The 60,249-nt window shown below is 41.6% G+C and overlaps 4 protein-coding genes across 8 annotated transcripts in view; 1 reads left to right on the top strand and 3 right to left on the bottom strand.

The window, feature by feature from the left end:
* The first annotated feature begins 1,525 nt into the window (after positions 1 to 1,525).
* LOC112217833 (ectonucleoside triphosphate diphosphohydrolase 5-like) lies at positions 1,526 to 12,624 on the top strand. The gene is made up of 13 exons (XM_042300907.1): positions 1,526 to 2,009; positions 2,277 to 2,356; positions 2,480 to 2,623; positions 2,761 to 2,836; positions 3,332 to 3,367; positions 5,131 to 5,219; positions 7,043 to 7,122; positions 7,251 to 7,312; positions 7,620 to 7,721; positions 8,095 to 8,238; positions 9,182 to 9,238; positions 11,889 to 12,004; positions 12,172 to 12,624. Exons 1-13 carry the CDS (start codon positions 1,757 to 1,759, stop codon positions 12,253 to 12,255), a joined length of 1,323 nt encoding a protein of 440 aa, XP_042156841.1. The 5' UTR covers positions 1,526 to 1,756; the 3' UTR covers positions 12,256 to 12,624.
* Positions 12,103 to 31,682, bottom strand: LOC112217832 (zinc finger protein 410). Of its 5 annotated transcripts, none has more exons than XM_042300906.1 (11): positions 31,441 to 31,682; positions 28,603 to 28,654; positions 28,323 to 28,455; positions 27,950 to 28,135; positions 25,491 to 25,736; positions 24,751 to 24,913; positions 24,470 to 24,651; positions 24,086 to 24,175; positions 23,408 to 23,527; positions 23,051 to 23,170; positions 12,103 to 13,581 (listed from the first exon to the last, which is right to left on the bottom strand). In XM_042300906.1, exons 2-11 carry the CDS (start codon positions 28,633 to 28,635, stop codon positions 13,481 to 13,483), a joined length of 1,374 nt encoding a protein of 457 aa, XP_042156840.1. In that variant the 5' UTR covers positions 28,636 to 28,654; positions 31,441 to 31,682; the 3' UTR covers positions 12,103 to 13,480. The 5 variants fall into 5 exon arrangements, with proteins under 5 accessions (XP_042156840.1, XP_024234182.1, XP_024234178.1 ...); XM_024378414.2 differs by lacking the exon at positions 31,441 to 31,682 and adding an exon at positions 31,036 to 31,167 and having other exon boundaries at positions 25,515 to 25,736; XM_024378410.2 differs by lacking the exon at positions 31,441 to 31,682 and adding an exon at positions 31,036 to 31,167.
* A 7,643-nt stretch (positions 31,683 to 39,325) lies between these two features.
* Positions 39,326 to 43,747, bottom strand: LOC112217834 (CLOCK-interacting pacemaker). The gene is made up of 3 exons (XM_024378416.2): positions 43,442 to 43,747; positions 42,632 to 42,826; positions 39,326 to 42,456 (listed from the first exon to the last, which is right to left on the bottom strand). The coding sequence occupies exons 2-3, from the start codon at positions 42,741 to 42,743 to the stop codon at positions 41,444 to 41,446; spliced, it is 1,125 nt and encodes a 374-aa protein (XP_024234184.1). The 5' UTR covers positions 42,744 to 42,826; positions 43,442 to 43,747; the 3' UTR covers positions 39,326 to 41,443.
* Positions 43,748 to 57,239: 13,492 nt separating this feature from the next.
* Positions 57,240 to 60,249, bottom strand: part of LOC112217835 (actin-related protein 10) — a 22,317-nt gene continuing 19,307 nt past the window's right edge. The window contains exons 10-12 of the mRNA XM_024378417.1: positions 60,158 to 60,239; positions 58,410 to 58,611; positions 57,240 to 58,277 (exon numbers count right to left, since the gene is read on the bottom strand). Coding sequence (XP_024234185.1) covers positions 58,096 to 58,277; positions 58,410 to 58,611; positions 60,158 to 60,239 — 466 coding nt within the window. The 3' untranslated portion in view covers positions 57,240 to 58,095. The remainder of the gene's footprint in view (positions 58,278 to 58,409; positions 58,612 to 60,157; positions 60,240 to 60,249) is intronic.

A 60,249-nucleotide genomic window follows, 5' to 3' on the forward strand; every position in this document is an offset into this window, starting at 1 on the left:
ATTATTTTTTTTAAGTTTTTGAATTTCAATAGCTCTTTGGTCATGTGACTTACTGTTTGTTCACACAGTGGGCCTACACATTGCACACCCTTTAGTCTGTCCATTCTCATCTCGGACAATTTGACATGAATTCTCAATGTTTTTCAATGTTTCAATAGCTCCTTGGTGATGTGATTTACTGACCTCAAACAAGGTTCAGAATGTCCACTGACTACCCTTGTATATTGCACACCCTTTAGTTTGTCCATTTTCATTTCACACGATTTTTCATGAAGTTTGTAAACATTCTAATTTCAATGGCTATTTGGTCATGTGGCCTGCTGACCTCAAACTACTTTCAGAATGTCCACGGACTGGCGGAGACGAGCGCCGCAAGGCATCGTGTGTTAACGCGACCGATCCCGGAGAAGCTGGCGAGAGCCCCGGGAGAGTTCTCTTTTATTTGTGACGGGTAGGGTGCCCTGGAATGGGTTCGCCCTGAGAGAGGGGCCCAAGCCTGGAAAGTGTTGCAGTTTTGGCCGTGTCCGGTGACTTCTCCCTGGCCCTTGAAAATCCGGGGAGAGGGTGTAAATCTCATGCTGTGCCGTACCCATATCTACAGTAGGTCTCCAAGGTGAACAGCATGTTATAACAATATAGGTAAGGGAAATTGTCAAAAAAATATCCGTAATTTCGGGATAAGGATTGGCTCTAAAGGCTGGGTTGGTCGGGCTGGGGTGCGAAGCGGGGCTGGGGTGTGAAGCGGGTGCGAAGCGGGGCTGGGGTGCGAAGCGGGGCTGGGATGCGAAGCGGGGCTGAGGTGCGGGCTGGGGTGCGAAGCGGGCTGGGGTGCGAGCGGGTGCGAAGCGGGGCTGGGCTGCGAAGCGGGCTGGGGTGCGAAGCGGGGCTGGGGTGCGAAGCGGGCCTGGGGTGAGAAGCGGGGCTGGGGTGCGAAGCGGGGCTGGGGTGCGAAGCGGGTGCGAAGCGGGGCTGGGGTGCGAAGCGGGTGCGAAGCGGGGCTGGGGTGCAAAGCGAGGCTGGGGTGCGAAGCGGGGCTGGGCTGCGAAGCGGGGTTGGGGTGCGAAGCGGGTGCGAAGCGGGGCTGGGGTGCGAAGCGGGTGCGAAGCGGGGCTGGGCTCGAGCCGTGGCTGGGGAAGGAGTCGCTCCATCGCCATCCTCTCGCCACCATTGGAAGTTTGTTGTGCTGCCCATCTCGCGTGACTTTTATTTGAGTCAAGTATCTTTACTTTTACTCAAGTAAGACAATTGGGTACTTTTTTAACCACTGACAATTAGCTACAACATAGCTAATGAATATAACACAGATTTGGTGACACTCCTGGCTCAAAAGCGAATGTAGGAACCAGGGAGAGGGGGAGTACTCTACATTTGTCTAACATAATCCTGCTAATGGAAGTGTCAAGGTGGAAGTGTGCGCTTCATCCTCCAGAGGGCTCACTTCTGATTGGTGAATGGCTAGTTGGGGTGTGGTCAAAGTGCATATAACTGCATGTTATTGCTTTGAGGCTCTTCTGTTGGTTGTTGCTTTTGGTTGTATCTTCTATCCAGTTAAATCAGGACTCAGACGCAGTGTCAATTAGGCTATCTAGCGTGCTGTTGGCTAAACTAAACTTTCCTCTACACAACTGCCTCAGTCTCCACTCTTCTATTAGTTGAGTTGACTAAGATACCCGTTAGTCCATCAGGTTTAGCCTAATCTCTTGGCTTCATACCCATCAGAGGGACACTCATCTCCTGCTCCTTCGCCAGAGTGAGGATGTCTCTCCAGGCTCCGCTCCAACCTGCAGTGGTCCTGTCTCTGGTTCTGGTTGTGTTGGCTCTGACAGGGCTGTCCCATGCCCAGCTCCAGCCCAAGGCTTCCGTCCTGGATTTCTCAGCCAGCCTGGGTAACCTCCTTCCCAGCCTCAGCCGTCCAGCCAACTCCAGCCGGATCTTCTACGGGGTAATGTTTGACGCTGGCAGCACTGGGACACGCATCCATGTCTACACCTTCATACAGAAAGACCCTGGTGAGTTATGTTAACATTCTGATGCTCCCAGATGTGTTACTGTATGCAATGTTGTGGTATTGAATTGCCCATTTATTAAACTAAATTAAATATGTGTATTATTAGATGCTAGTCAATGAACATTACACTAAATGCCCATCTTCATAAAACATCATTAATGTTTGCAAATTGTAGATTAAATGCTTATTGATTCGAGTGGATTTTGTCATTTCAACTGTATTTCTTTATCTGTTGACTAATGGTTAATTTGTATATTTTTTCTGACAGAGGAGTTACCAGTGTTGGATAATGAGATGTTCCATTCCATCAAGCCTGGTCTGTCGGCATACGCAGACATGCCTGAAATGGTGAGTACAGCAGTGGTTGTAATTGTCGACGCAGCAAGTGATATTCCAATATTACCAAAACACTTCAAATAGATTTTACTCAAATTCATCATCATCATCATCACAACCACATTATCTCGCCAGGGTGGGTACACAGTGAGGCAGCTTCTTAAGGTGGCAAAGAAGACTGTCCCGCAGCTGGATTGGAAGAGAACCCCACTGGTCCTGAAAGCTACAGCAGGACTCAGGCTGCTGCCCCCAGAGAAAGCCCAGGCTCTGCTGGAACAGGTACTGGTTAAGGCACTGCTAGGTCTGATACGGGGCTAGTGTACAGCACTATTAAATCAAGTATGACACTGCTGAAGGTGTTGACACTACTTTCACTCTTTCTGTTGTCTCTCTCCATTTCCAACTCCACCCCTCAGGTGCAGGACGTGTTTGATGAATCTCCCTTCTTCGTCCCAGACGACAGCGTCAGCATAATGGATGGTACAAATGAAGGTAACGTCTCGTCTCCCAATAACCCCCCAGTAAACCTCCAGTCAAACCTATTCATCAGCACTTCGGTTGCAGGCTTCAACAGTGCTCTCCTCCTGATAGCATCAGTCACTGTTCTCCTTCTACAGCTTGCTGTGCTCTTTATTTTTCATTGTGTTGGTTTTCCTGAGGCTATTTTACTAAATTACTGTAGATTACCTTGATCTGTTATGATGACGCTGTTAGAAAAAGAGGGTTGTTGTCGTTAGAGGCAGTGTTGGTTACATCTCAAAAACGTATAATTATGTGGTGAATGGATTTAGTGGCTTACCAAGCCTCGTGTGGTGTCATTGTGTAATTGATTTGTCAGCATTTTGACCACGTCTCTCAAATGATAGCCCTCTCACACATGTAAAACGAATGCTTATGCATGTCAAACAAGTTGTGAGTTAAGTGCACTAAACTGCATTGTCAGATCAGTATTAACCCCACTTCAATTTAACTTTTTTGTTCTCATAGGAATTTTGGCGTGGGTTACTGTGAACTTTTTGACAGGTGAGACTTGTAACTTCTTGTCATAGCACATATTGTAATGCATTCTTGGTTATAATCGAATTATCTAAGGGTGTAGTGTTGGCCATATGTATATACGCTACCGTTCAAAAGTTTGGGGTCACTTAGAAATGTCCTTGTTTTTGAAAGAAAACCAAATTTTTTGTCCATTAAAATAACATCAAATTTTACACCTGTACGCCTGTAGACATTGTTAATGTTGTAAATTACTATTGTATCCGGAAATGGCTGATTTTTCGTGGAATATCTACATAGGTGTACAGAGGCCCATTATCAGCAACCATCACTCCTGTGATCCAATGGCACGTTGTGTTAGCTAATCCAAGTTTATAATTTTAAAAGGCTAATTGATCATTAGAAAACCCTTTTGAAATTATGTTAGCACAGCTGAAAACGGTTGTGCTGATTTAAAGAAACAATAATAATCCTTCTTTAGACTAGTTGGGTATCTGGAGCATCAGCATTTGTGGGTGCGATTACAGGCCCTAAATGTCCAGAAACAAAGGCCTTTCTTCTGAAATTCGTCAGTCTATTCTTGTTTTGAGAAATGAAGGCTATTCCATGTGAGAAATTGCCCAGAAACTGAAGATCTCGTACAACGTTGTGCACTACGTTGTGCAAACTGCCTCTAACCAGAATAGAAAGAGGAGTGGGAGGCCCTGGTGCACAACTGAGCAAGAGTACAAGTACATTAGAGTGTCTTGTCCTCAACTGGCAGCTTCATTAAATAGTACCCGCATAACAGCAGTCTCAACGTCAACAGTGAAGAGGCAACTCCGGAATGCTGGCCTTCTAGGCAGAGTTCCTCTGTCCAGTGTCTGTGTTCTTTTGCCCATCTTAATCTTTGTTCTGTCTGCTGTTCTGTGAAGGGAGTAGGGCACAGCATTGTACGAGATCTTCAGTTTCTGGGCAATTTCTCGCATGGAATAGTCTTAATTTCTCAGAACAAGAGTAGACTGACGAGTTTCAGAAGAAAGGCCTTTGTTTCTGGACATTTTGAGCCTGTAATCGAACCCACAAATGCTGATGCTCCAGATACTCAACTAGTCTAAAGAAGGACAGTTGTATTGCTTCTTTAATCAGCACAACCATTTTCAGCTGTACTAACATCATTTCAAAATGGTTTTCTAATGATCAATTAGCCTTTTAAAATTATAAACTTGGATTAGCTAACACAACGTGACATTGGATCACAGGAGTGATGGTTGCTGATAATGGGCCTCTGTATGCCTATGTAGATATTCCACGAAGAATCTGCCGTTTCCAGCTACAATAGTCATTTACAACATTAACAATGTCTACACTGTATTTCTGCTCAATTTGATGTTATTTTAATGGACAAAAACATGTGCTTTTCTTTCAAAAAACAAGGACATTTCTAAGTGACCCCAAACTTTTGAACGGCAGTGTGTGTGTACACACACACACACACACACACACACACACACACACACACACACACACACACACACACACACACACACACACACACACAAAGACATCTGAAATAAACCCTGGCTCTCCAGAGGATAACCTCAACTTGTACAGCCAGAGTCGATATTGAGCAGGGTTTTATTCCTGAAAGGGACTCCTATCATCTTTCTCAGATCTCCACAGAGTGTTTCACACCTCTGGATACAGATCCTGGGCTGTACCAAATCACAAGTGTGACTGATTCCTATCTCACCGTCTTCAGAGGGAACTTGTCAATAAAGTTGGTTCAAATGGGAAACATTTTTTTTTAGGTCACCTGTATGCTGAGACCAGGAAGTCCGTTGGGATTCTAGATCTGGGGGGTGGATCGACTCAAATCACTTTTCTACCCAAATCCAAGGTTAGGGTTAATTTGTACAACCTGATTTATTTTCAATATTGTGCTTCTACACTATGTTGATACAGTGTTTATATTTGAATATGAATAATAAAATAATATATGCCATTTATCCAATGCGACTTAGTCATGCATGCATACATTTCATTTGCCAGGCACAAGATCAGTTAGACATACAGTGGGGCAAAAAAGTATTTAGTCAGCCACCAATTGTGCAAGTTCTCCCACTTAAAAAGATGAGAGGCCTGTATTTTCATCATAGGTACACTTCAACTATGACAGACAAAATGAGAAAAACATATCCAGAAAATCACATTGTAGGATTTTTAATGAATTTATTTGCAAATTATGGTGGAAAATAGGTATTTGGTCAATAACAAAAGTTTATCTCAATACTTTGTTATATACCCTTTGTTGGCAATGACAGAGGTCAAACGTTTTCTGTAAGTCTTCACAAGGTTTTCACACACTGTTGCTGGTATTATGGCCCATTCCTCCATGCAGATCTCCTCTAGAGCAGTGATATTTTGGGGGTGTTGCTGGGCGACACGGACTTTCAACTCCCTCCAAAGATTTTCTATGGGGTTGAGATCGGGAGACTGGCTAGGCCACTCCAGGACCTTGAAATGCTTCTTACGAAGCCACTCCTTCATTGCCCGGGCGGTGTGTTTGGGATCATTGTTATGCTGAAAGACCCAGCCACGTTTCATCTTCAATGCCCTTGCTGATGGAAGGAGGTTTTCACTCAAAATCTCACGATACATGGCCCCATTCATTCTTTCCTTTACACGGATCAGTCGTCCTGGTCCCTTTGCAGAAAAACAGCCCCAAAGCATGATGTTTCCACCCCCATGCTTCACAGTAGGTATGGTGTTCTTTGGATGCAACTCAGCATTCTTTGTCCTCCAAACACGACGAGTTGAGTTTTTACCAAAAAGTTTTATTTTGGTTTCATCTGACCATATGACATTCTCCCAATCTTCTTCTGGATCATCCAAATGCTCTCTAGCAAACTTCAGACGGGCCTGGACATGTACTGGCTTAAGCAGGGGGACACGTCTGGCACTGCAGGATTTGAGTCCCTGGCGGCGTAGTGTGTTACTGATGGTAGGCTTTGTTACTTGGGTCCCAGCTCTCTGCAGGTCATTCACTAGATCCCCCCCTGTGTGGTTCTGGGATTTTTGCTCAGTTCTTGTGATCATTTTGACCCCACGAGGTGAGATCTTGCGTGGAACCCCAGATCGAGGGAGATTATCAGTGGTCTTGTATGTCTTCCATTTCCTAATAATTGCTCCCACAGTGGATTTCTTCAAACCAAGCTGCTTACCTATTGCAGATTCAGTCTTCCCAGCCTGGTGCAGGTCTACAATTTTGTTTCTGGTGTCCTTTGACAGCTCTTTGGTCTTGGCCATAGTGGAGTTTGGAGTGTGACTGTTTGAGGTTGTGGACAGGTGTCTTTTATACTGATAACTAGTTCAAACAGGTGCCATTAATACAGGTAACGAGTGGAGGACAGAGGAGCCTATTAAAGAAGAAGTTACAGGTCTGTGAGAGCCAGAAATCTTGCTTGTTTGTAGGTGACTTATTTTCCACCATAATTTGCAAATAAATTCATTAAAAATCCTACTATGTGATTTTCTGGATTGTTTTGTCTGTCATAGTTGAAGTGTACCTATGATGAAAATTACAGGTCTCTCTCATCTTTTTAAGTGGGAGAACTTGCACAATTGGTGGCTGACTAAATACTTTTTTGCCCACTGTACATGCATTTAATTTTTTCTGGAATGTTAATTACATTTGTTCACATATTTATTTTTCCTGTGCAGAAAACCATTGTAAGTTCTCCTGCTGACTACATTGCCAGATTTGACATGTTCAACTCTACATATGAACTGTATACTCACAGGTAAACATTCTATATCCACTGATGCAGAAAGTATAAACAGTCACAAGTAATTGTTCTATACAACAAACCCGTAATAGTTTGTAAAAGTACTATCCAAATAACTATTAATTGATTGATTTGATTGACAGCTACCTGGGTAATGGCCTGATGGCAGCCAGACTGGCAGCCCTAGGAGCACTGGGGGCAGAAGGTGATGGCTCGATACACTTCGATAGAAATTTAAAGGCAGTGTTCCCGCATTAGCGGACACTGCGTTCACACACAGTAAACGCTGGGTATGTCGGCTCAATCGGAAATTACCTTTAAATTTCAATTGCGCTATAACGCTGAACTTCAGCAATACAGATTGAATCGACCACTAACATTAATTTACATATCATCATCAGCATGTTCGAATCCCCAATTCACACACAATATAGGTTTTAGAACATGCTTTTTACTTTTCTATGTTATTCATAGACCCCCATTCATCATTATTTTGTTACTTTACGCTACAGGGTTGGAGTGGAGAGTGTTCAAAAGCGCCTGTCTGCCCAAGAAGTTCAGAGAGGAGTGGAGCTTTGGAGGACTCACCTACACAGTCAGCGGGATACCTGATGGTGAGAGTCAACCAACTCACTGGATCTGCTAGAACTGCCATCAAATATGTACTGTAGTCGAACAACCTTAACAATAATATATCTGCCCTTTAGCAGACGCTTTTATCCAAAGCGACTTAGTCATGCGTGCATACATTTTACGTATGGTGTGTGTAAAATGTACCTTGGAACAGTTATTTTGGTGGCAACACAACACGGAGCATGCTGAACTTGGTACCTCTCAAAGTGTCTTACTATGCAGGGTACTAGGGTTTACCTGGGGTTGCTGTAAAGCAGTCTGTCACAAATGTGTATGAAAGTGCTATACAAATACATTGCATTGATTAAAAAAACTTGAGCTCATAACAGTATCCTGTATCGGTCCGTGTCCCAGGTTATGCAGGATACAAGCTGTGTTACCAGGAGGTGTTGAAGGTAGTAAAGGGAATAGTTCACCAGCCCTATGAGTTGAAAGACACCGGTGTGTTCTATGCTTTCTCCTACTACTTTGACAGAGCCGTGGACGCAGGCCTTATTGGTGAGAGCACACACACACAACTTCTACTACATCCAAGCAGTGGACACATTTGTAGCCCTGTTTATACCTGGTTCCGACAATCGTCCTTTGTCCTGATCTTGTCCACATTCTGATTGTGCCCACAATTTTAGACAGGTGTAGACGATTAAGACACATTGTGATCAGACCTTCCTGACCACCTCCGGAGGTAGTGAGGGGCTCTATGATTGTTATAATTGCACTGTCTCTACATAGGTAAAGAAAGGTTGCCACATTCGGGAGAATGTCAGAAGAGCCCTGTAGGGTATATATTTTATCTTCTCCAATTTACTAAAGTGTAAAAAGATGGGGACAGTGAAACTATTTAAATCATCATTATCCCGCCCTCTACAAACATTGACACGTTATACCATTGATTTATGACATCAATGTGTGTCTTAAAATAAATAAGTAATATTTTCAAATATCTGTAAAATAATTTTCATACAGAGCGGACCCGGATATCTAGTCACAATGCTGACACAGTGGACGGATAAGAGACCCATTTTACTACCATGTTGAGATGCAATGGCTTCAATGTGGGAACAATTGGAATGTGGATAAGATCAGGACAAAGGATGCATGTTAGAACCAGGTATAAACGGGGCTAGTGAGAGGACACACACACACACAGTTAGTATAATGACTCCTAGAAGGAGATTCATTCCCCTCCTCCCTCCCGACAGAGAACAATGACTAATTTCTGAAGTAACTGACTCAAGACTCAGTGGTGTGATGAGTTCTAGGTTGTTATTAGAGTGGTGTCCATGGTCGTCAGTGAGTAACATGATGAGAAAGGTTGCAGGCCCTATTAGTGTGATGGAGATGTACTGTGTAGCCCTGCTCTCATTGTAATGAATGATACAGTGTAATGACAGTGTTTCTGAAGGAAAGATTAACGACCCCCGTCTTTCCACTCTTTCAGATGGGACCCAAGGAGGAATGCTGGAGGTCAGAGACTTTAAGAAGGGAGCTAAAGAGGGTGAGAACGAGTTAAGTCTGATGAGTAATGATATGCATAGCCAGAGATGGGCAAAAATGACAAAATATCATAAGGATCGATGAATCAAAATAAACAACCAAATACTTCTATTTTGAAATGAAAATAAAATACATGTACAGTTAAAGTCAGGAGTTTACATACACATCAGCCAAATACATTTAAACTCAGTTTTTCACAATTATTGTAAGTAAAAATTCCCTGTCTTAGGTCAGTTAGGATCTCCACTTTATTTTAAGAATGTAAAATGTCAGAATAATAGTACAGAGAATTATTTATTTCAGCTTTAATTTTTTTCATCACATTCCCAGTGGGTCAGAAGTTTAGACACTCAATTAGTATTTGGTAGCATTGCCTGTAAATAGTTTAACTTGGGTCAAATGTTTGGGTAGCTTTCCTCAAGCTTCCCACAATAAGTTGGGTGAATTTCAGCTCATTCCTCCTAACAGCTGGCTGGTAGGCCTCCTTGCTCAGACACGCTTTTTCAGTTCTGCCCACAAATTTTCTATAGGATTGAGGTCAGGGCTTTGTGATGGCCATTCCAATACCTTGACTTTGTTGTCCTTAAGCCATTTTGCCACAACTTTGGAAGTATGCTTGGGGTTGTCCATGCTTGGGGTTGTCCATTGTCCATTTGGAAGATCCATTTGCAACCAAGCTTTAACTTCCTGACTGATGTATTGAGATGTGGCTTCAATATATCCACAATTTTCCCTCCTCATGATGCCATCTATTTTGTGAAGTGCACCAGTCCCTCCTGCAGAAAAGCACCCCCACAACATGATGCTGCCACCCCCGTGCATCACGGTTGGGATGGTGTTCTTCGGCTTGCAAGCCTCCCCCTTTTTCCTCCAAACATAACGATGTTGATTATGGCAAAACAGTTCTATTTTTGTTTCATCAGACCAGAGGACATTTCCCCAAAAAGTACAATCTTTGTCCCCATGTGCAGTTGCAAACCGTAGTCTGGCTTTTTGGAGCAGTGGCTTCTTCCTTGTTGAGCGGCCTTTCAGGTTATGTCAATATAGGACTCATTTTACTGTGGCTACAGATACTTTTGTACCTGTTTCCTCCAGCATCTTCACAAGGTCCTTTCCTGTTGTTCTGGGATTGATTTGCACATTTCGCACCAAAGTACGTTTATCTCTAGGAGACCGAACACATCTCCTTCCTGAGCGGTATGATGACTGCGTGGTCCCATGGTGTTTAAACTTGCGTACTATTGTTTGTACAGATGAACGTGGTACTTTCAGGCATTTGGACATTACTCCCAAGGATAAACCGGACTTGAGGTCTTGGCTTATTTCTTTGGATTTTCCCATGATGTCAAGCAAAGAGGCACTGAATTAGAAGGTAGGTCTTGAAATACATCCACAGACACACCTCCAATTGACTCATTGATGTCAATTAGCCAATCAGAAGCTTCTAATGCCATGACATCATTTTCTGGAATTTTCCAAGCTGTTTAAAGGCACAGTCAACTTAGTGTATGTAAACTTCTGACCCTCTGGAATTGTGAAACAGTGATTTATAAGTGAAATAATCTTGTCTGTAAACAATTGTTGGAAAAATGACCTGTGTCATGCACAAAGTAGATGTCCTAACCGACTTGCCAAAACTATAGTTTGTTAACAAGAAATTTGTGGAGTGGTTGAAAAACAAGTTTCAATGACTCCTACCTAAGTGTATGTAAACTCCCGACTTCAACTCTATTTTGTATTTTAAAACACATAAATGCATTTGCAAGTAGCCGGCCTGAACAGCAACATTCTCAGTAACATTTTATTTTATCTACCTTAGTTGAGTGCCCTGACTGTAAGTTACTCTGGATAAGTGTCTGCTAAATGACCAAAATGTAAATGCAAAAAAATGTTGTAACATACCAAAATGAACTGCTTAGCACACTGTGTATCATTATTGGCCTTGTTTCATGCCGCATATCATTAGAATAATACTCTGCATGTTTTGCAATTGTTCATTTTTACATATACAATTCCATTGGGTTAATTTAGACAGACTCCTGATGCCAACTCCAGGTGAAAGGGAGCAACAAAATGGTCAACCATTATGAAAAATGGGATAGAAAAGTATTTTCTATTTTGAAAATAGAAATGACAGCTCTTGAAAGTATCTTGTTACATAGCACATTGGAGTGTAATTCAGCCCAATGTAATACAAATGTCAAAATACTCAGAAGTAATAGAAATACTGTGAATAGGAATGGATTTATCATTACTGTGTTGTGCAGGGTTCCCTAACTTGACCCCCCAGGATTTCTGAGCAAAAAATAATTCAAAAACACAATGCACGCACCGCAATCTGGCAAATGAGTCCCAGCTGTGTGAATTGCCTCCCATTGAAATGAATGGACTTCTGGCAGAACGCATACATACTTGTGGGCACAAGGCTTAGGCCTTGTATAATGCCGGGAGCCGCCTGTGGATTTGTCTGCTCAAACACGGTTTCCTTCCCACACCATCAAAACAGCTATGCAGGTGTTGGCTAGTGCAGCTCTGATAGCGCAGTAAGGGATAGATTCTATGCTTGAGAAGTCTTAATGGCTTACGGGAGTCACCTCTCCTCGTTTCCCTTTACTGCACTGATCTGGCAATGGATTTGTTTCTTATTCCAGTGTGTAACAAGATGTCTAAGTACCGTCCTGTCAGCCCCTTCTTGTGTATGGACATGACCTACATCACCTGTCTGCTCAAAGATGGCTTCGGCTTCAAAGAGAACACTGTACTGCAGGTGAGACCGCCAAGTCATAATGGAATAGTCCTTTTGGCAATTCAGTAACGCAAAACCACACTTTTTAAAGCTAGCAACAAAGAAATGGTCAGACAAGATCTGTTAAACATTTTTACTTAAATAAATACAAAAAGGCATGAGTGATTTGGTGTGTCTCCTTTCTCCAGCTGACTAAGAAGGTGAACAATATTGAGACAAGCTGGGCATTAGGTGCCACGTTCAAACACTTCCAGAACCTAAAGATCCACTGAGAGACATAAGCCACAGGGTTGGGTGGGCAGGTGGGATCACTGGTTTACATGGTGCTCAACAAGAAATGGACTGAGGAATACTTGTTTTAAACTGATAAGCCTTTGTGTCTTGTGAAATGTAATGTTTTAAAGATATGCCATATTTGCATTTTACATTTGAGATGACATTACAATTGTTCCAACTTTTTTGTTACCCAACACACAACTGGTACTATAGTTCAGTAGGTCTGTTGTTTTCATGTGACTGGCTGCTATACTGTAGCCTTGTATTATATACACGTCTCTATTAAAGCACTGGGGGCTGAAACTCATAGTTTTGTTACTGTACAAATCTGGATATTTTGATTTCAATAAAAAAATAGAAGCTGGTATGTGTGTGTGTAGAGTGTGCCATTGTTCTATATGCAGCTGTGCCTTCATTCCAATAGCAGCTTGTGAGTTTGAAACTGTTTCCTTAATGATTGGGGACTGAGTACATTTCTGTGGAGCACATTTAAAATGTACATTTTCAAATAGTTTTATGTCAGCTATTGAGCATTGCAGAAGTTCAGCTCCATAGTGTGATTGAAATGGTCATTTCCGATTGAGCCGACATATGCAGCGTTCACCGTGAACGAAGTCTCAATGTGGAAACATTGCCTTGAATTTCAAATCACGCTTTAGTGCTAAACTTCAACGATAGGAATTGATTCGAGCTCTTGATTAATATGAATTAAGCTAAAAAGCATCATCCTTAATATTGTTTAGCAAAAGAAAGATCACTGCATTTTAGCCTTATCTGCACCCAGGCAAGCTTACAGAGTTGATTTAGTATGTTGTTTAACAATGACAAACACATTGTTAATTAATAAAACATATGTATACCTGTCTTTATTTCTTTGGAAAGTCACCTGATTATTCCTTATATTTATAAACTACAGAAAAAGTTGTCTGTCTGTACAAGTTCTAGAACATTTTACACCGTCTTCTCATAAAACCCTCAGCAGCTAATTACATATCTACAGGGCTAAATCTGATCTTTTTTTCCCACTAAATGGTCTTTTGACCAATCACATAATTTCAGATCTTATCTGATTGGTCAAAAGACCAATTAGTGGAAATAAAATATCAGAATTGGGCTGCCTGTCTTAACGCAGCCACGGTGAAGGATGCAGAGAGTACATGTAGAATTCTGCCTCAAATTACTTTCCTGAAGTGTGAACAGAGATTTGCACAACAGCCTTGACTACAGCAAAGCCACCACATCCTCTGCGTACGTGTGGCTTGTCGTTGTCATGGTGACCAGGTCATGGGGTTGAGAGAGAACGACCACGGAGTCTGCCGAGCCTAAAACGAAGGGAAGAAATTAGTTAGACGAGACAGAAGGCACAGGGGGGTAATTAAATAACATGGCCATAGTTAGGCTATATATCCCCCCTGTGGTTTTGTATGATGCCCTTGGTTTGAGTCCTGAAAAATATAACACTATCGCTAACTGTTAAAGGGATAGTGCGAGATTCTGGCAAATAAACCGTTTTTCATACTTACAATTTGTATGTCTCTGCATCCAGTACGAAGGAAGTTCAGTTCTACACAGTTAATCGTAGACTTCCAGTCATAGCGCTAATGCTAGTTATTATTAGCTTGCAAGCTAACTTCCATCATACTAGACAAACATAAAAATGGTATCCACGAGTTGATCTAAATCCACGTAGGTGGAAAAACACATTGATTTCCAGAATCTGGCACTATCCCTTTAAAAATTATGTATTTCAGTTACAGTAAACAATGCTTGAAATACACTACATTGCACATGTGGTTTTATACATTCGATATACCATGGGATCATGCTTTTTGAATGAGGTAGGAATGTATATGCCCATACGAAAATAAAAAACTTAAACATGGCTTGTCAAAACAAAGTGTTTAATATTAGCCTGTCTTATTATAATTTTTCTAAGGTAGATCAATTAAATACAAAGGTTAGGTAGGCAGTTTACTGTAGAGGGAAATTGTTTCTACATAGGTAAAGAAAGGTTACCACATTTGGTAGAATTTGTCTATCTTCTGAAATGTAAGATCTCTTTAATCCACACAAAATCAGAAGGAGGAGAGGGCGACTTCCACAGAAGTAAATTCAACCTTCTTGCCAAACTCACAAAGGCTACACAGTTAAATATGTATTTTGGTAGTCTTATAGTATCACGTAATACCCCAAATAATGTTATGGAAGTAGGAGCAAAATGCACTTGTAATAGTTTATATGTGGGATCAAATATGACAGACCAATAGATATGTAGAGGAGAAGAACAGGAACAAAACATATGTATTAATGAAGCAGGAGCTTGCCGACACCTGTCGCTAACAAGGTGGACATCAGGATTGATGTTAGAAAGCCTGATTTTTTAAATCACATTTTTATTTCACCTTTAGTTAACCAGGTAGACTAGTTGAGAACAAGTTCTCATTTACAACTGCGACCTGGCCAAGAATAAAGCAAAGCAGTTCGACACATACACAGAGTTACACATGGAATAAACAAACAGTCAATAATACAGTAGAAAAAAAAATAAGGGAGGTAAGGCACTAAATAGGCCATTGTGGCAAAGTAATTACAATAGACCAGTTAAACACTGGAGTGATCGATATGCAGAAGATGAATGTGCAAGTGGAGATACTGGGGTGCAAAGGAACAAGGTAAATAAATAAATAAATAAATAAATACAGTATGGGGGTGAGGTAGTTGGGTGGGCTATATTACAGATGGGCTATGTACAGGTGAAGTGATCTGTGAGCTGCTCTGACAGCTGGTGCTTAATTAAAGCTAGTGAGGGAGATATGAGTCTCTAGCTTCAGTGATTTTTGCAGTTCGTTCTAGTCATTGGCAGCAGAGAACTGGAGGAAAGTCTGCCAAAGGAGGAATTGGCTTTGGGGGTGACGAGTGAGATATACCTGCTGGAGTGTGTGCTATGGGTGGGTGCTGCTATGGTGACCAGTGAGCTGAGATAAGGCGGGGCTTTACCTAGCAGAGACTTGTAGATGACCTGGAGCCAGTGGGTTTGGCGACGAGTATGACGCGAGGGCCAACCAACGAGCGAGTACAGGTCGCAATGATGGGTAGTATATGGGGCTTTGGTGACAAAACGGATGGCACTGTGATAGACGGCCTCCAAATTGGTTGAGTAGTGTTGGAGGCTATTTTGTAAATGACACCGCCGAAGTCGAGGATCGGTAGGATGGTCATTTTTACAAGGGTATGTTTGGCAGCATGAGTGAAGGATACTTTGTTCCGAAAGCAGATTTGATATGCTTAAGGCATATTGAGCAGGGCTAGAGGCTCTACAATTAAATAAAACAATAATCACTAACCAGAACAGTAATGGACAAGGCATATTGACATTAGGGAGAGGCATGCGTAGCCAAGTGATCATAAGGGTCCAGTGAATGGTTGGAGCTGGCTGGAGACACTGCGATTCAGACAGCTAGCATGCCGGGGATAGCCGGTTTTCCTCCTCGTGCGGTTCCGTCGATAGACCAGTCATGATGCGTTAGTAGGGTTCCGTGTAGCAGAGGGGTCGCGACGAAGGGGCACGTTGGAAGAAAAAAAAAAAAACATTGGGCAGATTACGGCGGTAGTCCAGTCATGATGGATAATGTTATATAAATAATCTAATATAAAGCGTTACTAGCAGACCAAAGCTCTGGTTAAACCGGATGCCCTCAGACAACTCTGGGCCCAGTGTCCTCAGTCAAGTTTAGAGCCTACGTGCAATAACATGATTATCCGAAGGACACACAGCTGCCTTCACGCAAATATACTCCCCTGTAAAACTACAAAGAGCAGCCTGCAACACTAACGAGCTTAGAAGTGCCAAGCTATCTCACTGACATTGAACTCTACATGCACTCCTGCATAAACAGGAAACACCTGAGCCTAAAGCAGACATTACCAGTCCATAAAATCCACGCTTTCCTTGACACACACACATCTCATGAAGCACTGTACACTCACACTCACCCCCCCCCCTACTGGTCGGGTGCCAAGAGCAAAGGACTTTGCTGTGCACCAATGGGGCCCGCTCTGGCTAGAGCAAGGCCCGCCTCCAACTCTTCAGGACCAGTCAGAAGATCAACACGAGGAGACTCCACCTACATTATTCTGTGTATACATTCTGTTGTAAACTCTGGCTGAGCAGCCTAATTTTTCTGACTCCTCACAGAGTCATATTGCTTAGGTTCGTGCACGATGTAGAAGAAGATAACTTTGACCAATAAACTGCCTTTTTGATACACCTGATTCCACTCTGTCCAGCGTCGTTGTTTTGCATTCCCTCTCCAGTATGAAACACTAATAATAAGCAGGGCTTCGTGTGGTAAAAGGGGCCCAGGCCGATTGGCAAAATAGATAGTGGCACGAGAAATTGGCCGGTGGACCTATTTGCTAACAGTCCGATATGCTCTAGACAGCTAGCGGGCTAAGGCTAGCAGATGGGCATTCAGGGGATGTCGCGACGTAGGAGCCAGTTGAGTAACCCCCTCGAGCAGATAACGTCGGTAGTCCAGTCGTGAAGAATTGGCGGGGTTCCGAACCCCGTACCGGCAGTAAAAGGGGTCCAGGAGGGAGTGGCTGATGGGAGATGGGCGTAGCATGGGCTAGCTCCAGGCTAATTGGTGCTTGCTTCGGGACAAAGTTTAGTCCAGTGAGAGCGGTGTAGGATGTTGCATTGGATCAAACCATGTTTGGCACAAATAGAAGAGGAGTGGACACAGTGCAGAATATCTTCCCTTGTGTCATCAGTAAACTCAAACTTTATGTTCTCATAAAGTTTTAATAGCTGCGAATGAAGGATTGTGAAGAGAGTAAATTTGATCATAGCTATAAGAAATAATACCTTTTACTGTTGGGGATGGTTTGAAAAATGCATCAAATGTTATTTGTCACATGTGCCAAATACAACAGTGAAATGCTTGTTTACAAGCCATAACCAACAAAGCAGTTAATAAAGAAAAATACCTAAAAAAAAGAAATAAAGTAACAAATTATTAAAGAGCAGCAGTAAAATAGCAATAGCGAGGCTATATAAAGGGGGTACCGGTACAGAGTCAATGTGCGGGGCACCGGTTAGTAGAGGTAATTGAGGTGATATATACACGTGGGTAGAGTTATAAAAGTAACTTATGCATAGATAATAACAAGAGAGTAGCAGCAGTGTAAAAGAGGGAGGCAATGCAAGTAGTCTGGGTAGCAATTTGATTAGAGGTTCAGTGGTCTTAGGGCTTTTCTAAGGTATGAAAAAGGTAGCCCCACTCCACTCTATCAAAAGCTTTCTCAGCATCTAGCGAGATTAGAATATCTGGGAGCTTTGAGATAGAAGGATTATACATAACATTAAAGAGTCATCTGATATGAGAAATAATGTCTATTTTTTTAATAAAACCTGCTTGGTCAGAGGAAATAACAGATGGTAAGACTGACTCCAAATGCATAGCTAATAGTTTAGCCAAGAGCTTAACATCCACATTGAGCAGTGCGATTGGGCGATAGGACACGCAGGAGAGAGGGTCTTTATTCCTTTTCAATATCATTGAAATGGAGGCCTGTTTTAAGGATAGAGGGAGAGAGACTGATTTAAAGGATTCAATAAACATTCATCAAGAGCGGGGCTAATTTATCCAGAAACGTCTTATAAAATTATACTGGGTATCCATCTGGTCCAGGACATTTACCACCTTTAATTACACTCTTCCATGGTAATAGGTTCCTCCAATTGAAGCTTGGAGACTGAATCAATTGTTGGAATATATATTTAGAATATATATTTTTTAAATTCAAGAGCAGGAGGGTCAGAAGACTGTTCTGAATTATAAAGAGGCATAGAAGTCTTTAAACTGGTTATTTATTAGCTGGGGATCTATTGTTGCACCTGTAGGTGTTTGAATTTGAGGATTTGTTGAGCAGAGGAAGACTGGCAAAGTTGATGAGAAAGCTTTTTAATTGCCTTGTCAACATACTCATAGTGAGTATGTCACGACTTAAGCAGCAGTTCCTCAATTTGATGACAAGGTATTGAATTCAGCTTGTAAAGAGAGTCAATCCCTGTACATATTTGTGGATGGTGAGGTAGCATAAGTACTGAAACTGTAAAATACAAGTTGTCAGTTCAGAGGGTCTCTTTTTCCTAAAACAAATTCTAAACTAGTGTATGATTTTACTTGACCACAAATGTAGGCCTTAAAAGTCTCCCACAGAACAGATGCTGAAATGTCGGGGTGTTGTCATTAGCTATAAAAACATCACATCTGAGCAGTCAGGAAGTTAACAAAAAACTTTCAGACAGCAAGCGCGTATTAAAACTCAGTCCCACCACCAAGTGGCTCAGTCCCACCACCAACTGATAGCTCTAAAGTCAGAGGGGCGTGATCAGATATGACAATGGAATTGTATGAGCAGAGGAAAGAAGTCTGTTGTCCAAGAAGTACTCAATGCGGGTATAAGTGTGATGGACATGCCCTACTTGTTGGATTGACAGCAGCTGTCATACGGCAAACTCTTCAAGAAAAGTTTGGATCACCTTAGCAGACTTAGGTGTGCTAATTTTGTTGGAGGAACGATCCAAAGTAGGATTAAGCCAGCAATTAAAATGGCCTCCCAAGATTAAAAAGTGTGAGGGAAGACAGAAAGGCCAGAAAAAAAATGTGGCATCCCAATTTGGCACATAAACATTGGCAAGGATCAATGGAGTATTATAGATTTTGCCAGGGACAACAATATATCTGACATTGGAATCTGAAATAACATTGGAAGAAACAAAGGGCACCAATTTGTGTATCAGAATTGCAGCTCCCCTCAATTTATTTTGAAAAGTGGGAGTGATACAATTGGCCTACCCAGCCTTTTCGCAATCTAAAGTGATCTGAAACTCTCAGATGGGTCTCTTGTAAAAAAAAGAAGCAATTTGTGTTCCCAGATGTTTAAGATGAAGTACTCTACTACATTTGACTGGCTGGTTCGAAACTTCACAGTTCCAACTAGAAAATGTAAGAATACTCCAAGTGAACTGTCCTATTAAATTAGGTTGTTGAGTCATCCTTTAGAAAAATAGGAAATGAGTGGAAGACTGAACCTGACATACGAGGAAAAAAAACTGGAAAAAAAACTGCTGAACTTCCTCCCACTCGCTGAAGTGTCTTCCCGAACAAGACGCGCGCATCCCCCCTAGTACAGACGCTCCAAAATACTCTCTGGGAAACGGTGTTTCCAGCAGCTAGACTAAACTCTTACCAAAATATTTTTTTAAATATACAGTACCAGTCAAAAGTGTGGACACACCTAATCATTCAAGGTTTTTTAATTATTAAAAAAAACTTTTCTACAATGTAGAATAAAAGAAGACTTCACAACTATGAAATAACACATATGGGGCCTCCCGGGTGGCGCAGTGGTTAAGGGCGCTGTACTGCAGCGCCAGTTGTGCCACCAGAGACTCTGGGTTCGCGCCCAAGCTTTGTCGTAACTGGCCGCGACCGGGAGGTCCGTGGGGCGATGCACAATTGGCCTAGCGTCGTCCGGGTTAGGGAGGGTTTGGCCGGTAGGGATATCCTTGTCTCATCGCGCACCAGCGACTCCTTTGGCGGGCCGGGCGCAGTGCTCTATAGTTTTGGCAAGTCGGTTAGGACATCTACTTTGTGCATGACACAGGTAATTTTCCCAACAATTGTTTACAGACAGATTATTTAACTTATCATTCATTGTATCACAATTCCAGTTGGTCAGAAGTTTACATGCACTAAGTTGACTGTGCCTTTAAACAGCTTGGAAAATTCCAGAAAATTATGTCATGGCTTTAGAAGATTCTGATAGGCTAATTGACATCATTTGAGTCAATTGGAGTGCCTGTGGATGTATTTCAAGGCCTACCTTCAAACTCAGTGTCTCATTGCTTGACATCGTGGGAAAAATCTAAAGAAATTAGCCAAGACCTCACAATTCTTTTTTTGAAGGTACCACGTTCATCTGTACAAACAATAGTACGCAAGTATAAACACCATGGGACCACGCAGCCATCATACCGCTCAGGAAGGAGATGCGTTCTGTCTCCTAGAGATGAACGTACTTTGGTGCGATAAGTGCAAATCAATCCCAAAACAACAGCAAAGGACCTTGTGAAGATGCTGGAGGAAACGGGTACAAAAGTATCTATATCCACAGAAAAATTAGTCCTATTTTGACATAACCTGAAAGGCCGCTCAGCAAGGAAGAAGCCAGTGCTCCAAAACCGCCATTAAAAAAGCCAGACTACAGTTTGCAACGGCACATGGGGACAAAGATTGTATCTTTTTGGAGAAATGTCCTCTGGTCTGATGAAACAAAAATAGAACTGTTTGGCAATAATGAAGATCATTATGTTTAGAGAAAAAAGGGGGAGGCTTGCAAGCCAAAGAACACCATCCCAACCGTGAAGCACAGGGGTGGCAGCATCATGTTGTGGGGGTGCTTTGCTGCAGGAGGGACTGGTGCACTTCACAAAAGATGGCATCATGAGGGTGGAAAATGATGTGGAAATATTGAAGCAACAGCTCAAGTCATCAGTCAGGAAGTTAAAGCTTGGTCGCAAATGGGTCTTCCAAATGGATAATTACCCCAAGCATACTTCCAAAGCTGTGGGACAACAAAGTCAAGGTATTGGAGTGGCCATCACAAAGCCCTGACATCAATCCTATAGAAAATGTGTGGGCAGAACTGAAAAGGCGTGTGTGAGCAAGGAGGCCTACAAACCTGACTCAGTTACACCAGCTCTGTCAGGAGGAATGGGCCAAAATTCACCCAACTTGTTGTGGGAAGCTTGTGGAAGGCTACCCGAAACATTTGACCCAAGTTATACCATGTACAGGCAAAGCTACCAAATACTAATTGAGTGTATGTACACTTCTGACCCACTGGGAATGTGATGAAAGAAATAAAAGCTGAAATAAATCATTCTCTATACTATTATTCTGACATTTCACATTCTTAAAATAAAGTGGTGATCCTAACTGAACTAAGACAGACTTCTTACTAGGATTAAATGTCAGGAATTGTGAAAAACTGAGTTTACATGTATTTGGCTAAGGTGTATGTAAACTTCCGACTTCAACTGTATATGTCTCTTTTGAGCCCAATCAAAGCTCCTGTGAACTAAGGGCAGCGTCCTGGCCATCGCTCGCTGTTCTCCTCCCACCCTGGCGAGCCTCTTGGCGTGGTTGCTCGCCCAGGCAAGCCTGGGGATTCCTTAACTTCTCTGGGATTTGTGGGACGGTATCGTCCCACCTCACCAACAGCCAGTGAAATTGCAGGGCGCCAAATTCAAAACAGAAATTCCATAATTAAATTTCCTCAAACATACAAGTATTTTACACCATTTTAAAGATGAACTTGTTGTAAATCCAGCCACAGTGTCCGGTTTCAAAAAGGCTTTAAGACGAAAGCACACCAAACGTTTAGGTCAGCACCTAGTCAAAGAAAAAAAAAAACAGCCATTTTTCCAGCCAAAGAGAGGAGTCACAAAAAGCAGAAATAGAGATAAAATGAATCACTAACCTTTGATGATCTTCAGATGACACTCATAGGACTTCATGTTACACAATACATGTATGTTTTGTTCGATAAAGTTCATATTTATATCCAAAAATCACAGTTTACATTGGCACGTTATGTTCAGTAGTTCCAAAACATCCAGTGATTTTGCAGAGAGCCACATCAATTTACTGAAATACTCATAATAAACATTGCTAAAAGATACAAGTTATGCATGGAATTTTAGATCCACTTCTCCTTAATGCAACCGCTGTGTCAGAATTCAATTTTTTTTAACGGAAAAAGCACACCATGCAATAATCTGAGTACGGCGCTCAGACACAAAAACAAGCCTTGCAGATACCCGCCATGTTGTGGAGTCAACAGAAGTCAGAAATAGCATTATAAATATTCACTTACCTTTGATGATCTTCAGAATGCACTCCCAGGAATCCCAGTTCCACAACAAATGTTTGTTTTGTTCGATAAAGTCCATCATTTATGTCCAAATACCTCGTTTTTGTTTGCACGTTTAGCCCAGTAATCCAGTGTCTCTTATCTGCCTAATTCTGGGATTTGTGGAACAGTGAAGAGTCAGATTATATTGTTTCGGAAATTAAACTAGGCAATAGAAGTAAAGTTGTAGACTAGACTGAGGTTTTAAATAGCAGAAATATGACCGTTTACTCAATTAGCGGCTGTACTAGCTTACTGATGAAAGTTTGGTAACTGAATGCAGGCTTCTTATGTCAAGTCGCATTTACATCGACTATATCCTTTTTTACTGTTACGGAGAGAGATGAAAAACCTTGCTTCGGATATTCTGCCGACCAAGGCAACCGAAACTGTCAGGAGCAGACAAATATGCCCGCCACTCCAATTGGAAATCTTTCAGGAAAATCCAAGGCTTTTCTGCAGCCTACTTTAACAATCCTCCATTCAGCAATTCACTGCCATTATTACAGTTCGGAAGAGCAACGAGATATGAAACTATGTCAACAATACTTAGTAAGGCGAAATTAAACAATTAATTAAACTGTGCTCTAAATTAAATAAAGGTTGTTGCAGGAGCATCGGGAAATGTGTGGTACGTCATTCGTGTCCCCAGAAATCCCCACACTGTCCCTTTAAGAGTATTGGGATTGGACTGTGTTAAGCATTCAACGGTAAAGTCTACACCAGTTGATTAGGCGCATTTGACAAATAAATGTGATTTATTGGGGTTTTGAATTTGTGAAATGTTTTGTATGACTGTGTGTCTACCTTGCTCTCGCAGCATGGTGTGGTGTAGGTTCATGGGCTCCACCCCCGTAGTCATGGTGACCATAGTGTCGTCAGGTGACCCGTCAGCCTCCAGCAAACTGCTGTGTGTCAGAGCCTCGCCTGTCAATCACACAGAGGTGCCATACTGTTCATTACAGAGGTGTGTGTGTGTTTGTTATATCGAACATTCCAAATGGAAGACAAAGAGCCGGTTACACATAGACACACACAGGTAAACTCCAAGGCTACGGCTGAATTATATGTAGTGTGTTGGGTTGGAATTGGAAGAAAAGCCTGCACACCCTGTAATGCTTGTAACCAGGGTTGGTGACCATTGGCGTAATTTGTGTGCGTCACCTGTTTCTCTGCCCTCGTTCCCCAGCACCTCCTCTCCGTGTCTCTTCCTCATGTGGACGTTCCTGCTGCCGCTCTGAGAGAACGTCTTTCCACAGACACCACACTGGTGGGGTTTCTCTCCTAGAACACATTCATACACAGGGACACTTACCACTGTCTCCAATGGCACCATATTCCCTATAAAGTGCACTACTTTTGAGCACAAGGCCATTGGGCTCTGATAAAAATAAAAATAAAAGAGTACACTATATAGGGAATAGGGTACCATTTGAGACGCAGGCAGTGACACAGACTGAAGCTAAAGTTATCTAACTGACTGTTACCACAATGACATTTTTGAACTGTGCTCGTGGACGGTAGGAACTCGACTTCCACATATTCAGTTGTTGTTATACCGGTAGTTAACAAAGCAACCTAGCTGTTGTCATTTCACTACGTATAGAATGAAAAGCTGAAACTGTGTTTAAATGCTAGTACAGGGGTGGGCAACCCTTTTCCTGGAGTGCCACAGGCAACACACCTGACCAACTGAGCCTAAATTCAACACACCTGGTCTTCCAGGTCTGTTAAATGAAAAACATGATGTGCCTGCGGCCCTCCAGGACCAAGGTCGCCTACCCCCGTCCTAGTAGGTCAATTCAGATTTTATGAACCTATCTGTGGGTGTGGTGTTCTCACCTGAGTGTACGAGCATGTGTTTGCGTAGACTGGAGTACTCTGCAAAGGAACGACCACAGCCACCTGCTTCACACAAAAAAGGCTTCTCACCTATAGACAACACACACACCAATTAAAGATCACATGCTAGAAGGTACATAATAAGGCTTCTCAAATGTAGACAACACACATTAATCATAACTCTTTCTCACAGAGCAAGTATTATACCACTCTCCTACACTAAGCACATATCTTTCCACAGCACTGAAAACAGCTGAAACATATGAAAGACATTCACTTTACTTCTATGCTGTACTACAGGATACAGAGCAGACTAAAACAGATGTCGCTCCGGTTTATGTGCTCTACTGCTGTGTATCTCTAAGTGTGTGTCACTGTCCCCACCTGTGTGTGTGCGTTTGTGGTTCTTGAGGTTTCCTGCAGTGGTGAACTTCTTGCCACAGTTCTTCTCCTTGCAGAAAAAAGGCTTGTCTCCGTTGTGAGTTCTCATGTGGACCTGAAGACGCTGCAGTACGTAGAAACTTTTCCCACAGCCCTCCGCCCCACACCGGAACATACGGTCGTTCCTGACACACACACACACACATTAACATTTGAGGTGATATTTGAGTGTGTGTGTGTGTGTGTGTGTGTGTGTGTGTGTGTGTACCTGTGTGTGTGTGTACCTGTGTGTTTTGAGGTGGTATTTGAGGTGAGCAGGCCAAGTGAAGGTTCTATAGCAGCCCTCAAAGGAGCAGCGGAGGTTCTGTTTAGAAGAAAGCGTACGATTGGTCCTCGTCGGCTGCTCTCTCTTCACACCCTCCAACGGGAAGCTGGGCAGGTGGTCACCTAGGCAACAGAAACAGAGAGGGGATGTGATATCATAAACAGAAGTCTTCCTGTTATATAGTCAGTATCAGCTAAATGTCACACCTGCTCTTCAGTCAGTGATCCGTTGGTGGCAATGCCCTACCATTAGAGTCAATTTACCCACCCCCATTAAAGTCAATTTACCCACCCCCATTAAAGTCAATTTACCCACCCCCATTAAAGTCAATTTACCCACCCCCATTAAAAAGTCAATTTACACACCCCCATTAAAAAGTCAATTTACCCACCACCATTAAAAAGTCAATTTACCCACCCCCATTAAAGTCAATTTACCCACCCCCATTAAAGTCAATTTACCCACCACCATTAAAAAGTCAATTTACCCACCACCATTAAAAAGTCAATTTACACACCCCCATTAAAAAGTCAATTTACCCACCACCATTAAAAAGTCAATTTACACACCCCCATTAAAAAGTCAATTTACCCACCACCATTAAAAAGTCAATTTACCCACCACCATTAAAAAGTCAATTTACCCACCACCATTAAAAAGTCAATTTACCCACCACCATTAAAAAGTCAATTTACCCACCACCATTAAAGTCAGTGACATTACTGTTGCTGCCATTCCCAGCCCTGGCGTCCTGGCTAGCCTTGGCATCTTTAGCCAGCTGTGCACGCGTTGCTGCGATGAGGCTGTCGTGTGCCAACTCCTGTACCCGCAGGTACCAGGGGGCAGTGCCATCCACACAACAGTCCCCGGACAAGATCACCTCCTCTTCCTCCTCCTCTGTCCCATCTGCTGAAAAGATTAGTGGCTCAGAGGAGGCTGCTAGGCCTGGAGAGAGAGGGAGAAAGGGAGGAGAGGGATGGAGAGGATGAGGGGAGAGACAGAAAATGAGAGGTGAAGGGAGAGGGAGACAAGGAGGGAGAGAGTTTGTCAGGGCATGATGAGGTGTCCTTGGCACATGTTATCTCAGCCCTAAAATGTAAAGAAAACAAGGTCATAAGACAATGGGATAATTTGCCCGGCAGAGACAGAGTGTGCAGAGGAGATGATAACCCTTGTCGTGTATTTGCAAAGCTGCTTTGTCACACCACAGTACAGATAACGGTTAAGTAAAGAATTCATTTCAATACATATATTCACATTACAGCACAATAATCAGGCATGCCCTGAAGGAAGGGGGGCTGTCTGTGTAGAAATATAATTGATAGAACTGTTAAGTGTTACATAACAGTGCCTTCAGAAAGTATTCACACTCCTTGACATTTTCTACATTTTTTTGTATTACAGGCTGAATTTAAAATGAATGAAATTTAGATTTTTGGTCACTGGCCTACAAACAATACCCCATAATGTCAAAGTGAAATTATTTTTTACAAATTAATTGAGAAAAAAGAAACCTGCACACTGCTCTTGCTAGCATCACTGCTCTTTATTAAGCTGTATGTATCGGCCTCATGGCCTTCACCAGAGCTTTAAAAAAATAAAGGCCTTGAGGCCGACATAAAGCTTATTAAAGAGCAGTGATACTAGCAAGTGCAGTGTGCAGGTTTCTTTTTCTCTCTCATGTTATTACACTGTTACCATGCACGTGCATCTAAGACACCTCAGATGTGCAAGTGCCTTTTGAATTTGTCTACTTAATTAAAAATGAAAAGCTGAAATGTCTTGAGTCAATAAGTATTCAATCCCTTATGGCAAGCCTCAATAAGTTAAGGAGTAAAAATGTACTTAACAAGTCACATAATAAGTTGCATGGACTCACTCTGTGTGCATTAATAGTGTTTAACATGATTTTTAATGACTACCTCCTGTTCGTACCCCACACAGTCAAGCAGTAAATTTATAACACAGATTCAACCAAAGACCAGGGAGGTTTTCCAGTGCCTCGCAAAGGCTACCTATTGGTAGATGGATAAAAATGTAAATAAAGTAGACACTGAATATACCTTTGAGCATGGTGAAGTTATTAATTACACTTTGGATGCTGTATCAATACACCCAGTCACTACAAAGATACAGGCGTCCTTCTCAACTCAGTTGTCGAAGAGGAAGGAAACCACTCAGGGACTTCACCATGAGGCCAATCCTGACTTTATAACAGTTACAGAGTTTAATTGCTGTGATAGGAGAAAACTGTGGATGGATCAACAACAACATTGTAGTTACTCCACAATACTAACCTAATTGACAGAGTGAAAAGAAGGAAGCCTGTACAGAATATAAACATGCATCCTGTTTGCAACAAGGCACTAAAGTAATACTGTAAAAAATGTGGCAAAGTAATTCACTTTTTATCTTGAATACAAAGTGTTATGTTTGGGGAAAATCCAATACAACACATTACTCAGTACCACTCTCCACATTTTCAAACAGTGGTGGCTGCATCATGTTATGGGTATGCTTGTAATCATTAAGGACTGGGGAGCTAAATGGAGCTGAATGGAGCTAAGCACAGGCAAAATCCTAGAGGAAAAGCTGGTTCAGTCTGCTTTCCACCAGACACTGGGAGATTAATTCACCTTTCAGCAGAACAGTAACCTAAAACACAAAACCAAATCTACACGAGTTTCAAACCAAGAAGACAGTGAATGTTCCTGAGGGTCCGAGTTAGACTTTTGACTTAAATCTGCTTAAAAATGTGGCAAGATCTGAAAATGGTTGTCACGCAATAGTCAACAACCAATTTGACAGAGCTTGAATATTTTTTTAAATAATATTGGGCAAATATTGCAAAATCCAGGTGTGTAAAGCTCTTAAGAGACTTAGCCAGAAAGACAGCTGTAATCACTGCCAAAGTATTGAGGGGTGTGAATAGTTATGTAAATGAGATAGACTGACCAGGTGAATCCAGGTGAAAGCTATGATCCCCTATTGATGTCACTTGTTAAATCCACTTCAATCAGTGTACTTTTTAACTGTGCATTGTTGGGAATGGGCTCGTAAGTAAGCAATTCACTGTTAAGTCTACACCTTTTGTATTCGGCGCATGGGACCAATAAAATTGTATTTAATATGGTTGCTTGGGCCCTGCGTCTCCGTACCTTTGGCGAGGTTGAGGAGGACGTAGGAGCTGCTCTCTGACCGCTGCAGGTCATGGAGGACAGGAGATGGGCTGGGGGGTGTGTGAGGGCTGCGGAGATGGGGGTGCACCTCCATGGGGCTCTGCTCTGCTCCCCCAAACTCTGACAGGGACAGAGACCTCGCTGACACATGGCTGAGACCACCCTCTGGGGAACCAATCACAGATTACATTAGTGGAGTAATTAGTTGGCTAGAGAACCAATGAGAGAGTAGGTTCTAAGAGAGATTTAGTCCAAGTAGCAATATATAATCTGAAAAACACAAGGTTATTGTATGGCAGATTGTCTATGATGATTGCCAGTCATTGTCTGTGATGATTGCTGGCTGTCTGACCTGTCAGGGCCAGCTGTGCGCACAGGGAGCTATCTGCAGGGGCCAGCAGGGGAAGGCAGGTGTGTTTGGGATCAGAGTCCTCCAGACTCTGCCCCAGAGGGATGGAAGCGTTCTGGACAAACTGAACCAGCAGCTGCAGAAGCAGAGGAGAGGGAGAGGAAGCAAGATAATTCATCAAACAGTTCTGTAGCTAAGGGTGGATCTGTATGTGCAAATGGAAGACCACAAATACATACTACTATGTATTAGTGTCGGCAGGTGAACAATGTGGAGCGCTTACCTCGGGTTTGGAGTCAAGCTCATCTGAAAGCATGGATTACGCCTTGAGAGATCTGTAGGGATGAATCCCACTTTCCATTACTGAGCAAAATTAGCTGTTAACTGAGATATCCTATTAGAGTGGGGGTGAGAATAATCATCAGCATCCAGTGCTTCCCATTCATTAAGTCATAGTCAACCTAAATGGACTAGCTAACTGTATATTCTTGGACCGACTCTCTTCGCTGTATACATCAATGAGGTCGCTCTTGCTGCTGGTGAGTCTCTGATCCACCTCTACGCAGACGACACCATTCTGTATACTTCCGGCCCTTCTTTGGACACTGTGTTAACAACCCTCCAGGCAAGCTTCAATGCCATACAACTCTCCTTCCGTGGCCTCCAATTGCTCTTAAATACAAGTAAAACTAAATGCATGCTCTTCAACCGATCGCTACCTGCACCTACCCGCCTGTCCAACATCACTACTCTGGACGGCTCTGACTTAGAATACGTGGACAACTACAAATACTTAGGTGTCTGGTTAGACTGTAAACTCTCCTTCCAGACCCATATCAAACATCTCCAATCCAAAGTTAAATCTAGAATTGGCTTCCTATTTCGCAACAAAGCATCCTTCACTCATGCTGCCAAACATACCCTTGTAAAACTGACCATCCTACCAATCCTCGACTTTGGCGATGTCATTTACAAAATAGCCTCCAATACCCTACTCAACAAATTGGATGCAGTCTATCACAGTGCAATCCGTTTTGTCACCAAAGCCCCATATACTACCCACCATTGCGACCTGTACGCTCTCGTTGGCTGGCCCTCGCTTCATACTCGTCGCCAAACCCACTGGCTCCATGTCATCTACAAGACCCTGCTAGGTAAAGTCCCCCTTATCTCAGCTCGCTGGTCACCATAGCATCTCCCACCTGTAGCACACGCTCCAGCAGGTATATCTCTCTAGTCACCCCCAAAACCAATTATTTATTTGGCCGCCTCTCCTTCCAGTTCTCTGCTGCCAATGACTGGAACGAACTACAAAAATCTCTGAAACTGGAAATACTTATCTCCCTCACTAGCTTTAAGCACCAACTGTCAGAGCAGCTCACAGATTACTGCACCTGTACATAGCCCACCTATAATTTAGCCCCAACAACTACCTCTTTCCCAACTGTATTTAATTTTTATTTATTTATTTATTTTGCTCCTTTTGCACCCCATTATTTTTATTTCTACTTTGCACATTCTTCCATTGCAAAACTACCATTCCAGTGTTTTACTTGCTATATTGTATTTACTTTGCCACCATGGCCTTTTTTGCCTTTACCTCCCTTCTCACCTCATTTGCTCACATTGTATATAGACTTGTTTCTACTGTATTATTGACTGTATGTTTGTTTTACTCCATGTGTAACTCTGTGTCGTTGTATCTGTCGAACTGCTTTGCTTTATCTTGGCCAGGTCGCAATTGTAAATGAGAACTTGTTCTCAACTTGCCTACCTGGTTAAATAAAGGTAAATAAATAAATAACTTGTTGAAACTAGCAACCAACATTTCAACAAAACAATAAGTGCATGCTAGATACGAAGTTTATTAATTAACAACTGAGCTGTTAGCCCGTTAGCTCAGTGTTAATCACGCAACAAGCTTTGCATAGTTGCAGGTATCTCTCTAAATTACCGAGTTAGCTGGCTAACTTGTACAGCCTCTAGCTATGTTTAAATGTTTAACTAATGCAGCATCAATAAAGACGGCCGCCTAGCTAGCAAGACAACACCACTGTTCTGTCCAAAAAGGGTATGGTTTCATGGTATGATGTGTTACGTTCCAACAGGAATCTGTTACAAAACGTAAATAAAAAGGTTGCCAACAAACAACGCATACACAGTTGTATAGCGGCATAATAAGATACCAGGTAACCGTAGGGAGTGGGCTATTTAATTACGTTTTTCACTAAACACGTTTATTCCGAAGAATGTCTGTCCTCACTCTGGTAGCCTATGGATAAACATTAAGAATAAGCTGCGTGGTGAGTTGATGCCTGTTCGGCAGCTAGTTAGCTAGGTGAATTGATCATTCTACTTTGTATGCGTTGTTTGTTGGCTACCTTGTACTTTACAAAGTTTTGGGAACAGATTCCTGTTGGAACGTTCCACAAATTATACCCCTACAAAAATGAACAAACGTCACCAGCTACAACAGAGTACCTTGTTACTGGCCAACATTCATTCCCATCTCAGCTAAAAAGGTCGATTGAAAACTGTGGCTAGTTTAGATAGCCGGCGAGTTTGTTGTTAGCGTTTGATTTGTTGCCGTTAAAATAGCATGTTAGCTTCTTATGCCAAAACAAAGCTTCTCAACAGTCAGTATATGTCACACATATACACTTTAATCAAACTACTAAGATAAATTACTTACGAAATATTAATTTATACGCTTTACCTTGTTTTCTTATTTGTACATAGAAATGTGGTAGACCCCAGTTCTACGGGAAGACTTGAGGGACAAAACGAGTACTTCCGGGTTTCGTTGCTAAAATATAAACGCAAAAGCTTTTGATTACTGACATCTGCTGGTTCTTGTGTGGTAACATCAGCTGTTATAAATACTGTAGCTACTATACTCTCCCTTCGTCAGTAGGGGTCGGTATAATTATCAATTTCCAGAGAAAAGTACGTGCTAAATGTGTTCGTCTGCTTTCTATTTTACTCTTTGTAATGCTCGAGTTTTTGCATCGTAGTAGTATCCACAAAGAAATACATTATTTCTAACAAAATACAACTAAATCAATAAAAAAAAGATTAGGTTTCGATGTCTTGCTACGGCTGCACTGCAGCGGCTACTCACAGGCGCTATCCCACTACTGGATGGCACGGGGGCTTTGACCTGCTTCGTTTCCGATCTGGGCCGGTGCACCCCTCCTTAAGCGACCTGGTGGCCCCGGGCTCCCCCAGGAGCACCATATCGATACCGAACTTAGTGTGGACACCCGCTCAACATAGCACACTACAGCCCAGAGCTCCTCAGCTCACTCGATCCACCAACCTCAGCCTCCCAGTGACTTGGATTACAGGCACGCGCCAACGTGCCCGGCGAATAATTCAGCTGCAGGAACAGATTATAAAGGGCATGTGGCCTCATTTCGAATGAAGTTTAGGCTACAGTCCTTTTATTTGCAATGTCAATGGGAAGAACTAAACAGAGATGCTGACTAGCTAGTAAGAAATTAAATAAATAGTGGAAGTGGAGCCTACAGGGAAAAACACACTTGTAACTGACAATGAGTTTGAAATATAATTTTTTTAAACATTCTTTTAGAAAAAGCAGTGTGCTCATTTTAAGTCTGCTTAGGCAGACTCTGATCCTGGCAACCTCAACCTTCCTTTCTCTCACCAGACACTTCTGATCTCCAACACAATGGGTACCCCTACAGTTAACAAACACAACTCTTTCCACCGATACTACACATTCCTCTGTCTCATGCCCTCCTGCACATCTAGGAATCTCCCTCCAACACACTTCTGCAACATGAACATAAGCTTGGCACCTAAAACACTTTAATGGGTTTGGTACAAAAGGTCTCACGGGATAACTGACACACCTAACTTGACTTTGTTTAGTTAAGAGAGCATAGCAAGTCCCAGTTGTTATTCCTAGGCACGTGGTGCGGAGCACCCGCTCCCAGACGGAAGAAATGCAAAACATTTCCAGTTTCCATAATAAGTCCATAATAGGCAGGCAGAGATCATCTTAATGTCGCTGGTCCATCAGGCATTAGATCTGTCTCTGGTGTGCACGATAAGACTGAGAAAGAAAATGTGATATTTTAACATGTAGAGAACAGTCAGACCCTAAACTCAGTCTCTCTGCTCTGTTGTTATGTTCTTCCTTTTTCACCCTCCGTAGACCAACTTCATCAAAAGTAAGATTTTATAGATCCATGTAGTTGAGGAGCGGTCTGGATAAACCACATTGGTACATGGCAGACTGAATGTCATCTCCCACTCTGGAGAACAAAGAGTGTCTCCACTGACACCTGGACAGACAACATATGTCTCTCAGAAAATGTGTGATTTGGACTCCTGCCCTGCCCACCTGAGTCTTTTTCAGCCATCTATTTCCTGTGTTTGAGGGTTGCAAAATCTCAATGGATTGATTGCTTTCATTTTACTCATGGGACTCTTTCATACTCTTGCTAGTGTCTGTTCCGTTTTGTTCACAAATGCTCTCCATCCAACCTCACTGAGCTCGAGCTGTTTTGCAAGGAGGAATGGGAAAAAATTTCAGTCTCTCGATGTGCAAAACTGATAGAGACATACCCCAAGCGACTTACAGCTGTAATCGCAGCAAAAGGTGGCGCTACAAAGTATTAACTTAAGGGGGCTGAATAATTTTGCACGCCCAATTTTTCAGTTTTTGATTTGCTAAAAAAGTTTGAAATATCCAATAAATGTCGTTCCACTTCATGATTGTGTCCCACTTGTTGTTGATTCTTCACAAAAAAATACAGTTTTATATCTTTGTGTTTGAAGCCTGAAATGTGGCAAAAGGTCGCAAAGTTCAAGGGGGCCGAATACTTTCGCAAGGCACTGTAGATATCATATCGGGTATGGATGTGGGTACGCAGATCCGCAAGCAACTGCAGCCACTCACGATGAGTTCCGATTTTTGTGGCCCCCACCCCCATCAACGTTCCCATCCCTGATCTATAAGAACACTGAAGCTTCGTCTGGGATTTAACGCACCGTCTCGACACTTACATCACAACAAAGGGAAGAAAGATAACTTTCTTTTGATGGGTGTTCATTTTTTTGTGAAACTGAAAAAAGTTATAATTTAATACAGTTAAAATGTTTACAAATTAGACGAGCTGAAATGAAAGCAACGTCCAAAAATGAACACTTGGATTATAGTGATATGATATTATGTCTGATCTCGCAAAAGTATGTTTAGACAGATGTAATCTAGGGCCAAGCCAGTTGATTTTTAATCCAGCTATTGACACACTTGTTGAATTATGCAAGGCAACGTGACAACAACAGTAATTAATGAGGCAGTCTAGACAGCACAGGTGAGTGCAGGTAGGGTAGACAGAGTAAGTGTTTGGTGGTTGCAGCCATGCCCCTCCCTGTTATGTTAATTCTAAAAGTTTGGAGTATCTTCATCCATTGTCCAACTGTTGCATTTATAATAATTGTTTTTAAAACTGTTTAATAATTTTCGGACCACAATACCCACCCCTATCCCACTAACCAAAAATCAGATCAATTACAGAGATCAGATAAATGTATCCCTCCTCAGCCCAAGGACCTGGGCCTGGGAGGGTAGCACTTCTTCTGCCAACATTTCTGTAAATCTTCCACAGATGGGTCTCGTTCAGCTGCTTCTAAAGCAATGTACATTTTTTCGCAGCCCAATTTACAACCGTTGTGATGAAGGCCAGAAACCTGGATTTGTCAAAGCACAGTTCATGGGGTCCCCACATTGTAATGGTAACATTCACTGTTGGTCCTTTTGTAACGGCAACAGAGGGAGCATTCCCTCCCACTCCACCCTCAACACTTCTCACTGCCTCTGCATAAGTAACACTCTGTCCTATTCTGACTTTAGCTAGATGCACCTGTGGCACTTTTATCGGGTACTCTGACGACCTCACTTTATGATTTCCTCCACAGTTACTACACTGACTGAGCTAGTCCTTCAGGCATGTCTCCACTAGATGGAAACCCCACACACCTGGTACATCTAGGCTGCTCCTTCCTACCACCCTGATGCTACATGACCACATTTCTGGAAACACTGCAGCACAGTAGGCACGAATGTTGTAACTGGGTAGTTTACCTATAGCAACCATTACTCGAGAAGGAAGATACTACAAAATAGGGGTGTGCCGATCTCGTGGTACTCATATTCGTTTTATCATACTTGATACTCGTAAACGGAAAACTTGGAGGTGTGCTTTAAATGGGGGTAAAGACAAAACCTAAGGTGCTCTATCATTTAGAGTGCATCTCAGAACACATCTTTATGTTCCTTCACTCATTCACACACATTGTTAAACGACCCTAACTGATGAAAATGCACATGATCTACTTACTTAGTCCTATTAAATTATCAACGAAATAGGCTAATACATAGCCTAATTCATGGCTGGGTAATACTGCCTGCATTTATTCCAGACACAGATTTAGATGAAGGTAGGATAATTCGCTTGCCCCATATATTGTTTCATTTTCGAGAGGAGCTACATTTCTCTTCCTGACACTTATGCCACAACATTCGTACAATCAAAATAAACGATCTACATTTGTAATTTTATTTTCTAATGACTGTCACTCGGTATACATGCGTGAGCAATAAGAAATAATAATCGCAAGAAGTATGGACTTAGATCAAGACATAACGACAGACGTCGTCAGCCATGTAATAATTAAGGACAGACAAAGCAGGCCTACTAAACAACATGAACCCTTCTGTTATTTTGGTTTCATGTTAATTCATTCTGTGTTGCCAGTCCAAAATGACCGCCCCATTATAGCTGATTATAAATCCATAATAATACATATATTATCACCTAAAGTTGTTAGATCTTTTTATCAACTTAAGTTCTTGTGAACATTACACGTTGTGAACTTCTATTTGCTATTTATGGCCTGTAGGCCTCATTGACATCAGCTCATACAACTCATTTTGAGTTTAAAAAAAAGCATAATGTATGGATTATTTTGACTATAACAAATACTCAGATGAAACATATTGTGCTATTTATCATAAGACTACTTTGTGTCAAAGTTTAACAAGGACATTTGTTTTGAAACCATTTCAAATGTTTAAATAGTGGCACAAAATAACATCTGTTGTGTTCCCTGACCAGTATGATTTTATTAGTAAAGAAAGGACAAAGGCCCAAAACTACACAATAAAACTTTACCATATTACAACATTAATGTCTGAACACATTAAGAACAACAGTAACAATAACAGTATTACTAACAATAACAAAAACATTAAAATGTTCACAATCTGTCAATCAATGGTGGTTACATTTTGTGTGTTCTCATGCACATGTTGGACAATACGTGGGGGTTGTTGCATGTGCCTTGCAAATATATGCACTGCAGTTATGGCACGTAATGCTAATTTGGACATCTCTTGGTGCACACAGATTGCACCTCTACCTTTTGTCTCTTCTGTCTCTGGCGGCCGTACATCTGCCTTCTGGCTCTTGTACAGTTGAAGTCGGAAGTTTATATACACTTAGGTTGGAGTCATTAAAACTCATTTTTCAACCACTCCACAAATTTCTTGTTAACACACTATAGTTAACAATTGTTTACAGACAGATTATTGGGCAGCGTCCTCTAAAAGTGACCAGAAGCTCATCCACTGTGATGTCTGGACTTGGGTTATAGGTGACTGGCAGGCGCTGTACCCACTTGTGCCAAACCTCTCTGATCGCTGCCAGCTTGTCTTGTTGACGGCGGCCTGGTCTTGTATCACGGTGGTCGAAGCGAATCACCTGTGACAACACGTGAAATGTCTGGAGTGACATAGTGGCTATCACGACTTCCGCCGAAGTCGGTTCCTCTCCTTGTTTGGGCAGCGTTCGGTCGGTCGCCATCACCGGTCTTCTAGCCATCGCCGATCCACCTGTCATTTTCCATTTGTTTGGTCTTGTTTTCCCACACACCTGGTTTACATTCCCTCATTACGTGACGTGTATAATACCCTCTGTTCCCCTCATGTCTGTGTGTGGTTTGTTTGTTGTAAAGTGTTTGTGCATGTCTAACTGGTTTGCGACGGGTTATTTCAACTCGTATTTTGTTGTTTCTGGGTGCAGTTTGTTTTGCCTAAATAAACCGCTCCGGTTGTTACCCATGTCTGCCCTCCTGCGCCTGACTTCCCTGCAGCCAGTTGCAACTCTTACAGTGGCACAAAAAATTGCCCGACCAGACTCTGTATCCCATAAACTGGTGGTAGTTTAGTTTCCACACCAGTCAAAATCAAGAGATCTGCGTATGCTTGGACGTCTGTCCGGTCTACCTCTTTCCAGTTGTCTTCGTAAATGCGTCTCCCCTCCAAGTTGGTCATGTTTATCACTATAGTTTCGATTGACTCTGTCAGGAACAGTTCGAAGCAGGATTATGTCACCAACCCGGGATATGGCGTATTTCGTTGGCTCTGGGGTCATTCTGATGTTTTCAGCCGGCAGCTGACCTCTCCTCTCAGGTGTGGATGAAGACCAGGTCAAATTCCCATTATTTGACCGGAATGTAACAACATCCTCAGCAGGGCCCTCTTCCTCATCACTGGAATGTAAAAACAACCTCAGCAGGGCCCTCTTCCTCATCACTGGAATGTAAAAACAACCTCAGCAGGGCTCTCTTCCTCATCACTGGAATGTAAAAACAACCTCAGCAGGGCCCTCTTCCTCATCACTGGAATGTAAAAACAACCTCAGCAGGGCCCTCTTCGTCATCACTGGAATGTAACAACAACCTCAGCAGGGCCCTCTTCCTCATCACTGGAATGTAACAACAACCTCAGCAGGGCCCTCTTCCTCATCACTGGATTGTTTCACATCGGTTGGCTCTTGGTCTGAATCATATTCTGTGTTGTCTTCAACTTCTGACACTTCCTCCTCTAATGCATCTTCACTGTCTTCACTCCTCACTGTCTTCACTCCTCTAATGCATCTTCACTGACCTCTCTCCTCCTCACCAGTGTCATGATCAAAGATATGATCAAGAGCCTCACATACAGTATATCGTTTGGTCATTGTGCTGCCACAGAATGAATTGTGAGCAAGGCCTCAAAAAAGCTTTATATACCAGAGCTGCAAGGAAAGTTCTATATATTATTGAAACAATGTTGCTATTGTTTGTGAGAATGCGATTAATTATCATACATTACAGTGCATTCGGAAAGTATTCCGACCCCTTGACTTTTTCCACATTTTGTAACATTACAGCTTTATTCTAAAATGTATTTCATACATTTTTTTACTCATAAATCTTCACACAATACCCTATATTGCTGGGTGTGCATTGCTGCGCTTACCACAAAATAGTATAGCTTTCTTATGTACATGTAAATGTAGACTCTTACCTCTTGTCAACATGCTTGCCTACGCTCCTGCTTTGAAGTGAGAGGAAGAACATTCACATCCCATCTCTGGACTATTAGTATGTTTTATTTCACTTGGGATCTCATCCATTTTCTCTACTCAATTAGCTATATTGACTCAGATATTATCATGATTCATTATCACCAGACAGAGATCATGTTCCTTGAAATAAAGTTTATTAAGCAAGCAATGCATCTTAAAAAAAGTACAAAAATGTTATCTTCAGCAACACAAACACAGATAATGCATTTACTGATCATCGTTCAAACTGAAGGATGCTCTGATTTGTTTAGCTGCAAAAAGAGTTTTCATGGTCCATCCTTTTAGAAAATGTACAGTACCAGTTAAAAGTTTGGACACACCTACTCATTCAAGGGTTTTTCTTTATCTTGACTATTTTCTACATTGTAGAATAATAGTGAAGACATCAAAACTATGAAAGAACACATATGGAATCATGTAGTAACCAAAAAAGTGTTAAACAAATCAAAATATATTTTAGATTCTTCAAAGTAGCCAACCTTTGCCTTGATGACAGCTTTGCACTCTTGGCATTCTCTCAACCAGCTTCATGAGGAATGCTTTTCCAACAGTCTTGAAGGAGTTCCCACATATGCTGAGCACTTGTTGGCTGCTTTTCCTTCACTGCGGTTCAACTCATCCCAAACCATCTCAATTGGGTTGAGGTTGGGTGATTGTGGAGGCCAGGTCATCTGATGCAGCACTCCATAACTCTCCTTCTTGGTCAAATAGCCCTTACACAGCCTGGAGGTGTGTTGAGTCATTGTCCTGTTGAAAATCAAATCCCACTAAGCTCAAACCAGATGGGATGGCGTATCGCTGCAACATTCTGTGGTAGCCATGCTGGTTGAGTGTGCCTTGAATTCTAAATAAATCAAGTGTCACCAGCAAAGCACCCCCACACCATCACACCTCCTCCTCCATGCTTCACGGTGGGAACCACACATGCAAAAATAATCTGGTCACCTATCTGGGTCTCACAAAGGCACGGCGGTAGGAAACAAAAATCTCAAATTTGGACTCATCCGACCGAAGGACAGATTTCCACCGGTCTAATGTCCATTGCTGGTGTTTCTTGGCCCAAGCAAGTCTCATTATTATTGGTGTCCTTTAGTAGTGGTTTCTTTGCAGCAATTCAACTATGAAGGCCTGAGTCACGCAGTCTCCTCTGAACAGTTGATGTTGAGATGTGTCTGTTACTTGAACTCTGTGAAGCATTTATTTAGGCTGCCATTTCTGAGATTGGTAACTCTAATGAACTCTCTTTGCTTACCATAATATGGACTTGGTCTTTTACCAAATATCTTCTGTATACCACCCATACCATGTCACAAAACAAACTGATTGGCTCAAATACATTAAAAAGGAAAGAAATTCAACAAATGAACTTTTAACAAGGCACACCTGTTCATTGAAATTCATTCCAGGTGACTACCTCATGAAGCTGGTTGAGAGAATGCCAAGACTGTGCAAAGCTGTTATCAAGGCAAAGTCTGTCTACTTTAACGAATCTCAAATATAAAATATTTTTGTTGTTTAACACTTTTTTGGTTAATACATGATTTCATATGTGTTATTTCGTAGTTGTAATGTCTTCACTATTATTCTACAATGTAGAAAATAGTCAAATAGAGAAAAACCCTTGAATGAGTAGGTGTGTCCAAACTTTTGACTGGTATTGTATAATCTAAAGAAGAATAGTAATAGAAAAACATTGGTACATAATTATCTGTTAGGGCTATGGACCATTTGTCATCAATCACAAGCTATTACCAATGTGCTACTGAAACATTGAGAAATACAATCACAATTAATTGATGTCTTTGCGATAAGAAGGCAGAGTAAAATGATACAAAAAAGCTGCCAACATTTAAATACAAGACTCCCAATTTGAGTCAAGTTTCAATATATGTATCCAATCAACAATAGCAAACATTTACACTTTTCACCTATTCAAACGGCGGTAACAAGCAAATACATGTCCTATTCAGTTCTTAAAGATGACAAATTCAGGAAGCTCACATTTTAAAATGGCTGACCTGAGGCCTATTACTAGTATTTACACAAGATAACATCTAGCAAATGAGCAAATGATATCACATTCGTTGTATTTGTAACAACTCTGAGGCACACAAACCATTAAAGATGCTTTGCAGGACAAAATGTCAAGATGTGGCACTAAGGTATGTCTGAGAGTCTGTCATCGTATAGAGAACTAATTTGTTTTTGTCCTTGACACCACATAATCAATTGTCTAAATAAGACCATGAATGACCAAACATTGGAGAGAGATACTGTATGTTGGTGTATCTATTACAAAACACAAATAATAACAGATAAAAAATAACTTAATCTTATGATAAGTAGTGCCAACTTAGTCTTACTTGGGAGTAACTTCCCACACCATTTTTTTTTATTTATTTCAAGGCATTCATTTTATGAAGAGAAGTATATGTTATATGCGCTTGGTTCAGCACAGTAAACACGCTTTTATTTATACTTAAATGAACATCGACTAAAAGGACAGCGATTGAAACTATCAAAAAACATCCCTTTTGCAAAAGAAATAAGCTATGCAGGTTCGATGTTCTCAAATTAATCTTCATTTCTGCCTTGGAGAAAAGAAGCAACGCTCCATAGAAATTCCTTTGGAACTACCTGCTAATTATTTGAAGGAAAATACAATAAAATGTTTTAAATAAAATTCTGCTTTTGGATAAAGCCTTGACAATTCTCTTACAAAAAATGTTATGACAAACAGATTTCAGCCCATCTTCCATTTGAGGGACTTTCATTAGTCTTTGTTGTATAAAAAAATGCTTTGATGAACAGTATCCTCACTAGAGTCCTAAAGGAGTCTATGTAAATCACTGTCTTTAGTCCATGAATTCACGAGGGGAAAAAATTATTCTGTGCTGCTTGCTTTCCATTCCCCTTACACGTGCTCCAGTGGAAACCTACTGTATAAGTGGCTACACACTGGGCACAGACGTCAATTCAACGTCTACCCCACATTGGTTCCACGTAATTTAAACAACCTTGATTCAACCAGTGTGTGCCCAGTGGGTATTGTAAAACATATCACTAAACATATTTGTTTGAGCCTAAATTAACACCATATATTTTCATGAAAAACGTGTGGTTTTGTTGGGTTTAATTCAGGTACCAAGCACTCTTACTAACTATACCATGCAAGTCTTCTTCAATATAGGCCTATTTTACTCATCACGATGACGGCTATAAGTGTCAAGTGGTGGGCACTTTCAGCTTCCAGTAAAAAAGTCCCTTAGGGCTTATCTCAGAGATACTCAGAGCACAAGAAGACTTCTTCTAAGAAGCAGGAAGGTGGTTTGACAGGAAGAAGGCGAGCCAGGCTGGGTACAACAGAAAAGAGAGAATGCATTGTCCACCACCCTATTCCCCATACGCTATACATAGGATCAAAGTAGTGCACTATATAGAGTCAAGGTAGTGCACTATATAGGGAATAGAGCGATTTCATATCATACAGAAGCCTCCCATCCACCCTGGCCTGATTTGGGGGGTAAGGCAGGCAGGCTACAGTGTTTACCAGGAATATGCCTGGCCTGGTTTAGGGTAAAGTAGGCAGGCTAGTGTGTAGAGGGAGTTTGCCTGGCCTTGTTTAGGGTAGCTGAACCAGGCAGCAGTGCAGGGAGACAGGGTCAGAGTAACTGTCCAGGTCTAATCTGTATCTGCCTTTAAGATGCTCTGCTGCCCACTGCCCTTCCCTTTCTCTTCAGTCTCCTTCTCTTCTTCCTGGAGGCTGGTTTGCAGCTTGCGCCAGATGCTGGTGTCTCCGGTCTGCAGGGCCTGCAGGAAGAGGTTGGTGTGCTCCTTGAGCCGGTCCAGGTCTCCCTGGGTCCTGCGGTTCTGACGGAGCAGGTCCTTGGTTCTTAGGGTGATGTCCAGCAGGCCAGACTTGGACAGGATGTTGTACGTGTTGCAGAAGCGCTTACGCTTGATGTCGTGGTCATCTCCATCGCCGTTATCGGTTGTGGTGGCGTGATTTGGGAGAGAAAGAGGCTGGGACTTGAGTTTCTCAGGTTGCCCAAAGTTGAGGGTGTGAGAAGGAGTTACGGTCAAGGACGGGGCGGGGGTGTACTCTGATCTACTGACGGCGGGGGAGGGTCTAGCAGGGCTGCTACAGGCACTGGAGTCTGTGAGGGAGAGGGTGAGGGTGAGCCTGCGCTGGGGAGAGGGGGACAGAGAGCTAGTTGGAGGAGGGAAACTGAGGGTGCTGGAACCAGAAGAACCAGAGCTAGAACTACCAGACTGCTGCTTCTGCTGTTTGTCTCTGTGGCTGTGATGGCGCTCCCGGTGGCTGGAGGACAAACCGCTTCTCTCTGACCCCGACGAGGAAGAACAAGAGCTTCCTCTCCCAGAGGAACTTGAGCTGTCCCCAGGGTGAGGGGCAATCTTGGGGTAGGACCTGAGGATGGGAAGAAACTTTTTTGGGCGCCGGTGTTTAGAGGAGGCCTCCTTGGGGTTGGAGGTGGTGCAGTGGGAGACCACAGGTTGTAGGAAGACGACCTGAGGCTGCTGGATGATCATGGGGGACATGTTGGAGTAGGACCCCCCCACCACAGCTAGCTGTGAGGACTGTGCCCCCAACACTGATCCAGGGTGCTGAACCTCTCTCTTGGACACCGAGTGCGATGAGCCCTCAGAATCTGTCGGGTCTATGGTGCTGGCATCTGTAGGGAGAAGGAGAAGATTGATTTGGTGTTTTCAGGACCAGAAAATAAAGACAACTTCAATGATATGGTGGGGGAAGACAGTTGGGAATCAATAAATGGAAGTGTAATAGAAAGAAGATGGTAAGGGTGGGAGTGAAGACATCAGAGTGAAAGAACCATGTGAAGGACAAACCTGAGAAGCCAGAGTCTCTCTCTGAGTCTGTTCTGGAGCTTCCAGACTTCATGGCTCGTAGTTTGCCCATGTTCCTAGAGTGCCCTTCTGCTTTCCTTTTGGTACTACTCATATTGTCTGTTTCTTTTCAATGGTCTTGTCACTCACCCAGACTACTACACCCACATCAGTGTAGTTAGTAGATGGATAGGAAACCTGGGATGCACCAAAATAAATGTCAGCATTATGATATGGTTACTTCATGCCTATTACTACTCCTTCGTTCTGTTCTAGGGGGTGCAATACTTTTGGACATCTAGCCGGTTGTAGCCAACTTGCTAGCAAACATTAACCAGTCTTGCAGCCTATCATAGCATTTCGTTCCCACCCATATAGGACACTGAAAACGTCGGACATGGGCTGGGTAGACTACTCTTTCTACTCTTATTCTGCTAGAATCTAGCTGTTTGTGTGTCCTTGCTGCTAGGATCATATTTCATATATTGTTATTGTCCTTGCTGCTAGGATCATATTTCATATATTGTTATTGTCCTTGCTGCTAGGATCATATTTCAGTAGCTAGCTGCAGTTTTAGCATAACAGCTAGCTAGCTAGTTAACGTTACTCCAATTTCTAGCTATTGAAATTAGCTAGCTAGCTAACGTTACTTGGTTATTACGGAATACTATACCACCTAGTAAGTCTGAAAATAACGTAGCAAGCTACAGTTTTCTCGAACGTATTAGTTAGCAACGATTACATTACAGAACAATGCCTAGACATGATTGAAACAGTACAAATGTACTTCGTGCCCTTGCCCAACGACTCTACCTTGTGATCGAACGTTCCCAGTCGCCGCGGCCACAGTCTGTCTGTCTGGTGTGACCGTGTAGTGTCCGCAAGTAGAAATATAAACGGTGCTGTACACGGGACTAGATGTATGGTACACCCCTGTCAACTAGCGCACATGCAGGGGAGGAATGCCACAAGAACCCGCTGTTACAATGTCTTGCTCGAGACCGTACAATTTTCAGAATGACCAACAATGTTCTCCCCGCCGTGAAAAGCAGGAGCGGACACAAGATAGTCTTCTAATACCAATGTTTTATACCTCACATGTCCATATTTGGAAGTCTGTGGGCGTCTCGTCGTGTTCCAAGCGTGGAGAGTTGTGGATACGTCACATTCTTTTGTCTATGTTGTCCGCCCACTACTTAGATTTTGCGGCCTCTCATTGGTCGATGAGTTGGCACTAAACTAAGAAACGTGACCGTATGCCAAGAGTGTGGCACGTTGATCACATTGTGTCGAACAGTAAACCATGTGAGTTGTACAGTACAAGCATTTCAAATGTATGGGGAATCCGTGACGTGAGACCTAGTCTTCTGTTACATTACATAATAAATAGTTCTCAGCCACTGTGTCCCAAACCTAACCTTTGGCTGTCAAGGCTCCTCTTGCAAAGTAAACACATAACTGTACAAATTATTCTGTAATCACCTGCCACACCTGCAGTTATTTTACTTGATGAACACTATTTATAGGCTACACGTTTTCCCTGGTCATGCCATTATGTTATTATCATAACATAACATAATTATAACATAATCATAACATATAATGCAAAAGTCATAAAATCCCTCTACTGCCCTACCAAGCAAAAAGGCAGTAACTGCTCAGTTGGTAATAAATGAGTTAATGTCATTTTTGCTACATTAAATACATGCTTAATCATGTGGACAAGTATCCTGCCTCTGTTGTATTGTGTTTTGGAGAACATGGGTGTTAGCAGTAACTGCATAAAGTTACCATGAAACAATAATGTTTGTACCATGTTTTGTGCTGCTACCACATTGTGTTGCTACCATGTTGTTGTCATGTTGTGTTGCTTCCATGCTGTGTAGTCCTTGTTATGTTGTTGTCTTAGGTCTCTCTTTATATAGTGCTGTGTTGTCTCTCTTGTCGTGATGTGTGTTTTGTCCTATATATATATATATATATATATATATATATATAAAATATATATAAAATTATTTATTTTTTTAATTCCCAGCCCCCGTCCCCGCAAGAGGCCTTTTGGTAGGCTGTCATTGTTAATAATAATTTGTTCTTAACTGACTTGCCTAGTTAAATAAAGGTTACATAAATAAACCAAGTTAAATAAAAGCCATTTTTCACAATTCCACGCTATGAGCAGTTACTGCCTTTTTGCTTGGTAGGGCCGAATAGTAGGCTTACATTATATTAACTATAAAACAAACTGATGGGATGGAGGGGAAGTTCTCAGGACACACACACACACACACACACAAACACACACACACACACACACACACACACACACACACACACACACACACACACACACACACACACACACACACACACACACACACACACACACACAAAACACAAAAATCGAAACAACCCACATGAGGACAATCAGATCATTTTTCCTCTCCAAGAGTCAGTCAGACAACACATCACGACCCCAATAGAATGAACCCAGCACATTCCCAAGACAAGGACACTTTTGTGTTAACAACTCAAAATGTCATTCACACATGCCATGTCTGATACAGATAAATAATGTGATACACAAGCCCATTGTTATAAACTCATTTACATTTTAATACATTTCATTTTCAAATTTCATACAGAGGAATCCATATGATTAGTTATTCTTTACTGTCTGATGAAAGTTACAACTTAGAACCCAAAGGAGTTATTTCATATTTCTAACACTGTCAAGAGCATAATCCTACATATGAAGAACCTTGCAGAGTGTAAATGTGTGTGTGTGTACAGCAGATGATATCAAATCAAATCAAATCAAAGTTATTTATATAGCCCTTCGTACATCAGCTGATATCTCAAAGTGCTGTACAGAAACCCAGCCTAAAACCCCAAACAGCAAGCAATGCAGGTGTAGAAGCACGGTGGCTAGGAAAAACTCCCTAGAAAGGCCAAAACCTAGGAAGAAACCTAGAGAGGAACCAGGCTATGTGGGGTGGCCAGTCCTCTTCTGGCTGTGCTGGGTGGAGATTATAACAGAACATGGCCAAGATGTTCAAATGTTCATAAATGACCAGCATGGTCCAATAATAATAAGGCAGAACAGTTGAAACTGGAGCAGCAGCAAGGCCAGGTGGACTGGGGACAGCAAGGAGTCATCATGTCAGGTAGTCCTGAGGCATGGTCCTAGGGCTCAGGTCCTCCGAGAGAGAGAAAGAAAGAGAGAAAGAGAGAATTAGAGAGAGCACACTTAAATTCACACAGGACACCGAATAGGACAGGAGAAGTACTCCAGATATAACAAACTGACCCTAGCCCCCCGACACATAAACTACTGCAGCATAAATACTGGAGGATGAGACAGGAGGGGTCAGGAGACACTGTGGCCCCATCCGAGGACACCCCCAGACAGGGCCAATGATATCCTCTTATAGGGACTCTTAGGTTCCCTTGTTAACACCGACATCATTATAAGTCTTTATATAACCTACAGGTAACTGCAAAAATAAAGGAAACACTTGAGAAAATGAGGGATACAAAGTATATTGAAAGCAGGTGTCTCCACACAGGTGTAGCCTCCTGAGTTAATTAAGCAATTAACATCCCATCATGTATACAAATGCCCAGTTGACCATTATTTTGGTTACCATGGCTAGTAGAGGAAGAATGATGTTGCATCCCTCCAATAGAGTTCCAGACACTTGTAGAATCTATGCCAAGGCGCTTTGAAGCTGTTCTGGCGGCTCGTGGTGGCCCAACGCCCTATTAAGAAAGGTAATGCTGGTGTTTCCTTTATTTTAGCAGTTGGTAAAAAAAAAAAGTTACAATATTTTTATTTAAAAAATACACTGAATGTACAAAACATTGACACCTTCCTAATGAGTTGCACCTACCCCCTCAGAGACTGCCAGCAGGCTCATGGGCACATAGGCCATGTGAAAATAGCTTGGATTGTTTTGCCAGCTACAGTTGAAGTCGGAAGTTTACATACACCATAGCTAAATACATTTAAACTCAGTTTTTCACAATTCCTGACATTTAATCCTAGTAAAAAATTCCCTGTCTTAGGTCAGTTAGGATCACCACTTTATTTTTAGAATGTGAAATGTCAGAATAATAGTAGAGAGAATGATTTATTTCAGCTTTTATTTCTTTCATCACATTCCCAGTGTGTCAGAAGTTTACATACACTCAATTCGTTTTTGGTAGCATTTCCTTTAAATTGTTTAACTTGGGTCAAATGTTTCAGGTAGCCTTCCACAAGCTCTCCACAATAAGTTGGGTGAATTTTGGCCCATTCCTCCTGACAGAGCTGGTGTAAATGAGTCAGGTTTGTAGGCCTCCTACTTGCACACGCTTTTTCAGTTCTGGCCACAAATTCTCTGTTGGATTGAGGTCAGGGCTTTGTGATGGCCACTCCAATACCTTCACTTTGTTGTCCTTAAGCCGTTTTGCCACAACTTTGGAAGTATGTTTGGGGTCATTGTCCATTTGGAAGACCCATTTGTGACCAAGCTTTAACTTCCTGACTGATGTCTTAAGATGTTGCTTCAATATATCCACATAATTTTCCACCCTCATGATGCCATCTATTTTGTGAAGTGCACCAGTCCCTCCTGCAGCAAAGCACCCCCACAAAATGATACTGCCACCCCTGCGCTTCACGGTTGGGATGGTGTTCTTCGGCGTGCAAGCCTCCCCCTTTTACCTCCAAACATAATGATGGTCATTATGGCCAAACAGTTCTATTTTTGTTTCATCAGACCAGAGGACATTTCTCCAAAAAGTATAATCTTTGTCCCCATGTGCAGTTGCAAACCGTAGTCTGGCTTTTTTATGGCGGTTTTGGAGCAGTGGCTTCTTCCTTGCTGAGTGGCCTTTCAGGTTATGTTGATATAGGACTCGTTTTACTGTGGATAGATATACTTTTGGTGTTTATACTTGCGTACTATTGTTTGTACAGATGAACGTGGTACCGGCAGGGGGTTGGAAATTGCTCCCAAGGATGAACCAGACTTTTGGAGGTCTTGGCTGATTTCTTTTGATTTTCCCAGTGCCAAGAGGCACTGAGTTTGAAGGTAGGCCTTGAAATGCATCCACAGGTACACCTCCAATTGACTCAGATGATGTCAATTAGCCCATCAGAAGCTTCTAAATCATTTTCCAAGCTGTTTAAAGGCACAGTCAACTTAGTGTTTGTAAACTTCTGACCCACTGGAATTGTGATACAGTGAATTATAAGTGAAATAATCTGTCTTTAAACAATTGTTGGAAAAATGACTTGTGTCATGCACAAAGTAGATGTCCTAACCGACTTGCCCAAACATTTTTTTGTGGAGTGGTTGAAAAACTAGTTTTATTAACTCCAACCTAAGTGTATGTAAACTTCCAACTTCAACTGTATTTGCTATGAGGGGGGAACGGCCCCAATAAAATCACTGGATTTTATAGCATATATTTTAACAGCACAAAGTAAATGTACTGTCACGGGTCACTCAAATGTGCGCTCAGTCAGAACTTCTAGGTCTGGTATCTCTCACAATGAGTCTCCTGTGCCAGATGGCTTACACGGAACCCAAACCAAACACATGCGCCATCGTGCGCCATTGTGGATACATTTATTTTGTCCCCCTACACCAAACACGATCACTACGCGCAGCTTAATGACATTAATTTGGGGACAGGTCAAAAAGCATGAAAGATTTATGGCAATTTAGCTAATTTGTCCTATTTAGCTAGCTTGCTGTTGCTAGCTAATTTGTCCTGGGATATTTTTTATTTTACCTTTATTTAACCAGGCAAGTCAGTTAAGAACAAATTCTTATTTTCAATGACAGCCTAGGAACAGTGGGTTAACTGCCTGTTCAGGGGCAGAATGACAGATTTGTACCTTGTCAGCTCAGGGATTTGAACTTGCAACCTTCCGGTTACTAGCCCAACGCTCTAACCACTAGGCTACCCTAATATAAACATTAGGTTGTTATTTTACCTCAAACGCACAAGGTCCTCTACTCCGACAATTAATCCACACATAAAAACAGTCAACCAAATCGTTTCTAGTCATCTCTCCTCCTTCCAGGCATTTTCATCGTTTAACTTATATGGTGATTGACTTCTAAACTTTAATAGTATTACCACGACAACCGGTAACAGTTTGTCTTTCAATCACCCACGTGGGTATAACCAATGAGGAGATGGCACGAGGGTACCTGCTTCTATAAACCAATGAGGAGATGGGAGAGGCAGGATTTGCAGCGTGATCTGCGTCAGAAATAGGAATGACTTCTATTTTAGCCCTTGGCAATGCAGACGCTCGTTGACACCGCGAGCGGTGTGTTCAGCCTATTATTCCATCCCTTTACTTAGATTTGTGTGTATTAGGTAGTTGATGTGGAATTGTTCGATTACTTGTTAGATATTGCTGCACTGTCGGAACTAGAAGCACAAGCAATTCGCTACACTCGCAATAACATCTATTAACCATGTGTATGTGACCAAAAACATTTGATGTGATTTTGATTTGAAGTCATTTAGGGTCTCAACTTACTATTCAGAGTAAGAATAGTAGAAGACACCAGGTGGAACTTCAACATCCCTGTATAAAATATTAGACCTGTAAATGTAAACTACATTTCCCAGAAAACCTAAAGAACTCCATGCAGGTCGTGACACCTCAGTTCCTGTTCAATTTGTAGTTATACTGGAATAAGATTTTATTTAAGGAGGCAAGTCAGTTAAGAACAAATTCTTATTTTCAATGATGGCCTTGGAACAGTGGGTGACCTGCCTTGTTCAGGGGCAGGATGACAGATTTTTACCTTGTCAGCTCGGGGATTCGATCTTTGAACCTTTTGGTTACTAGTCCAACGCTCTAACTACTATGCTAGCTTGAATTACGAACCTGAAAAGTTGGTTTATCCCTGATTTCTCTTGGAGCTCTTCAGTATGAGCTATAGGAGAGGATTAACTCTATCTCCCTAATGGTGAATTTACTGTGACAACAAAAGTGAGTTACAATATAAGAGAAAATAGCTCTAAATGTGACTCTCAGTGGTAATGGGAGGCATATCTTGGAGCCAGAGAATAAATTGGAGATACAGAAATATGACACTTTTATGCAGAGCTTCACCCTTTACAGATAGCACAGTATTTGGAACAAATGACATACAATAAAGACCCAATTATTTGATGTGCTAATTTTGCTGTATTAAAAGTCATGGAATGATTGATAGCATATCATTCTTTCTGAGTAGCTGTTTTCAAGGAGTAGGCTATTAAACGATGATTTATGAAAAGCAGAATCATGACATCATCCCAGGATGACAAAATTGCTTGTCCATTGACACAACACATGTTCCCTGTTGTCTCTTGATAGTGACATATATAAAAACAGTCATACTTTACCTGAGCAAATTTTAAACGGAACAGAAGAGAGGCCAACATCTGCGAGACGACGAGACTGCATCTTGAAGGAAAAATGTTTTATTTTTTGTAGTCAAATTGTTTAAAAGAAAAATAGCCTGGTTAAATTTCACAAAACTGAGCGGCAGTGACAGTCGTGTGTCACGGTGAAGAGATGTGACCATTATCACGCGTTGTAGAAATGAGGACCGATTGAGCGCTCCTCCGATGACCATCGCTGACTGTGAAGCTCTGTCAGAGGAGAACTGACTTTTTGTTGGTTCGGCTACCTACTATATTGCGGCGCTTGGACATAATCCAATAAATGATAAGTGAAGTGAAATTCAATTAGGTTACTTTAACTAAAGTGTTAATCAAAGCATTCAAATGTCCCATAATGTCATTCGCGTTATCTTGCTCTCGCTCTCTTCTCAGTTATGTGCAGCTAAATGGTTGTCAGTCCACCTTGATGTTAACCAAAACGAATTGAGATTTTGTATTTACATTTTAACATGTGTTTAAGACCTACTTTTAAATGAGTATTTTGTCTCCTGTTTAGTTTTTTAAATTATTACTACCATGCACTCTGAATCATTTTATGTGCAGTTTAATACAACTAATGTGGTGTAATTGTAGGTGATAGAGGATGATATTTGATGAGGGAAGGAACATGACAGTTCATTATTGTGACCTGTGCAGGAGGAGATACATTATTTCTCCATATACCAGTCCCCCTCACACTAAAGCCAGATTGATGACCTTCAGCATCTAGAGCATCTAGATTATCATCATTATTTATCTCAACAGATAATGAATTCATTATGATAATGAACTGGATTTGGTTCAATTCCAAGTGCTCAAAGCACTTCATAAGGGAGGAAAGCACCCCTTACATCCACTACCAATACAGTATTCTCCCACTGGGAAAAAACTGTCTCAATCCATGTTTTTCTGTAATTTTAACCCCCAAAATCTATGTGATGACATTTAATCAACATGGAAACTGATTGAATTTGAAAAAAGTCATCAACGTAAAAGCTTTTTTTACCCAACTTTTGACCTAAATCAATGACATGGGGACTTTTAACCTAAATCAATGACATGGGGACTTTTAACCTAAATCAATGACATGGGGACTTTTAACCTAAATCAATGACATGGGGACTTTTAACCTAAATCAATGACATGGGGACTTTTGACCTAAATCAATGACATGGGGACTTTTAACCTAAATCAATGACATGGGGACTTTTAACCTAAATCAATGACATGGGGACTTTTAACCTAAATCAATGACATGGGGAAATCAATGACATGGGGACTTTTAACCTAAATCAATGACATGGGGACTTTTAACCTAAATCAATGACATGGGGACTTTTTAACCTAAATCAATGACATGGACATGGGGACTTTTAACCTAAATCAATGACATGACTTTTAACCTAAATCAATGACATGGGGACTTTTAACCTAAATCAATGACATCTTTTAACCTAAATCAATGACATGGGGACTTTTAACCTAAATCAATGACATGGGGACTTTTAACCTAAATCAATGACATGGGGACTTTTAACCTAAATCAATGACATGGGGACTTTTGACCTAAATCAATGACATGGGGACTTTTAACCTAAATCAATGACATGGGGACTTTTAACCTAAATCAATGACATGGGGACTTTTAACCTAAATCAATGACATGGGGACTTTTAACCTAAATCAATGACATGGGGACTTTTAACCTAAATCAATGACATGGGGACTTTTAACCTAAATCAATGACATGGGGACTTTTAACCTAAATCAATGACATGTGGACTTTTGACCTAAATCAATGACATGGACTTTTAACCTAAATCAATGACATGGGGACTTTTAACCTAAATCAATGACATGGGGACTTTTAACCTCAAATTTTAATGAAATCAATGACATGGGACTTTTAACCTAAATCAATGACATGGGGACTTTTAACCTAAATCAATGACATGGGGACTTTTAACCTAAATCAATGACATGGGGACAATTTTTTAACCTAAATCAATGACATGGGGACTTTTAACCTAAATCAATGACATGGGGACTTTTAACCTAAATCAATGACATGGGGACTTTTAACCTAAATCAATGACAAATGGGGACTTTTAACCTAAATCAATGACATGGGGACTTTTAACCTAAATCAATGACATGGGGACTTTTAACCTAAATCAATGACATGGGGACTTTTAACCTAAATCCTAAATCAATGACATGGGGACTTTTAACCTAAATCAATGACATGGGGACTTTTAACCTAAATCAATGACATTTAACCTAAATCAATGACATGGGACTTTTAAATCAATGACATGGGGACTTTTAAAATCAATGACATGGGGACTTTTAACCTAAATCAATGACATGGGGACTTTTAACCTAAATCAATGACATGGGGACTTTTAACCTAAATCAATGACATGGGGACTTTTAACCTAAATCAATGACATGGGGACTTTTAACCTAAATCAATGACATGGGGACTTTTAACCTAAATCAATGACATGGGGACTTTTAACCTAAATCAATGACATGGGGACTTTTAACCTAAATCAATGACATGGGGACTTTTAACCTAAATCAATGACATGGGGACTTTTAACCTAAATCAATGACATGACTTTTAACCTAAATCAATGACATGGGACTTTTAACCTAAATCAATGACATGGGGACTTTTAACCTAAATCAATGACATGGGGACTTTTAACCTAAATCAATGACATGGGGACTTTTAACCTAAATCAATGACATGGGGACTTTTAACCTAAATCAATGACATGGGGACTTTTAACCTAAATCAATGACATGGGGACTTTTAACCTAAATCAATGACATGGGGACTTTTAACCTAAATCAATGACATGGGGACTTTTAACCTAAATCAATGACATGGGGACTTTTAACCTAAATCAATGACATGGGGACTTTTAACCTAAATCAATGACATGGGGACTTTTAACCTAAATCAATGACATGGGGACCTAAATCAATGACATGGGGACTTTTAACCTAAATCAATGACATGGGACTTTTAACCTAAATCAATGACATGGGGACTTTTAACCTAAATCAATGACATGGGGACTTTTAACCTAACAATTTTTAACCTAAATCAATGACATGGGGACATTTTTAACCTAAATCAATGACATGGGGACTTTTAACCTAAATCAATGACATGGGGACTTTTAAATCAATGACATGGGGAAATCAATGACATGGGGACTTTTAAAATCAATGACATGGGGAAATCAATGACATGGGGACTTTTAACCTAAATCAATGACATGGGGACTTTTAACCTAAATCAATGACATGGGGACTTTTAACCTAAATCAATGACATGGGGACTTTTAACCTAAATCAATGACATGGGGACTTTTAACCTAAATCAATGACATGGGACTTTTAACCTAAATCAATGACATGGGGACTTTTAACCTAAATCAATGACATGGGGACTTTTAACCTAAATCAATGACATGGGGACTTTTAACCTAAATCAATGACATGGGGACTTTTAACCTAAATCAATGACATGGGGACTTTTAACCTAAATCAATGACATGGGGACTTTTAACCTAAATCAATGACATGGGGACTTTTAACCTAAATCAATGACATGGGGACTTTTAACCTAAATCAATGACATGGGGACTTTTAACCTAAATCAATGACATGGGGACTTTTAACCTAAATCAATGACATGGGGACTTTTAACCTAAATCAATGACATGGGGACTTTTAAATCCTGACATGGGGACTTTTAACCTAAATCAATGACATGGGGACTTTTAACCTAAATCAATGACATGGGGACTTTTTTTAACCTAAATCAATGACATGGGGACTTTTAACCTAAATCAATGACATGGGGACTTTTAACCTAAATCAATGACATGGGGACTTTTAACCTAAATCAATGACATGGGGACTTTTAACCTAAATCAATGACATGGGGACTTTTAAATCAATGACATAAACTTTTAACCTCAATGACATGGGGACTTTTAACCTAAATCAATGACATGGGGACTTTTAACCTAAATCAATGACATGGGACATGACTTTTAACCTAAATCAATGACATGGGGACTTTTAACCTTTTAAAAATCAATGACATGGGGACTTTTAACCTAAATCAATGACATGGGGACTTTTAACCTAAATCAATGACATGGGGACTTTTAACCTAAATCAATGACATGGGGACTTTTAACCTAAATCAATGACATGGGGACTTTTAACCTAAATCAATGACATGGGGACTTTTAACCTAAATCAATGACATGGGGACTTTTAACCTAAATCAATGACATGGGGACTTTTAACCTAAATCAATGACATGGGGACTTTTAACCTAAATCAATGACATGGGGACTTTTAACCTAAATCAATGACATGGGGACTTTTAACCTAAATCAATGACATGGGGACTTGGGGACTTTTAACCTAAATCAATGACATGGGGACTTTTAACCTAAATCAATGACTTTTAACCTGGACATGGACTTTAAATCAACCTAAATCATGACATGGGGACTTTTATGGGGACTTTTAACCTAAATCAATGACATGGGGACTTTTAACCTAAATCAATGACATGGGGACTTTTAAAATCAATGACATGGGGACTAAATCAATGACATGGGGACTTTTAACCTAAATCAATGACATGGGGACTTTTAACCTAAATCAATGACATGGGGACTTTTAACCTAAATCAATGACATGGGGACTTTTAACCTAAATCAATGACATGGGGACTTTTAACCTAAATCAATGACATGGGGACTTTTAACCTAAATCAATGACATGGGGACTTTTAACCTAAATCAATGACATGGGGACTTTTAACCTAAATCAATGACATGGGGACTTTTAACCTAAATCAATGACATGGGGACTTTTACCTAAATCAATGACATGGGGACTTTTAACCTAAATCAATGACATGGGGACTTTTAACCTAAATCAATGACATGGGGACTTTTAACCTAAATCAATGACATGGGGACTTTTAACCTAAATCAATGACATGGGGACTTTTAACCTAAATCCAATGACATGGGGACTTTTAACCTAAATCCAATGACATGGTGACTTTTTTGAGTATGAATTCACATTAGTTGACAACTCAACCAAATTTAATTCAAAACTAGATGTTAAACTGACGTCTGCGCTCAGTGGGCTCAGAACAAATGTTTTTACCACCCAAGTTAAAGTGAGCTGGTGCTCCTGACCCTGCAGCAGCAGCTAGTCTTTAAAGTGGATGAAGATGAGTAGAACCCTGCAATAGACACAAGCACTATCTGTCTGGACAACACTCTGCGGGCCAGTGTACATAAAACATCAACTTGGGTTGTGCAACTCATAGGCCATGCTACTCACACCTTAGGAGAGATTACCTTCCATCTCCATTCATGATAATGGTACAGCCCTGTTATTAGTTGAAAAACAACTCTCACACTGATGATGGTGAATACAGTTACTGGTAGTGATTCTGTGGAATCATAATTTCTGTTATTAAAACCAGAGTGATTGACAACGAGTTAATTAGGGAGGTTTGTTTTGAATGTGAGTGTCTAGAGGAGAGATGAGCAGCGTATAAGATTCCCTCCCTCTTTCTCCCTATCCTCCATCCTTCCCTCTATCCATACCTCCCTCTCTCTATCCCTCCCTCCTTTTCTCTATCCCTCCCTCCTTCCCGCATCTCTATCCCTCCCTCCCTTTATCCCTCTCTCCTTCCCTCCCTCCTTATCTCTATCCTTCCCTCCCTCCTTATCTTTATCCTTCCCTCCCTCCTTATCTCTCGCTCTCTCTTGCTCTCTATCTCCATTATTTTCTCCCTTCCTCCCCCTCGCATCTCACTCTTCTCACATAACACTTACTCTGGGGAGTTGAATCACTTACTCTGGGGGTTAGTATGCAGGATTGGTAGACTAGACACTGTTATCCTTCAGTCTATACCCATCTCCATATGTAGGTGATCCTATGGGGCTGCAGGGGAGACTCCAACAGATATAGCTCCGAGGAAGCCTAAAGAGAGTGAGGGAGACAGTGACGGTGGGTGTTTTTGTGTGTGTCTGCAATTGGTGTGTGTGTGTACAGGAAGAGATTAAGTCAAACTGGGGATTGGACTCTGAGCTATATCAGATTTCCCAGTCTCTGGGCCCAGCTGCATTTTGGGTAATGACACCACACCAGTTCCCCAGACAGACACACAGTAACAACCGCCTAAACAGTATATGATTTGTGACTTCTGAGGCACACTTTGGTTTCACTATGGCGCCTCCTTGTGGGCGATACATGTTGTACTCAAAACCTACCTGCCCAGCCAGCCAGAATTACCTACCAATGTCCATATTGGATCCATAATCCCCTAGACTGGGCCCAGGCCAGATCATACAGGTTCAGTCAGGGTTGATTTAAGGATACAGTCAATCACAGGTATATGGTGATCTCAGCTGTATGATTACAGGTCATTGTGGGATTGGGGAATGTGTGTGTGAAAGTTGATATGATATGGACCCAGGAATATAGAAGACCTTGAATCAAATACAGCCACATTTAATTTATTCCAGTTCTGACAGCAGTATTTTATTCATGCCAGAAATGGATGATAATTCATGTTTAAAACAGTGTACACACATTAAATGATTTGCAGGTACTGGTTTAAAAAAAATGAAAGAGGATACCCACACACTTCTCAAAGCTCATGTTACAACCCAAAACGACAGACTTTTGTCAAAACAACTTGAGCATTCATTAGTGTGCAGGCATCTTTTCTTTATTTCATGTGTTAGACTCATGGCACTCCATACCAGAGCAGCCAGTGACTGTTGGAAAAGAGATTACTTCAGAGATCTGTGTGTGCTGCTCAGCCTGTTATTTCTTATAAGCATGATACAACTGGTGATTCTTTGGCCTGGTGTTCATTACTTTGATAGTGACAGTGCTGGGAAATACCCATAAACCATATTCAAACAATCCTCCTGACTGCTGTCTCATGGAGTGAACATTATTCAGCCAGTGTACTCTATAGTATGCTTTCTAGTAGTGGGCATATCTGTGTGAAACATCACTTAAAGGCTCTGGAGAGTGAGAAATAAGCCTCATGAGAGACGGGGCAGAATAACAAACAGACAAGACAGGAACAACAACATGCAACAGCAGGAATGTTTATTTAGCGCTGTTTGAGTTGATGCATTACAGGATAAGAGCTCTGGGGAGATTGAAACTGATATTAATGTTTTACATGGCAGATAAAAAATAAATAAAACACTACATATTAGCTGAAAAGGAATGCCTGGGGGTAGCATTCACAAGGACTACATAAAGAGAAACATGACAGCCAAATATCAAAACTGCAATTTAAATTGGTTAAACTACAATTTATCTGGTTGAAATGCAGTACACTTTCTTACTGACAGTTTCTATATACAGCTCAAGAGTGTTAACATGACAAGTTCAGCTGGAAAACCGAGTCAAATCCACACTTCTGCCTCGAGGGGATAGTCAACACATGGCCACAACTCAGTTCAAGACCACCTTGTGTACAAGGATCTGGACCCAGAACTTGCTCTCCCTGACCCCAGCACAGTACTCTCAATTCAAATGCTGACTACTGTACCAGTGCAATCCTTAGACAAAACATCTAGTTAGCAATAGAGTGAGCAGAATCTGGAACACGGTGTGGTAGGAGTCTTACAGAACAGGCACATAAAGACTGATAGAACTAAAACCCCCACAATCCACAGCCATCTGGGGGTTGAGATGCTGGGTGCATCTATAGTCTAAAGTGGCTCCCTCGCCTTACAGATGAGGGGAAGGGCATGAGTAGAGGAAACCGTAATAGACTATTGAGACACACCCATAATGACTGATATGTTCAAGTTACGTCTGGGGTGAGTTTTAGTGGTGCCACTAAAATGGCACCACTTAACTCATATAGTGCACTATTTTTGGTTTAGGGTGGCACTGCAGACGCAGACCAGGGGTAGACAATAGTGTCTGGTGGTTTATTTCTCTGTGGAGAAAGCTCTCTTCATGAGTGGTGGGGGGGTTTTCCCTGCATCATAGACTGATTCTGGCAGCGGGGAGCTGAGACAGCACCAGTCGGGGATACGGCCTGTCTGGTTGTAATAGTCGCGCGACACAGAACGACTACCCAGGATGTCTTGCAGTGCTCCAAAGATCGCTCCTACACAGGGAGAGGAAAGCAGGAGACACAGGGTTATTCAAAGCTGGTTTATACCTACCTGCATTACCACCCCCAACTGATCCATACAGAGTCCAAGGACAAGGTTGGTTATCAGACTACTCTGTCTCTCACCTCCGAGCCATGAAGTGCAGTTGGGTTTGGCTGGAGGACTGTGCAGCCTGAAGCTCTTGGTGGCCAGGGCATCGCGATACTTGGGTTTGTCCACCAGGAGGCGTATCTCAGCCAGGAGCCGGTGCAGGAAGCCAGGCAGCATGGCCGTGCCCCCGATAATGACCAGGTTTTCAGATAGCGCCTTACGAGTGTCAATGGGACACTGAGGGGGTTCATCAGATAGAAACACATCAGTATGTATCAATCTTTCGTATTTTCTCAAATGTACTTTTCACAAGATTAACAGTAAACTGGGCTTAAACTCCCAAGCTGCTTAAGACTGTCTATGGGACAGAAATAAGGATTTAATAAGACCAAAAAAAAAAAAAAATGTGATCAGAAGAAATGTATCAGTCATTCAGATTTGTTTCATTTACTAAATCAGTTGTACTTGTTAAGTGGTTCACAGCAACCGGTGCCAAGCAGAGGCGACAGAGGCAAGAAAAAACTCCTTAAGGACTGGGTGGGACGAAACCTGTTCATCCACAGAAACCTATTCGTCCACAGTGCTGGTCTCTCAGGAGAGAAATCTCATTGACTGACCCTACATGGTAGAGAAGTGGACTGTTTACAAGCTTACTACACTGCCTGTCACACTTGTCCACAAAATACCAATGAGTGCTTATGGTACTGTGCATACAGAGTGTAGCACAAGCACAAAGCATGCAAGAAGAGTCATGGAAGCTGCTCTGCCTATTAAGATGAATGGTCTGTCATTGGTCTGATCCGACTCGTTGAGAAGTTGCCTAAACATCAAGACTGTTCCCATGGATATCAGTCTGAAAAAAAATCTGGCAAAAATATGCAATAGCGTCTACAAGGCAGAATGTTGAATAAAATTATATTTACACTTACTTTACCAGCTGTACATGCTGTTGGTCATTTTGGCGGTAGGAGGTGGAGATGGGGTATCCACAGGAAATTGTTTACCCGACTTTCTACGGAACCAGTAGGTTCTTTCACTTGTATATCCATTATGCTGACGCATTGCACATGGTGCACAATAGCCGAATGTAGTCAACAGAAGCACCTTTTTGTTGTTGCAATCAGCTGGAAGTGTTTGCCGTTCAGTTAGGCTCAACCATATGTTTGTCACGGGCGAATTGAATCAGTATTGAAAATAAAAACAGAAATACAAACGATATACAGACCAGCATACTGAAGGTCGGGTTGATAATACTACTCTGTGGATATTTTGTCTCACATTCCTACCTGCAAAAGGACCAACTACACAGACAACCAGTAAAGTATCATTTTATTCAGCATTCTGGCTTGTAGAGGTCGTGAGAGGAAACTTTCCTGATACAAATGCTAGTTTCTGCCCAAAGTAGAATTCTATGCAATTCAACATCGGGTCTTCAGGCAAATTGAGAAGGAACCGAGACGATTTCACCTCAGTGAACTGGAGAGTCCCGGGAGGCTGGGACTGTTGCTATGGTAACAGGGTTAAAGTCTCTCCCCATACGTGTTGGTGAAATGCGGTCGTCATTACAAAATGGAAAAAGGAATTATGAAATAGCTGACGATTTTAATTAGAAGACGCAGATGTCTGATGAAAGGTCGTTGCGAACAAAACATCGTCCAGTAATTACTGACGAAGTAACATGAATTCCGTACCCATTTTGGCAGCATCTCATCTCTTGCGGTTTGAGCAGAAAGAAACCCCAGATTAATACATGGTATTTTTCAATTATGAAAACGAATGTTACCTTGACCAGAGTGTCAAGCACTAGAGTGGCCACACTCTTCTCCTCATTGTCCTGCTCAAACAGCATCTCCATCACCGAGTCCCTTCAAAACA

The sequence above is a fragment of the Oncorhynchus tshawytscha genome, linkage group LG18 (genome assembly GCF_018296145.1).
Source record: "Oncorhynchus tshawytscha isolate Ot180627B linkage group LG18, Otsh_v2.0, whole genome shotgun sequence".
NCBI lineage: Eukaryota > Metazoa > Chordata > Actinopteri > Salmoniformes > Salmonidae > Oncorhynchus > Oncorhynchus tshawytscha.

Bases quoted from the DNA above. Each gene is read 5' to 3' on its own strand.
- LOC112217833 (XM_042300907.1), top strand. From the start codon at position 1,757: ATGTCTCTCCAGGCTCCGCTCCAACCTGCAGTGGTCCTGTCTCTGGTT. The intron at 7,722-8,094 runs GTGAGAGTCAAC...TCCGTGTCCCAG, and splicing joins AGTCAGCGGGATACCTGATG to GTTATGCAGGATACAAGCTG. The intron at 9,239-11,888 runs GTGAGAACGAGT...TTCTTATTCCAG, and splicing joins TAAGAAGGGAGCTAAAGAGG to TGTGTAACAAGATGTCTAAG.
- LOC112217832 (XM_042300906.1), bottom strand. From the start codon at position 28,635: ATGCTTTCAGATGAGCTTGACTCCAAACCCGAG. The intron at 24,176-24,469 runs GTGGGGACAGTG...TGTTGTCTATAG, and splicing joins CCACAAACGCACACACACAG to GTGAGAAGCCTTTTTTGTGT. The intron at 13,582-23,050 runs GTAGACACACAG...CCTTCGTTTTAG, and splicing joins CACCATGCTGCGAGAGCAAG to GCTCGGCAGACTCCGTGGTC.
- LOC112217834 (XM_024378416.2), bottom strand. From the start codon at position 42,743: ATGAGTAGTACCAAAAGGAAAGCAGAAGGGCACTCTAGGAACATGGGC. The intron at 42,457-42,631 runs GTTTGTCCTTCA...TTCTCCCTACAG, and splicing joins GAGAGACTCTGGCTTCTCAG to ATGCCAGCACCATAGACCCG.